Source organism: Triticum aestivum, chromosome 2B (assembly GCF_018294505.1).
Source record: "Triticum aestivum cultivar Chinese Spring chromosome 2B, IWGSC CS RefSeq v2.1, whole genome shotgun sequence".
NCBI lineage: Eukaryota > Viridiplantae > Streptophyta > Magnoliopsida > Poales > Poaceae > Triticum > Triticum aestivum.
Genome location: NC_057798.1, coordinates 4,049,697 through 4,121,785, shown reverse-complemented (window position 1 = coordinate 4,121,785; position 72,089 = coordinate 4,049,697). Strand labels below are relative to the sequence as shown.

The 72,089-nt window shown below is 46.0% G+C and overlaps 1 protein-coding gene and 1 pseudogene across 5 annotated transcripts; both read left to right on the top strand.

Moving 5' to 3' along the window:
• Positions 1-4,978, top strand: part of LOC123047647 (uncharacterized acetyltransferase At3g50280-like) — a 7,804-nt pseudogene extending 2,826 nt beyond the window's left edge.
• A 51,696-nt stretch (positions 4,979-56,674) lies between these two features.
• LOC123043040 (putative disease resistance protein RGA4) lies at positions 56,675-67,428 on the top strand. Of its 5 annotated transcripts, none has more exons than XM_044465384.1 (10): positions 56,675-56,871; positions 59,820-59,891; positions 59,972-64,226; positions 64,320-64,405; positions 65,008-65,190; positions 65,668-65,813; positions 66,108-66,308; positions 66,490-66,647; positions 66,739-66,871; positions 67,019-67,428. In XM_044465384.1, the coding sequence occupies exons 3-4, from the start codon at positions 60,009-60,011 to the stop codon at positions 64,368-64,370; spliced, it is 4,269 nt and encodes a 1,422-aa protein (XP_044321319.1). In that variant the 5' UTR covers positions 56,675-56,871; positions 59,820-59,891; positions 59,972-60,008; the 3' UTR covers positions 64,371-64,405; positions 65,008-65,190; positions 65,668-65,813; positions 66,108-66,308; positions 66,490-66,647; positions 66,739-66,871; positions 67,019-67,428. The 5 variants fall into 5 exon arrangements, with proteins under 5 accessions (XP_044321319.1, XP_044321320.1, XP_044321318.1 ...); XM_044465385.1 differs by having other exon boundaries at positions 56,696-56,871; positions 59,811-59,891; positions 66,181-66,308; XM_044465383.1 differs by having other exon boundaries at positions 56,696-56,871; positions 59,811-59,891.
• The last annotated feature ends 4,661 nt before the right edge of the window (positions 67,429-72,089 follow it).

The following is a 72,089-nucleotide window of genomic DNA, read 5'->3' as shown; positions in this document are numbered from 1 at the left end:
CCGCCGCCGCCCCCGCGCCCCCCGAACGAGATCAGCCGAGCGCTCGCGCTAGGGTTCCTCACCCCGCCGCCCGCTCCTCTCCTCTCCTCCTCCCTCCGACGAGCGAGGGCCTCCTCCGGCCCCTGCAGCAGCCGGCGAGCGCGGCCCCGACGCGCCCACCCCGCCTGCCCCTGCCGTCCTCCGCCACCGGCCCCTGCTCTCCTTCGACCGCGGCGAGCGAGGACCCGGACGAGCTCGGACCCCGACCCCGACCCCTTTGCCGACCCCGACCCCGACCCCTCCGCCGACCAGGTACCTCTCCTCCTTCCTCCTTCCTCTCTCTCTCCAATCCCTAGGGTAGATGTATTCTGAAAATATTTGTAGATGTATTCTGAAAATAGAGTATAACTGCCAATCCCTAGGGTAGTAGATACAGTAGTTGTAGGAACATAGTGGGATCATTTGTCAACATAGTGGGATCCTTTTGCAGATTCCAGCAAACAACATAGTGGGATCATTTGTCAAGGCCAGCATCAGAGTGCTAATTTACAGGTATAAATAGATAAAAGATTCAGAGAGTAGCTCTTTTCTTACCAGCATCATGAAGGTTGGGAATATCTTTGTAGAAAACAAAAAGATTAGGAAACTGAATCTAGGGACCAGGGCTAAACCTCTGTACTTTACTGTCTTTAACATGGTATAAAATACCTGAACTGAATTTGTGGGGCCTCTAAAATTCAGGAAAAAATTAAACTCAAGATTCTGGTGTTTAACCCTGTTGTGTTGCTTCTAGAAATAATATAAAAGCTGTGAAAAAGAAATCTGTGGAGTTGGCACTTTACAGAAACCAAAACTCAATACTCAGGAGAACACCTACAAGTATCCATGATTACTAAGACCGGTTACATATCAGAACTTGCAAACATTTTATTACTTGTTGCATTGGAGGTTCATCTTGTCTTGAGGCAAACAAATCAGCATTGGAGGCTCATCTTTGAGGCTCATCTTTATTACATATCAGAATTTGCAAACAAATCTGTGAAAAAGAAATAACAAGCTTGTCTTGAGGCTCATCTTTGAGACAGGTTATCTGTGTCGGTTGTCGGAGCATTGGAGGTTACTGCTGAGAGCTGTCACAGCAGTGTGTGGCGTCAGTGATGGCCAAGCTGCTAGTTCAACTACTGGCCAACTAGTGGCCCTTGTTATCAAAGTAGTCTTGCCACATGTTCATAGTAATCTCCAACCATATTAGCAGTACTGAATAAAACTTGTCTTGTTTTATGGGAATGGTTGATTACCTTGATTATACTTACTGGATGGTTTATTTATAGTTCTTAAAATATGAAAATGAAAATTATTTGTATCCCTCGTTAAAGGTATTTCTAGCAAAACCTGAAATGCTAGATGGATTCATTTTTCTGAGCTGTTTGTATCATAGTAATCTCCAATCCCTAGGGTAGATGTATTCTGAAAATATTTGTAGATGTATTCTGAAAATAGAGTATAACTGCCAATCCCTAGGGTAGTACATACAGTAGTTGTAGGAACATTAGATACAGTAACAAGTGTCATGTTGTTGTATTAGATACAGTAGCAGTATCATGTGCTGCTGAAGATGAGTAGTTGTAGGAAGATGATGCCCTAATGGAAGTGACATGAGTATTTGGCCTGCCTTTTTTTTCTTGTAGAATTTTTTATATTGACGGTATAAACGAATCAGAGACTCGCTAGGTAGGTTCTCCTAATTAATTAGAAATGATGCATCTTGCAATTAGGGGGAATACTGTCAAAAACTTGAGCTGCTGTCAAAAAATTTGGTGTAGTTGATTATCTTCTGCTCAAAATTTATGTTGCTATAATGTTGTATGATAATGTTGTAAGGGTACTAATTGGTCTCTTCTGCTGCTTATCAGAGATGGGGGGAAGCAGCCACCGCCGCTCTGCCACACCGCAGTACGAGTTGGATACTTCCGAGTTCTTCAGTATCATACTTGGGACTTCAGTATCATCCATGACGCAGGTATATAAAAGGAGAGATCTCCCCTTCACCCATCTCATTATGATATCTGTTGTTTGCTACATCACTCATTGTCCCAAACTGCAGAGGCTGCCTGACAGTTTTATGAACATGCTGGGTGAAGATCCGCCAAATAATGTGAAGCTACGACAGGCCGGCAGTGGGTTTCGCAGGTTGTGGGATGTGGAGTTGGTGATCAAGGAGGGCCACATGTACTTGTATCGTGGCTGGGAGAAGTTCTACCGTGCCTACGACCTGCGGCTGGGGCACTTCCTTCTCTTCAGGTACGACGACGACGCCACCATGCTCATCGTGAAGGTGTTCAACGCGACTATGTGTCGCAAACGCTACGCTGACTATGATGATGCCAGTACGTTCTGCCTCTTCTTATTCCTCTACATTTGGCTTTGTCTCACATCGATTGTTAACGGTCATTGTTGCATTTGGACAGGCAATGGGAGCAGCAGCAGCGACACTGGCTACAGCCAAAGCAGCAGCGATTATGGCTGTAGCAAAAGCAACAGCGATTCTGGCTTTAGCGAAAGCAGCGGCGATTCTGGCAGCAGCGAAGACAACAAGAAGGATGATCCGGGCTGGAGTGGGGGAGAAGAGGAGCAGAGTGGGAATGAGGAGCTGCAGGATGACGATGGGCATCAGGCTGAGGATGACCTAGCGCTGGTGGTGGCTGACCAAGGGCAAGAGATGGTGGTGTCTGACCATAGGCAAGAGATGGTGGTGGCTGACCATGGGCAAGAGATGGTGGTGGCTGAGGATGACCTAGCGATGGTCGTGCCCGTCCTGCCTGAAGGTGGCCTCGCGGTGGTGGTGGTGCCTGACAATGACCACGCACCGGTGGTGGCACCGGCGATCCCACAGCTGGGCGACATGACCACGCCAATTGTGGTAGAAGACTACATCCCACAGCTGCCTCCACCGCCTCGTCGCTGTTGGCGCATCAGGCTGAGGAAGAAGAAGGAGAAGAACAATGAGCACTGAACTATGTCAGGTATGTCAGATCTCCAAAATGATATATATATATACTTAGTTACCTATGTTATCTCTAATATGCTTAGTTTCCTATAGGTTAGCTCCAAAATTACTTATGGTAGCACAAAATGATCAAGTTTACATAATAAGTTTATAGTCTTCTTCTTATTCTTTTTCTTTTCCAAAATGACATAGGTTAGCTTCATTTTACCTAAGTTGGCTCTAATATGCTAACTTAGAGCTTATATGCTTAGTTTTCTATAGGTTAGCTCCAAAATTACTTATGTTACCATAAAATGATCAAGTTTACATAATAAGCTTATAGTCTTCTTCTTATTCTTCTTCTAGTATTCTTCCAGTGTTCTTCTTCTTCTAGTATTCTTCTAGTCTTCTTCTTCTTCTTCTTCTTCTTCTTCTTCTAACTTCTTGTTTATCATTTTGCAAATTTGATTTAATTCACAAAAGCTTGCATGGATGGAGTGCTTCTTTTCCATTTGTGTTTTTATTTTATATCAATGTGAAACTTTTGTGAATTGATGGATAACGGTGTTGGATGAACAATGTGAAACTTTTGTAATATGTAACGATGAAACTATGTGTTGGCTATGTATGTATATATGATGAAACTTCTGTGTTGGATATGATTGTTATATGGATGCTTGTTGTATATATATGTGTTGGATATCTCATATGTGAAATAGTTACCTGAGATTAAGAAGAAACAAAAAAAATTAAAAAAATTGTTACTAATGGCACACCACATGGTGGTGCGCCATTAGTATACCAGATACTAATGGCGCACCTATGGGATACTAATGGCGCACCTGTAATGCACCATTAGTAGCCAAAACAGGTGCGCCGTTAGTAGGCCTTTTCCTAGTAGTGCTTGGGCCGCTTCTACCCCTTGCCGGCCGCTTCACCGTCGCGCCAGCGACTAGTGCCGGCGCCCCGCAGGGCCTGACGATCTCGCTCTGCTGCGGGGACGAAGGCGCCGAGTTCGTCCATGCCATGGCGCCCGGGGTCTACGTATCCGACATCTCCGGCCCGCTCCGGGTCATCCCGCGCGTTGTCTCCTCTTTCTTCCCTCTCAACGGGATGCTCAGCACGGACGCGGCCGTCGACCCCAGCCAGCCGCTCCTGGCCGTCCAGGTCACTGAGCTCGCCGACGGCGTCTTCGTCGCCATGTCGCTCAGCCACGCGGCCGCGGACGGCACGACATTGTGGGACCTCTTCAACACATGGTCGGAGATTAGCCGAAGCGATGACGGCAACGCATTCACAGCGGCGCCATTGCCTCCATTGGAGAGGTGGTTCCACGAGGGCTGCCCCGTGCCGATCCCTCTGCCCTTTGCAAGGGTGCAGGACATGGCGAGGCGGTTTGGGTGCCCGCCGGTGCAGGAATGCTCCATCCACTTCTCCCCGGAGAGTATAAAGAAGCTCAAGGCCAAAGCGAATGCCGAGATGGCCAGCACGGCCACGGCCACCATTTCCTCGTTGCAGGCCCTGCTGGCGCACCTATGGCGAGTGGTGTGCCGAGCCCGGGGGCTGGCGCCGGACCGGGAGACGAGGCTCGTCCTCCCTGTCGAATGCAGGACACGGGTGAAGGGCATTCCACAGGGTTACGTGGGCAAAGCGATTGCAGGAGCGGTTGCTAAGCAGCCAGTCGGCGAGATTCTAGGGGACGGTCGGCTGGGCTCGACGGCCTGGCTACTGAACCGTGCCGTGGCATCGGTCGACGAGGCGACGGTGAGAGCTGAGCTCGTGGCTTGGTCTAAAAACCCCAGCTTAAGATACGCGCCTGACTTAGGTGCGGATCCTGCCATTGTGGTAGTGAGCGGCTCGCCGCGGTTTGATGTGTATGGCAACGACTTTGGCTGGGGCAGGCCGCTGGGCGTCCGGACCGGCCCGGGGAACAAGCTGGACGGGTTGATCACGGTTTTCGAGGACGGCGGAGGGGCAGGCGGCATGGAACTGGAGATGAACCCGTCGGTCTAGCTAGGAGCGCAGAGATGGTCATGATGGTTCCGGTGCTTTATTTTCTTCCTTCAAATGCCGTGTCTGTGCTGTAGTAACAATCCTGCACTCTTTTTTTCTTTGATTGCAATGTTTTAATTTGTTGCTAGCTTGTCAGGTTGCACTTTTGAGTCTGTTACGTCCGCATATTAAAACCATCCCAGCGTCTTAGTGTGTCACCTAAATAAATTTCTTTGCCTAACCCATAGTACTAACGAATCAAACAACGACATATTTTGTTCTGAAAATTTCCACACATAGTTTTTGATAGATATACCAATCAAATGGCTTATCATTTGAATGCTTTCAAAATGAAAATCAAACCAAGAATTACTATTTTTTCTCAGAATTTAATCTCAGTTTGTGCCCTCTATTTCTCTAATAAAATAAAATTTACAGCTATCTGCTCTAAAAGTCATAACCCCTTTGTGGTCAAGGCCCATGCTTGTGGCCATGGCCGGCGACGAGGCTCGGCAACCCTCCCTTCATTCCTTATTATAGCGCGCATAGGTTTTTGGTTTAGATTTCAAAATATAGTGTCTATAAGCATTGCGAGACTGCTTTGGACGAAAATATCCCTCGGCTGGTTCACGGGAGTGCAGCAGCAGGCACCCACATCCACATGCTTGATAGGCCAAGCAGGTGGAGGGGTTTTTCGATTTTCTTGTCTAGAGGGAATGCAAGGCACTAGTGTTAATTGTTTTTCTTCTGTGGATCCTAGTGGCCTTTTTTTCTCTTTTTTGAGTTGTGTAGCCGGGCCCTTCAATGAGCCAACCCATTCCTCCCTCCTCTGCTCCCGACCTCAGACGGCGGCGACGGCGAGGAGACGCCCAACGGCGAGCAACGGACGAAGGCGCCCCGTCTTCCAGTCCTCCGTCCGGATGGCATGTGCTTGTGCCTTGAAGACCGCAACACCACCAGCGCAAGATGTATAGATGGACATATGCATCTTTGGCACAAGCAGGTCACTGGACCGTCCGTCCTGAGCTTGATCACTTGTTCAGGGGCACCATAACTGAGGATCCGTCAGTTCACTAGCAGTATATCACTAGAGACCTTGACACTGAAGGAGCCCATTCGCTTGCTTCAGACTCCACGTTTACGCAGCTTGTATATCAATGTATATGTTATGGGATGATCCCCGCAAAAAAAAGAGTATTCTGGGATGATGGGAGTAGTTTGTAGTAGTATTGATTAGCACTTTGTTTGTAGCTGATGAAAACCCCCTGGCACTTTTTTCTAATCCGTGTGACAAGTGCAGCTAGCCCAGTTATTACTAGACAATCACTTACTCCTTATCTTATTTATTTTTACAGGAAAAAGGGCTTTATATATCAAATAATAATGTTTACATCAAGCCCTCTCTTCCTTACTGTGGCTGGCTCCCGTCTCCGTAGCCATGCTGCTCTTTGTTTACTCTTAGCGCTACTTTATGTAATCTTTATTCCAGAGACCTGTGAGTACTTTTTTTATGTTCCAATGGCTGCCCATTACTACAAAGCAGTGCATTTTGTTGATCAGTCAACAGCGAATCAGGATCAATTAATGCCGGGGTTTTATTTGCTGTCCCCAACTGTTTATATGCAAAACTTGCCTAGCAGGTGGTGGAACTGTAAGTGTCTCGCTCTGATTGATCTTTTACATATTTCAGTCAGGCATCATGTACTGTTGGTAGCTACACTCAGGTAAAATTTAGATTACAACTCTCTACTTCTCTCTCTCGAAAATAAAATTACATTAATCTTCTCTAAACTGTCGTCCCCTTCCTAAAAGAACTATGCATGGTTTCAGGTCAAGCCCCATGCCTACAGCCATGGCCGGCGGCGAGCTCTGCACGCCCTCACTCACAACACTCGGCGCCGAGAGGGTGGACGTCGCCACCGATGGAATCTCTGTCACCGTTGGCTCCCACTTCCCCGTTGCCCTCCCTACCGCCGCCGGTACCGTTCCTCCACCTACACTCTCGTTCGGGTACAATTTCTTCGGAAAATAGGGGCTGCATCATTATTCTCTCAGTGTTTTGGTGGAGTGCGAACAAAAGTGCAATCTTGCATAGCTTGATAGGGATAGCCCATCCATTCAATGCTGGTTTTGCTTAGCAGCTTTATATTGATGTGCCTCTGTATATACAAAAATAGTTCAACTTGTCTGAACAGCAAGCTAGCTAACCTAACACACCAAGGCGCTGGCTTGAATTCAATTGAAATTTGAGAAGACAAAAATGTCAGTGTCATTGGCTAGTAAGACTGGATGTATCAGACCAAGCTACTCTTGGTACCCATGTCTTAATTTATCTTTTGTTATTTTACTTTATCTTCCAATATATATGATGCCAACTTGGTTAGAGTGAAACCATATTAGGTGATGGTATCATGTGGAGCAGGTTTACATTCATGCATGGACCAGGAAACCAACAAAGGCCGGCAGTTCAGTACGGAATAAAATTAGCTAAACAGGGTCCAAACTGAGTGCATTAGCTCCAGGGATGCTTTGCTGGCAGCGATTTTTTTAGTTGATAAGATCTGGTGGGAGCATTACCTTCCAGCTGCTGGTATCTGGTGAGAGAGGGTGGGAGGGAAAAAATTAAAAAGGTTCGAGACTAAGTTTGCCTAAGGTTGCCACACCTAAGGTTAGGCAAGTTTGACCAACTTGAGTGGATGTTTGGTTCAAGCCCCACATCACATACACTCAAAAAGTGTAGCAAGATTCTCTTAGGCTTGCCAACTTGTGGCTCTCATTTTGAAGAGCTAACCTTAGGCAAGTGTGGCAACATTGTATGGCAAAGTGTGGCATGGTTAGGCCTAGAACCAAACAGCCCCTTAGTCTCAAACCAAACAGCCCTTTAGTTTATCATACATACGTCGTCTATCCGTGTATCTGGTCAGAGGATGGCCTTCGAGGCCAACCGTTGCGGATGGCGTGCTGGGGATTGGGCCCCTCATCTATGTTTTTAAATCTGTGTGACAAGTGCAGCTAGCCCATTGATACTAGTAAATCACTCGTAGGCACCTTGCTCGCCCCTCCCTGGTCCTGCTGCTCTTCTATTCGCCTCGCCGGCCAGCAACACAGCTCCTGTCGCCTTCTCCCTGCCCCTCCCTGCAGTGCCATTTCCTCGCCTTCTCTCCCGTCACCGCGGCGACAGTGGCTCCTGGATCTGGACCAGCGACACGGCCGCCGGACAGCTACAGGTACCAAACTCAGATCTCCCTCCCTCTCTGTTAAGGTGTTCCTGCAGGCCTGACTGGTAGACCTTTTTGCAGCTAGCTAGGCCTCCTCAGCAGCCGGCATCCATCACCCGCGCCTGGTGTGCGCATATCAACGTACGTACTACATACTCCTCTCCTTTAATTTGCAGCTAGCCTATACAATCTGTACTGGTATCTTTTCTAGGATGTCTTTTTAATAGTGACAACAATCAATGCATGCATATATGTACGAATAACTGGATTCCCCTTTGGCTTCTGGATCGATGCAGGTCGTACATCCCTGCATCAGATGGGGATGTACGCGGCGCTCCGCGTGGCGCAATGGGTGGTGGGCAAGGCGCTAGCCCCCGTTGCCGACGGCGTGCTGGGGCTTGGGCAGCCACCAAGAACTTTGGTACCAACGTCGAGGCCCTCGGCACGGAATTGTTGCTCGTGAAGGCCATGCTTGAGCAAGCTGCCCACAAGGAACTCAGAGGCCCGGCAATGGAGATGCTGCTGCAGAAGCTGCAGGAATCGGCGCAGAATGCGGAAGACTTGCTGGACGAGCTGGACTATTTCCGCATCCATGACCAGCTCCATGGCACTTGCGATGCTGCCCACAAGCACGGCAAGGGTTGCGTCCGCAACCTTGCCTTCAATGCTCGCCACACTGCCAAAGTTGTTGGTAAACTGGTCAACGGTTGCGCTTGGCAGTGTGCTAAGCGCCGGCAGAGGTCACACAACAATTCCTCCTCAACGCCCAACGCCAATCAGGATATTAGTGGATGCGTACCCAAGCTCAGTAAACTCCTCCCTTGCTCATCCTCCCCGCATCCACATGTTGGTGATGACGATCGTGGCAATGAGCTTGAGTTTAATAGGGTTGATTTCTCCCAAAGAATGAAGGACATTGTAGATAAACTGCAGCCTATGCGTAATGAGGTTAACAAGATTCTGCAAAGTTGTGGTGCTAGAATTGTCTTAGACATTGCGCAGCATCGTCCCACCACCACACCTCAGAGTGCCGAGCCAAAACTGTACGGAAGGGACCGTGCCATGACTAGCATCATACATGATATCACCAAGGGTCAATACTGTGACAAGGGTCTAACCGTGCTTCCGGTTGTTGGTCCAGGTGGAATGGGGAAGACAACTTTGATACAACACATATATAACAACCAACAAGTGCACAATCATTTTCCGGTCAGGATTTGGATTTGTGTGTCATTCAGTTTCAACCTGGATAAGGTGCTAGAACAGATTAAGAGAGATACCCTTCCCGTTGAAGGTGAAAATGGGTGTAGTACAACACAAGAGCTGATTGAACACAGACTGAGACACAAAAGGTTCTTACTTGTATTGGATGATATATGGCAGTTTACTGATGTGGATGACTGGAAAAAACTATTGTTGATACTTGGCAAGTCACAAGAAAAGGGTTCCATGATTCTAGTCACAACTCGGCAAAAGGAAATAGCAGATCAGGTTAAGAAAGCTGAAGAGCCAAAAGAACTGAATGGTTTAGAACTCGGAGAGTTTAGGAAGTTATTCCTTGTATATGTCTTTGATGCTGAGCAATATCCAAGAGATAAACTTCATTTGCTTGGCACAGGAGATGAGATAATCGGAAAGCTAAAGGGCTCCCCTCTTGCAGCAAAGACCGTTGGTAGATTGCTGAGTAAAGACCTCAGTTTGCCTCATTGGAGAAGGGTACTAAGAAGTAAAGAATGGGCGAAGCAGACTGGTGACAATGGAATTATGCCTGCCTTGAAGCTTAGCTATGATTTTCTCCCTTTCCATCTGCAACAGTGTTTTTCCTATTCAGCATTGTTTCCTGAAGATTACCGTTTCAGAAGTTATGAGCTCATCAGCTTGTGGATTGGACTAGATATTTTGATACTTGGTCAAAATCAAACACTTGAAGACATAGGTTTGAGAAATTTAAAGGAGTTAGTCATCCATGGATTTTTCAGAGAAGAGGAAAATTATGGTGGTATGTATTATGTTATGCATGACCTACTGCATGAATTGGCATTGAAGGTTGCAGCCCATGATTGTTTCAGTTTACGTCTCCCTAGTGTTGGATCGGTAGAGATTCAACCAACCACCCACCACTTGTCTATAAGCACAGAGGACTTAGGTGAATATCATGCAGTGTTTGGTGAAAAATTAAAGAGTGACTTGGAAGAACTGAAGACAGGATTTAAGGTTCGAGATTTGCAAACATTGATGTTATTTGGAAAAGTGGATGAAGGTTTTGTCAAGATATTTGGTGATTTCTTTGGGGAAGCGAACGCTCTTCGTGTTCTTCGTTTGCCCAGCCTGGTTTGTCCTGTGGAATCCATGTTACATAACTTTTCAGGACTTGTCCACCTACGATGCCTATGGTTAGGGACATGGAATAGAGATATGCATTTGCCACCTAACATCTCTAAATTTTACTCCCTCCGTTCCTAAATATAGGGTGTATAGTTTTTGGCACGGAAATTAAAGAACGCACATGGAGGAAAAATTTCACAAGTTTTGGGCGAGACTACACCTGACTAATTGACATGAGAAAATAGAGGATCTTGCTCTATGTAAGGAAATGTAATCAAATCCCTTAAAAAGTTGTCCAAATGAGTGGTGCAAGGAAATACACCTTATATTTCGGACTTTTTCTCAAAAATCTATACGCCTTATACCAAGGAACGGAGGGAGTATAATTTAAGGATTCTAAATCTTGGGTTCTGGTATGGCAGTCATGATTTGCCTGAAGACATGAGCAACCTTGTCAACTTGTGCCATTTTTATGTCCCAAGCAATGATCAGCTTCACTATGATATTCAGAATGTGGGCAAACTTAAACTTTTAGAAGAGTTAAAGGTATTTCAAGTCAACAAAAAAAGTGAAGGGTTTGAACCAAAGCAACTAGAGCACTTGACCAAGCTAAGGGAGCTTGGCATCTACAACCTTGAGAAGGTAGATACAGTAGAAGAAGCAGCTCAGGCAAAACTGTTGGAGAAAAAAAATACTTGGGGAGGTTAACATTGGACTGGGATAGTAAGAGAACTTGTGTTGAGCCTAGTGTGGAAGTAGCGGTTCTTGAGAGCCTTCAACCACATGGAGATCTTCAAGTGTTGTGCATTAGAGGGCACGGAGGTCCTTCTTGTCCAACATGGCATGGTGATGAGTTCGCTGTTGAAGCTCTACAATCTTTTTGGCTTGATGGTGTTTCTTGGGACGTTTTTCCTTCTTTAGGGAAGGCGTGGGATCTTCGTGAATTGAGGTTGAAGAATATTGCTGGATTGAAAGATGTTATCGTGGAGAAAAGTTTTTGCATGCTAATAAAGCTTGAACTCATTTCACTAGGAAGTTTTGAAAATTGGATTTACCCAGCTGAACAAGAGTCTTCCCTGGTTGGAGACTTGTTGCCACCGGATACTCATATGCTCCCTCTATTGCAAGTGCTGATTATTAGAGATTGCCCGAAACTCTTGGGGTTTCCTTTCTCAAACCACATTGTTTCCCTAAATTGGTTTCCCAAACTACAAGAGCTTCAGGTACTAGACTGTCCAGAATTATCGTCAGTAATTCCCATCTCCTGGATTGAAAATCTGTGTTCTGTCAGGATGAAATGTGTAAAGCTACTGGAGAAGTTTGCATACTCAAAATCATTCAATGAAGCAAAATTGGAAATTATTGGAAAGGGTGATCTGCACAGCTTAGAGCAAGTGTTAGTTTCTGATAAAGAAACGGGTATAGAGACGCTGACACTGGACAAGTGCCCACCTCTGGAGTTGAAGCACCTTTTGATGCTAACCTCGCTGAGGAGATTGATTGTACAAAATTCAGTTGTTCTAGTTGGACCACTAGGAGGAGGTCAGACTGATTTGGAATGGCAGCTCCCTGTTGAGTATATCGGGATCAATGAATCCAAAACATTAACGTGCGCATCAATGGTGCCTCCTCGCGCGTTCGCATGTACGACAAAAAGTTACATCCATCAGGCACCCATCGCTCGTCCCCGTCTTTACTATGTCAAAGTAAAAAGAAACTAGCGATGGATCCCTTCCTTCCCTTGGAAGGTAACCTCTACTTTTCTTTTGCCCCACATCGTCACATCAGCTCTCGCACGCAACCTCCAAAGCCTCCGCTGCCGCCGCCTCAGCCATTTCTCTCGTCTTCTCCTCCCCGTTCCCCTGCCCTAGCCTATATCTAGCACTCCGCCTCTCCCTTTCTTCCTCGAGTACGGCAGCGGAAGGGGGGCCGCGACGGGAGAGAGGTTCTCCACCCCTGACAGGCGACGTCACCGCCTCCGACCTCGGCCTCGTCTGCAGCAGCAGGGACCTCTGCCCGTGTGTCTCTGTCTCGCTGCTCATACTCCGGGAGGGGACTCGGAAGGAGGGTTGTGCTCCTGGTTGGGATCTCCGTGCTCCCGCTCCTGCGCCTCCATCTGCGTTCGATCTCGTCACTGGTGAGTAGTGCTCTGCTCAGCGTGGGGATGACCTATGAGATTCTTAGTTTGAAATCTGATGTGAATCTCCTAAAAACCGATGCAAATCTGTCTTGAGAACATAACCTTCGAATCACGGATCCTTGGAGATTTTCTGAAGCTTTAGTCCCAAGCCTGAAAATGGCTAGCTGGCTAGGTTAATCATCGCTCTGAGGAAATCAAAATCTTCTGCGGGCATGGCCACTCTGAATGTTCTGAACCATCCCTTGATGTTGTCTCTAGGTCCGTCCAGGCCCTGCCATCCACTTGCCAACTTCTTCTTGGCGCAATGGGTGGGGTACGTTGGTCTGTGTTGGTCTTCAGTTTTGGTCTTGTTGTAGAGGTCTTCGACGGCAGTTGTGACGCGGCTCGGTTGCTCTGTGGCTTGCCCCATCGCCATCGGCATGACGTTGGCCTAGGTGAAGCAAGTATTTTAGTACGCGTGGTGGGTGTGTTTGCTAATTCCTGTGTTTGGCATTGTAATAGCCGAAAGGCGTTGTATCCGGCTTCTTTGCCGCTTATTCTTTAATATATGATACACATGCTCATGCGTATTCGAGAAAAATGTTCTGAACCATCCCTACCCATATAAAGAAATTGTGGGAGCGGGATGGCGGGATCTGCTCCGGCCGGTGCGGGACGCGCTACTGTCGCTCATGCAGCAGAACGGCGCCGACCTGATCTTGTGGAGGGCAGGTGAATTATTTCTGTTCTTTATCTTTTCCCTTTTCTTGCTACTACGATCTGGCAGTTAGAATCTATTTTTTGTAACATCGGCAAACAATCTCAGGATTTCGCACATGTGCAATCTTCACACTCAATAATTTCTTGATATAGAGTCGAACCAGAACATGTATCAAGGGACGATGACATATCTAGCATCGGTATCTGAAGATGGCAAGATCTGGTCATGGCATCTGACTTTTGACAAGTCAGTATCTTCCAAGAAAATTAATCCTGCTCGGCCTCTTCGCGTGGTTCGTTGAGTGATGGGTCGTGCCATTGTCTAACTGGGTGCCCCTCGCGGCCGCCGTCTGGGCGATCATTCAGGTAGCTGTTGTTTCTTTCCCCTGTATTGGTCAGATCATAAATGGATTCATAGCTCGTTTGATGCCATCTTACTTTTAGTATAGCATGTATAATGTCTCATCTTGGGCATTCACATGATACTTTGTAATTTCTGAAAGAGAAACAGAGTGTGAACTATATCTTTTTATTTGTTAGGAAATTCTGATATGTTTCGTTTTGTTAAGTGCTAATAATGATTTTGAAAGTGAGATTAGCAGCAAACAACATTTTATCTGGGCCCCTAATGGTTCCGTTTGTCTTCTTAGTTCTCACCCTTTTGTATCCGTGATGCAGTATGGGGTTGTAGAAGATTTGAACAAAAGATGGAAGCACCATATACTGAACACAACAGTACAGTATGTGCTGTTCCCTTGCTCTATTTACGTTATTGTTTGTTTATGGAGATAGTCATGCTCATTTTACCTCTATTGTACCTTACAACTCCAATAGATCCTTGGGAGGGGTTGAACAAACTTTTGATTGAAGTTTGGCCCAACTACATGGAACCGAAACTATCAAGGAAGTTTCGTGCTTGGATGCAACTCAGTAGTTGGTAGTTCAAAAGGTTTCGCAAATAACATTAGATTATACTATATGCATTTGATCCATGGAAGTTGATTATGTAGAATCAAATCATTTCAAAATTCCTTTTGATTCTGTTGATTTGAGGTAGACGGTACACCTGCTGCAGTGGACTTCGTCGTCTCATCGGCATGCTCGCCCGCGACAGTACACCTGCTGCAGCTCCGGTGAGACGCTGGAGCTCATGGTGGCGCTCACGGCGGTGTGCCTCATACTGTACCTCAACTAACATATTGATCTTCTACTTCTTTTCTGATCAAACTGGGAATCATACTATTCTCTTTCTGTCCAGTAAGCCCCACTAATCACTAGGTCTCATTACTCTTTCTATCCGACGTGGCATGCGAGAGCGGAGGATAGAGGTTGCTACGAAATACCCAACAAATGCACTTGTCGATCGTCTTGCTCTTATTAGGTAGTCGTTTCAATGAAAGTATATCTGCCGCCTGTTCATTTTTCAATTCACTTTCAATAGACAGTTTGCATTATCTGTTTTTTTTCTGGGAGTTGAGCAAAGAATTTGTTATGTTTCCTTATGCTGTGAATCTGAAGTGTTTCTTACTAACTAAGAACCCTGCACAGCTAGATGCTGCACCGTCGGCCCTGAATCCTTGGATATTGGGAAGTTTGAAGAAGCATGTGGTGTAGGTATGTTTTTGCAATCAATATATATTTATATGCTTCTGCAAATTATAAATCATGTATTCGCATGTGGTGTAGGTATGATTTGATAATGTGGTTGTTTGGATGCTAAAAGAATAATAAATCGATGCACATTTTTTATGATCAGGCGTGGAAGGGCCAGTTTTGTAATGAGTAACATCATTAATGCCCAACTGGACCTTTTTGTGTGTGTGTGTGTATTGGGGGGGGGGGGGGTCAAACTTTGTACTATTTATCAACTATTTAGTGGATTTTCCTGCCTGTGAATCCAATGGATCGTACAGGGGACCTACGACATTGTACTATAATTGTTCTCGGAATGTTCTAAATGTTTGGTGCTTGATAAATATCAAACTTCTAGGCCCTTTCAGAATAAATTTCAGTAGTCAACAGTGTAAGTGTTCTAAAAAAAGTCAGAGGACCAACCGATGGCCTAAAGTTACATATAATCAATATTTCATGTTCTCTATTACAATAACAGTGTTTAAAGAAATAGTAATACTAGAGTTGGAAAGCATAATGCGCCTTGGATCATGTCTCATGTCTTTTTTTCTCATTGCCCAAACACTGTTAGTTCTGCTATATGTCCCTTCTTTCAGTCATAAGGTTTATACATGTATTGATTTTACAAGATTAGATTCACAGGTTAGTTCTAATAGTGTGACACCGATTGTGTTTGTGGTCTTCCAGTTTTCCTGTTTCTTCCATGCATGTGAAGGACTCATATCTTACAACCTGAAAACTGAATGTACCTCATACAAAGGCAGCTTGGCAGTTGTGGCGCTCTTATATAGTAGAAAAATGTTATTTGGTGAAAAGAAGCATAGCCTGTGCAGTAATAAAAATAAATACACTGATCCACTTCATTTCTGAGATAAATGATTAGTGTTCAGATATAAGAGGAGATCATTTGAATTCGTCTATTGCAGCTACAAATCAATGAACAATTTCAAAAATAGAGCTGCACTATTGTTTAGTATTAGCCTTCACAACCTTTTCTTAGACAACGTTTGATTCTGCAACACTACTCCATGCTGTGACAAGCATTTCACCAATGAACACGTTTTACAAAAAATATCATCAGCCAAGCTTTATTGATTAGGGTTTAGCATAACCGGAACACAAAGAACTTTAAAATTGTGAAATCCAACGTATTCTGCAGCGGGCGTTCTGGACGGCAAGGTGATTGTTGAGGCCTCATATGGAGGCATGACCTTGCTGTTCAATTTGCAGATGATGCCCATCGACGCTGCACTACCAGAAAAACTTGGTTTGCCGACGGCCAAATCTATGCCGACGGCGCCCGTCGGCATAAATGGAGCTATGCCGACGGCCAAGGGCAGGCCGTAGGCGTAGAAAAGCCGTCGGCATAAATTCATATATGCCGACGGGGCCGCCGGCATAGACGAGGCCGTCGGGACCGCTCGAGATACGCCTACGGGGCCCGTCGGCATAGGAGCAGCCGTCGGCATAGCCCGTGCCCAGCTACAAGGTCAGCGCTGACCGTTTGACGGCGTTGAGCCTACGCCGACGGGTGGTAACGGCGGCCGTCGGCATATCTGTGCCAGACCTATGCCGACGGCATAGCCGTCGGCATAGACCTGGCCCATACCCCTCTGCCACGTCGTCGATCCGTGTGCTACGCCACGTCATCAATCCGTGGGACTGCACCTTCGTGTGTGCAAAGATATGCCGACGGCCTAGCCGTCGGCATACATTTATTTATTTTATTTTTAATTTTTTTTATACTACCTATGGCAAAGATATGCCTATGGTATGGTCGTCGGCATAGGCCCCTCTGCCACGTCATGGATCTGTGTGCCACGCCACGTCATCGATCCGTGGGACTGCACCTACGTGTGCCGTTGGCATACTTGTTTTTTTATTTTTACTTTATTTTCTGATTTTTACTTTATTTTAGTTTTTGTTTTTGCATAAGATAATTATGCCTTATCTAAAAAAACATACCCTGATTGTATATCGATTGCCCTCCCGTTACGAACGTTGCTATCGACGTGTCACGGAGGGGGGAAACGGTCGACACGGAGGGAATTCTGGTTGGTTGGGGGATTCGGGGTGTAGCTATGTCACCGAAACATCGCATGGGTCCTGATGCATATGTGAAAGTGTTCAGGCATGCGTAGACGCCCGTCTTGGGGCTCCGCGGTGTGCCCCCCTGCACGCAAGGCAGTCCCGCCATCACTTGGAGGGGGGGCACACCCCGGAGACGCGTGCCGCCTCTTCGGACATGCCACCGCACCACCCCGCATGTATGAGGGCCTGGTGCGACGCTCGGGTGGCATTGCTACCCCCCCCCAGGGCCCCCGTCCCGCCTAACCCTATAGCGTTTGACCACGGCATCTAGCCCTTTGACTTTACACGGACGGGCTTTGACTAGTGGAAATCTCCACCCGATTGTGTTAGGTCAGCCCATAGGAACACTTTGGAGCAATATCCAGGCCAAAGCCACAGCAATATCCCCTCCGTGTAGACCCGACTCGTCCATTTCCGCCCTCCAGGTGCCGGCGGTGGCGCCGTCCGTGAGGGGGGGCACACCCTGGAGACGCGTGCCGCCTCTTCGGACATGCCACCACACCACCCCGCATGTATGAGGGCCCGGTGCGACGCTCGGGTGGCATTGCTACCCCACCAGGGCCCCCGTCCCGCCTAACCCTGTAGCGTTTGACCACGGCATCTAGCCCTTTGAATTTGCACGGACGGGCTTTGACCAGTGGAACTCTCCACCCGGTTGTGTTAGGTCAGCCCATAGGAACACTTTGGAGCAATATCCAGGCCAAAGCCACAGCAATATCCCCTCCGTGTAGACCCGACTCGTCCGTTTCCCCCCTCCAGGTGCCAGCGGCGGCGCCGTCCGTGAGGGGGGCACACCCCGGAGATGCGTGCCGCCTCTTCGGACATGCCACCACACCACCCCGCATGTATGAGGGCCCGGTGCGACGCTCGGGTGGCATTGCTACCCCCCGGGGCCCCCGTCCCGCCTAACCCTGTAGTGTTTGACCACGGCATCTAGCCCATTGACTTTGCACGAACGGGCTTTGACCAGTGGAACTCTCCACCCGGTTGTGTTAGGTCAGCCCATAGGAACACTTTGGAGCAATATCCGGGCCAAAGCCACAGCAATATCCCCTCCGTGTAGACCCGACTCGTCCGTTTCCCCCCTCTAGGTGCCGGCGGCGGCGCCGTCCGTGAGGGGGGCACACCCCGAAGACGCGTGTCGGGCGTTTGCAACCGCCACAACACTTCCAGACTTGTGAGAGGCCGCCTACGCAAGATTTGGTGGCATGTTAGCCCCCGGAGGCCGCCGGCCACAGTCGTAGACACGCGAAGAGCAATCCGTGTAGAGGGAAGTGTTCACATACTTCTCCATCACCAAAAATTATGAAAAATTACCATCAGTCCTATAGCACACGTGCCCACGTCATGTAAAAAACTCATGATTTTATCGCGCTCTGACTATTTATATATATTCACGCGACATCGTTACCGCAGAACATCTACTACCGTGTCATCGCCGTCCGTGAGGGGGGGGGCACACCCCGGAGACGCGTGCCACCTCTTCGGACATGCCACCACACTGTACGACATGTATGAGGTCCTGGTGCGACGCTCCGGTGGCATTGCTACCCTCCTAGGGCCCCCATCCCGCCTAACCCTGTAGCGTGATGATGAGACAGACTGAGAAAGAGGTTACAACAGTGATGATTCATATGGTTTCTAGCAGATGTACGTTTCAAGTCTTTTTTTCTATAGTTTAGGAATATGCCTTTTTATGCATTTTTATTAATGTGTTTATTCTCATGCTTTTTCCTTCATTTCATTAATTTACTAATTGCGTATTCTCTTTTCAATGCAAGTTCGTGGAACATGGGCAAGGGGAAGGCCGACGGCGTGGGTTTCCTACGCAAGGTCGTCGGCCTGCCTAGTCGGAGTGGTCGAGCACGTAATCCTCCCCCCCCCCCCCGGCTACTTGACGATGACTCCTCACAAGGAGGTCGAGGGAGAGGTGCCCTTAGAGGAGGAGGGGGCGGGGGAGAGCCCCTAGAGGGAGAGGTGGTGGGGGGAGAGCCACTACAGGGGGTCGCGGCCAGAAAGAGCGCACCCTCACCGACTTAGGGGTGTTGTCTTCGAGGCCCTCCTCTAGTGAGGTACCCTCCTTTAGCGAGGAGGAGGAGGATGAGGCAGGCGAGGAGGAGGTGGAGGAGGAGGAGGAGGTGGAGGAGTAGGACGAGGAGGAGGAGGAGGATGAGGAGGAGGTTGGGGAGGGGGAGGCAGGCGAGGAGGAGGGTGGTGGCGGGGATGATGGTGGTGGCGGGGATGATGGTGGTGGCGGGGAGGGGGTTGACAACAAGGGATGGCTACGTGGTAACGCAAAGCTACCAAAGCAGGTTCCTGCTACTGAGGAGCAGAAGTGGCTCATTGAGCCCACGGGGAAAGAGTAAGTGCCACTTTACAATAATTTCATTATTTTGCTTGTCACATGCTCATTCCGGTTGTTATTTATTTTGCTTGTCATATGCTAATAGTTCATTCTTTTGCAGCAACTGGATATATTCTAAAGGGGTCCGTATTCCACGGCCTAATCACCGTCTTGCTGAAGCTACACTGGCCGGGGTTGTACTATCCGGATCCAGTCAGGCACCCGGACCATCGGGTCTTGGCCACGAGCTGGGAGCACTAGGAAGCGGCCCTCCACGCGGACCATGGGACCCATGCCAAGGCCGTGATCACCACTTTCTGGGTGAGTTCTCTTCAGAAGCACAAGTCCATTCTAGCTTCATGAATGATTTAACTCATGGCTTCTTCCATTCTTGTTTCATGCATGATTGTAGAAATTCTATCGAGTTCTTCCGGAGCACAGGGCCAGAGCGGACCAGATCGTGCTGCGCCAATGTAAGAAGAAGGCCCGCCAGATGCAGTACGAGGTGCGCTATGTGGCCATCTCGACATACCATCACGACTATCTTGGTGTGAAGATGACCAAGGAAGACGCGCAGAGGATGGGCATTACCTTGGAGAGGGACGAGTTCTTGAAGGTAAGTATACAAGATTTTTCATTATGCTTTCATTACCTTGTGGTACATTTCACCGTTTCGTGTTGACATGCCATTATGCTTTCATTATGTAGGTGCGTCCAAATTGGTGTTATGGAAAAGACGAGTCCTGGGTGGCATTGGTGGATCTTTGGTGTGATGAGGCTAGGCCCTGGGCGTCTATGAGAGTCAAAAACAAGGCTAACCGAGGGAAGGAGGGAGTACATGCTCAGGGAAACCGAAAACACTATCTCCACAAGGCTGTTAATGTATGACTAACCCCATTAAACATTCTTCTTCTTCTATTTACCATCACTTTCTTATGTATAACTAACCTCTGTTTGGTGGTGTAGGAGGAGAAACTGAAGCGGCCGCTCTCACACATGCAGGCATGGGAGATCGCCCATACGCGGAAGGACCCCAAGCCTGGCGAGTCCAAGTACTACAGCAAGAAGACCGCGGGGAGGAAGAAGTCCTACTCCGAAGCGTATCTGAAGTTACATCCTGACACACCTGACCCCATTGCGGCGGATCTAGACGAGAGGGCGGTGGTGAGCATGGGGCCCAAGGAGCACGGTCGGGAGGCGGTTCTCGATGCTGTGATCACTCCTACTATCTCCTACACACAGCTCCGTCAGATCGACCCGAGCCTGAGCCAGCGCATGAGCCAGCCAGTGACCAGTGCACAGTCCCTCTTTCAGGAGCAACAATCTGTAAGTATTTTCCCTCTTATCTTCATTGCTCACTTTATTTTCCGCATTTAGTAGTTTTATGAGTTCCATCATGTCATACCGTAGGCCTACCTGGAGTACACACGCCAGGAGACCATGGCGTGGCATTAGAGGCTTTATGAACACCAAGTGCAGAGGGATCGCCAGATGCAGCTGGCTTTTCAGGAAATGGCGGCCGGCAGGAGTCCTCCGTTACAGCCAGCAGAACCTCCAGCACAACCAGTGCTGCTGACCTTTGAGGAGTTTGTGGCACAGAACGCTGGCCCCTCGCCGGTTAGTTCATCCCCAATCAATTCACCCAAAGCATGTCATGCCTTTCAACACAGTCTTATATTCCGTTAATATGTATTTTCAACATCCAGGGAACAGGTGGATCTACCGTTGGCGGTGGTCTTCGCAGCACTCCCGAGACACGGAGCCCGACCACTCCAATCCACGGAGGCGGAGGCGGTCTTGGCGGTAGCGCTGCCGCTAGCAGTGACGACGTGAGCTTCGGCGGTCTTGGCGGTGACGACCTCCGCGGTGCTCGACGTCCTGGCACTTAAGCCTTTCGGGCACATTGTGGCGGTTCTCGATGCTATGATACTTATATGCTTGTGATGTTTCTTATCTTATTGTTGTTTGTGAGATTCTTATATGCTTGGTGTGTTGGAAATATGCCCTAGAGGCAATAATAAAAGCATTATTATTATGTTTCCTTGTTCATGATAATTGTCTTTATTCATGCTATAATTGTGTTATCCGGAAATCGTAATACATGTGTGAATAATAGACACCAACATGTCCCTAGTAAGCCTCTAGTTGACTAGCTCGTTGATCAACAAATAGTCATGGTTTCCTGGCTATGGACATTGGATGTCATTGATAACGAGATCACATCATTAGGAGAATGATGTGATGGACAAGACCCAATCCTAAACATAGCACAAGATCGTGTAGTTCGTTTGCTAGAGTTTTCCAATGTCAAGTATTCTTTCCTTAGACCATGAGATCGTGTAACTCCCGGATACCGTAGGAGTGCTTTGGGTGTACCAAACGTCACAACGTAACTGGGTGACAATAAAGGTGCACTACAGGTATCTCCGAAAGTGTCTGTTGGGTTGACATGGATCGAGACTGGGATTTGTCACTCCGTATGACGGAGAGGTATCACTGGGCCCACTCAGTAATGCATCTTCATATTGAGCTCAGAGTGACCAAGTGTCTGGTCATGGGATCATGCATTATGGTACGAGTAAAGTGACTTGCCGGTAACGAGATTGAACGAGGTATTGGGATACCGACGATCGAATCTCGGGCAAGTAACATACCGTCTGACAAAGGGAATTGTATACGGGGTTGTTTGAATCCTCGACATCGTGGTTCATCCGATGAGATCATCGAGGAGCATGTGGGAGCCATCATGGGTATCCAGATCCTGCTGTTGGTTATTGCCCGAGAGCTGTCTCGGTCATGTCTGCATGTCTCCCGAACCCGTAGGGTCTACACACTTAAGGTTCGGTGACGCTAGGGTTGTATGAATATGAGTATGCAGCAAACCGAATGTTGTTCGGAGTCCCGGATGAGATCCCGGACGTCACAGGAGTTCCGGAATGGTCCGGAGGTAAAGAATTATATATAGGAAGTGTTATTTTGGCCATCGGGAAAGTTTCCGGGTCACCCGGTATTGTACCGGGACCATCGGAAGGGTCCCGGGGGTCCACCGGGTGGGGCCACCCATCCCGGAGGGCCCCATGGGCTGAAGTGGGGAGGGGAACCAGCCCATAGTGGGCTGGTGCGCCCCCCTTGGCCCACCCCCTGCGCCTAGGGTTGAAACCCTAGGGTGGGGGGGCGCCCCACTTGCCTTGGGGGGCAAGTTACCCCCCTTGGCCACCGCCCCCTTGGGAGATTCAATCTCCAGGGCCGGCGCCCCCCCCCCCCCTAGGGGGCCTATATAAAGGGGGGGAGGGAGGGGCAGCCACACCCTTGACTCCTGGCGCCTCCCTCCCCCTGCTACACCTCTTCCTCCTCCGTCACAAGCTCGGCGAAGCCCTGCCGGAGTTCTGCTGCAGCCACCACCACGCCGTCGTGCTGCTGGATCTTCATCAACCTCTCCTTCCTTCTTGCTGGATCAAGACGGTGGAGACGTCACGCTGACCGTACGTGTGTTGAACGCGGAGGTGCCGTCCGTTCGGCGCTAGGATCATCGGTGACCTGAGTCACGGCGAGTACGACTCCATCATCATCGTTCCCTCGAACGCTTCCGCACGCGATCTACAAGTGGTATGTAGATGCAATCTCTTTCCCATGACTCGTTGCTTAGATGAACTCATAGATGGATCTTGGTGAAACCGTAGGAAAAATTTTAATTTTCTGCAACGTTCCCCAACAGTGGCATCATGAGCTAGGTCTATGCGTAGTTCTCTATTGCACGAGTAGAACACAATTTTGTTGTGGGCGTAGATGTTGTCAACTATCTTGCCGCTACTAGTCTTATCTTGCTTCAGCGGTATTGTGGGATGAAGCGGCCCGGACCAACCTTACACGTACGCTTACGTGAGACCGGTTCCACCGACTAACATGCACAAGTTGCATAAGGTGGCTGGCGGGTGTCTGTCTCTCCCACTTTAGTTGGAGCGGATTCGATGAAAAGGGTCCTTATGAAGGGTAAATAGAAGTTGACAAATCACGTTGTGGCTGTAACGTAGGTAAGAAAACGTTCTTGAAAGATCACCTATAGAAGCCACGTAAAAACTTGCAACAACAATTAGAGGACGTCTAACTTGTTTTTGCAGCAAGTGTCTTGTGATGTGATATGGCCAAAGTTGTGATGAATGATGAATGATATATATGTGATGTATGAGATCATGTTCTTGTAATAGGAATCACGACTTGCATGTCGATGAGTATGACAACTGGCAGGAGCCATAGGAGTTGTCTTTATTTTTTGTATGACCTGCGTGTCATTGAAGAACGCCATGTAAATTACTTTACTTTATTGCTAAACGTGTTAGCCATAGAAGTAGAAGTAGTCGTTGGCGTGACAACTTCATGAAGACACGATGATGGAGATCATGATGATGGAGATCATGGTGTCATGCCGGTGACAAGATGATCATGGAGCCCCGAAGATGGAGATCGAAGGAGCTATATGATATTGGCCATATCATGTCACTACTATATAATTGCATGTGATGTTTATTATGTTTATGCATCTTGTTTACTTAGAATGATGGTAGTAAATAAGATGATCCCTTACAAAAATTTCAAGAAGTGTTCTCCCCTAACTGTGCACCGTTGCTAAAGTTCATCGTTTCGAAGCACCACGTGATGATCGGGTGTGATAGATTCTTACGTTCACATACAACGGGTGTTGACGAGCCTAGCATGTACAGACATGGCCTCGGAACACACGCAATACACTTAGGGTTAACTTGACAAGCCTAGCATGTACAGACATGGCCTCGGAACACAGAGACCGAAAGGTCGAACACGAGTCGTATGGAAGATACGATCAACATGGAGATGTTCACCGACGATGACTAGTCCGTCTCACGTGATGATCGGACACGGCCTAGTCGACTTGGATCGTGTAACACTTAGATGACTAGAGGGATGTCTATCTGAGTGGGAGTTCATTAAATAATTTGATTAGATGAACTTAATTATCATGAACTTAGTCTAAAATTTTACAATATGTCTTGTAGATCAAATGGCCAATGTAGTCCTCAACTTCAATGCGTTCCTAGAGAAAACCAAGCTGAAAGACGATGGCAGCAACTACACGGACTGGGTCCGGAACCTGAGGATCATCCTCATAGCTGCCAAGAAAGATTATGTCCTACAAGCACCGCTAGGTGACGCACCTGCTCTCCCTACAGAACAAGACGTTATGAACGCTTGGCAGGCACGTACCGATGACTACTCCCTCGTTCAGTGCGGCATGCTTTACAGCTTAGAGCCGGGGCTCCAAAAGCGTTTTGAGAGACACGGAGCATATGAGATGTTCGAAGAGCTGAAAATGGTTTTCCAAGCTCATGCCCGGGTCGAGAGATATGAAGTCTCTGACAAGTTCTTCAGCTGTAAGATGGAGGAAAATAGTTCTGTTAGTGAGCACATACTCAGAATGTCTGGGTTACACAACCGCTTGACTCGGCTGGGAGTTAATCTCCCGGATGACGCGGTCATTGACAAAATCCTTCAGTCGCTTCCACCGAGCTACAAGAGTTTTGTGATGAACTTCAATATGCAGGGGATGGAAAAGACCATTCCTGAAGTATTTGCAATGCTGAAATCAGCAGAGGTAGAAGTCAAAAAGGAACATCAAGTGTTGATGGTGAATAAAACCACTAAGTTCAAGAAAGGCAAGGGTAAGAAAACCTTCAAGAAGGACGGCAAGGGAGTTGCCGCGCCCGGCAAGCAAGCTGCCGGGAAGAAGCCAAAGAATGGACCCAAGCCAGAGACTGAGTGCTTTTATTGCAAGGAAAGTGGTCACTGGAAGCGGAACTGCCCAAAGTACTTAGCGGACAAGAAGGCCGGCAAAACCAAAGGTATATTTGATATACATGTAATTGATGTGTACCTTACCAGTACTCGTAGTAACTCCTGGGTATTTCATACTGGTGCCGTTGCTCATATTTGTAACACAAAGCAGGAGCTGCGGAATAAACGGAGACTGGCGAAGGATGAGGTGACGATGCGCGTCGGGAATGGTTCCAAGGTCGATGTGATCGCCGTCGGCACGCTACCTCTACATTTACCTATGGGATTAGTTTTGAACCTCAATAATTGTTATTTAGTGCCAAGTTTGAGCATGAACATTGTATCAGGATCTCATTTAATACGAGATGGCTACTCATTTAAATCCGAGAATAATGGTTGTTCTATTTATATGAGTGATATTTTTTATGGTCATGCTCCGATGGTGAATGGTTTATTCTTAATGAATCTCGAGCGTAATGTTACACATATTCATAGTGTGAATACCAAAAGATGTAAGATTGATAATGATAGTCCCACATACTTGTGGCACTGCCGCCTTAGTCACATTGGTGTTAAGCGCGTGAAGAAGCTCCATGCTGATGGACTTTTAGAGTCTCTAGATTACGAATCGTTTGACACATGCGAACCATGCCTCATGGGCAAAATGACCAAGACTCTGTTCTCCGGAACAATGGAGCGAGCAACCAACTTATTGGAAATCATACATACTGATGTGTGCGGTCCAATGAGTGTTGAGGCTCGCGGTGGCTATCGTTATGTTCTCACCCTCACTGATAACTTGAGTAGATATGGGTATGTCTACTTAATGAAACACAAGTCTGAGACCTTTGAAAAGTTCAAGCAATTTCAGAATGAGGTTGAGAATCAACGTGACAGGAAAATCAAGTTCCTGCGATCAGATCGTGGAGGAGAATACTTGAGTCATGAGTTTGGCACACACTTAAGAAAATGTGGAATAGTTTAACAACTCACGCCGCCTGGAACACCTCAGCGTAATGGTGTGTCCGAACGTCGTAATCGCACTCTATTAGATATGGTGCGATCTATGATGTCTCTTACCGATTTACCGCTATCTTTTTGGGGCTATGCTTTAGAGACTGCCGCATTCACTTTAAATAGGGCTCCGTCGAAATCCGTTAAGACGACACCGTATGAATTATGGTTTAGGAAGAAACCTAAGCTGTCGTTTCTAAAAGTTTGGGGATGCGATGCTTATGTCAAGAAACTTCAACCTGAAAAGCTCGAACCCAAGTCGGAAAAATGTGTCTTCATAGGATACCCTAAAGAAACTATTGGGTATACTTTCTACCTCAGATCCGAAGGCAAGATCTTTGTTGCCAAGAATGAATCCTTTCTAGAGAAGGAGTTTCTCTCAAAAGAAGTTAGTGGGAGGAAAGTAGAACTTGATGAAGTATTACCTCTTGAACTGGAAAATGGCGCAGCTCAAGAAAATGTTCCTGAGGTGCCTGCACCGACAAGAGAGGAAGTTAATGATGATGATCAAGATACTTCTGATCAAGGTCCTACTGAAACTCGAAGGTCCACTAGGACACGTTCTGCACCAGAGTGGTACGGCAACCCTGTCCTTGAAATCATGTTGTTAGACAACGGTGAACCCTCGAACTATGAAGAAGCAATGGCGGGCCCGGATTCCGACAAATGGCTAGAAGCCATGAAATCCGAGATAGGATCCATGTATGAAAACAAAGTGTGGACTTTGACAGACTTGCCCGATGATCGGCGAGCGATAGAAAATAAATGGATCTTTAAGAAGAAGACGGACGCGGATGGTAACGTTACCATCTATAAAGCTGGACTTGTCGCTAAGGGTTATCGACAAGTTCAAGGGATTGACTACGATGAGACTTTCTCTCCCGTAGCGAAGCTGAAGTCCGTCCGAATCATGTTAGCAATTGCCGCATACTATGATTATGAGATATGGGAAATGGACGTCAAAACGGCATTCCTTAATGGTTTCCTTAAGGAAGAATTGTATATGATGCAGCCGGAAGGTTTTGTCGACCCTGAAAATGCTAACAAAGTGTGCAAGCTCCAGCGATCCATTTATGGGCTGGTGCAAGCATCTCGGAGTTGGAACATTCGCTTTGATGAGATGATCAAAGCGTTTGGGTTTACGCAGACTTATGGAGAAGCCTGTGTTTACAAGAAAGTGAGTGGGAGCTCTGTAGCATTTCTCATATTATATATAGATGACATACTTTTGATGGGAAATGATATAGAACTCTTGGACAGCATTAAGGCCTACTTGAATAAGAGTTTTTCAATGAAGGACCTTGGAGAAGCTGCTTATATATTAGGCATCAAGATCTATAGGTATAGATCGAGACGCCTCATAGGTCTTTCACAAAGCACATACCTTGATAAGATTTTGAAGAAGTTCAAAATGGATCAGTCCAAGAAAGGGTTCTTGCCTGTTTTGCAAGGTGTGAAATTGAGCTCGGCTCAATGCCCGACCACGGCAAAAGATAAAGAAGAAATGAGTGTCATTCCCTATGCTTCAGCCATAGGATCTATTATGTATGCCATGCTGTGTACCAGACCTGATGTAAACCTTGCCGTAAGTTTGGTAGGAAGGTACCAAAGTAATCCCGGCAAGGAACACTGGACAGCGGTCAAGAATATCCTGAAGTACCTGAAAAGGACTAAGGAAATGTTTCTCGTTTATGGAGGTGACGAAGAGCTCGTCGTAAAGGGTTACGTCGACGCTAGCTTCGACACAGATCTGGATGACTCTAAGTCTCAAACCGGATACGTGTATATGTTGAATGGTGGTGCAGTTGCAAGCAGAGCGTCGTGGCGGGATCTACATGTGAAGCGGAGTACATGGCAGCCTCGGAGGCAGCGCATGAAGCAATTTGGGTGAAGGAGTTCATCACCGACCTAGGAGTCATACCCAATGTGTCGGGGCCAATCAAACTCTTCTGTGACAACACTGGAGCTATTGCACTTGCCAAGGAGCCCAGGTTTCACAAGAAGACCAGGCACATCAAGCGTCGCTTCAACTCCATTCGTGAAAATGTTCAAAATGGAGACATAGAAATTTGTAAAGTACATACGGACCTGAATGTAGCAGATCCGTTGACTAAACCTCTCCCTAGAGCAAAACATGATCAACACCAGAATTCCATGGGTGTTCGATTCATCACAATGTAACCAGATTATTGACTCTAGTGCAAGTGGGAGACTGTTGGAAATATGCCCTAGAGGCAATAATAAAAGCATTATTATTATATTTCCTTGTTCATGATAATTGTCTTTATTCATGCTATAATTGTGTTATCCGGAAATCGTAATACATGTGTGAATAATAGACACCAACATGTCCCTAGTAAGCCTCTAGTTGACTAGCTCGTTGATCAACAGATAGTCATGGTTTCCTGGCTATGGACATTGGATGTCATTGATAACGAGATCACATCATTAGGAGAATGATGTGATGGACAAGACCCAATCCTAAACATAGCACAAGATCGTGTAGTTCGTTTGCTAGAGTTTTCCAATGTCAAGTATTCTTTCCTTAGACCATGAGATCGTGTAACTCCCGGATACCGTAGGAGTGCTTTGGGTGTACCAAACGTCACAACGTAACTGGGTGACAATAAAGGTGCACTACAGGTATCTCCAAAAGTGTCTGTTCGGTTGACACGGATCGAGACTGGGATTTGTCACTCCGTATGACGAAGAGGTATCACTGGGCCCACTCGGTAATGCATCATCATATTGAGCTCAGAGTGACCAAGTGTCTGGTCACGGGATCATGCATTATGGTACGAGTAAAGTGACTTGCCGGTAACAAGATTGAACGAGGTATTGGGATACCGACGATCGAATCTCGGGCAAGTAACATACCGTCTGACAAAGGGAATTGTATACGGGGTTGTTTGAATCCTCGACATCGTGGTTCATTCGATGAGATCATCGAGGAGCATGTGGGAGCCATCATGGGTATCCAGATCCCGCTGTTGGTTATTGCCCGAGAGCTGTCTCGGTCATGTCTGCATGTCTCCCGAACCCGTAGGGTCTACACACTTAAGGTTCGGTGACGCTAGGGTTGTATGAATATGAGTATGCAGCAAACCGAATGTTGTTCGGAGTCCCGGATGAGATCCCGGACGTCACGAGGAGTTCCGGAATGGTCCGGAGGTAAAGAATTATATATAGGAAGTGTTATTTCGGCCATCGGGAAAGTTTCGGGGTCACCCGGTATTGTACCGGGACCACCGGAAGGGTCCCGGGGGTCCACCGGGTGGGGCCACCCATCCCGGAGGGCCCCATGGGCTGAAGTGGGGAGGGGAACCAGCCCATAGTGGGCTGGTGCGCCCCCCTTGGCCCACCCCCTGCGCCTAGGGTTGAAACCCTAGGGTGGGGGGGGCGCCCCACTTGCCTTGGGGGGCAAGTTACCCCCCTTGGCCGCCGCCCCCTTGGGAGATTCAATCTCCAGGGCCGCCCCCCCCTAGGGGGCCTATATAAAGGGGGGGGAGGGGCAGCCGCACCCTTGACTCCTGGCGCCTCCCTCCTCCTGCTACACCTCTTCCTCCTCCGTCACAAGCTCGGCGAAGCCCTGCCGGAGTTCTGCTGCATCCACCACCACGCCGTCGTGCTGCTGGATCTTCATCAACCTCTCCTTCCTTCTTGCTGGATCAAGATGGTGGAGACGTCACGCTGACCGTACGTGTGTTGAACGCGGAGGTGCCGTCCGTTCGGCGCTAGGATCATCGGTGACCTGAGTCACGGCGAGTACGACTCCATCATCATCGTTCCCTCGAACGCTTCCGCACGCGATCTACAAGTGGTATGTAGATGCAATCTCTCTTCCATGACTCGTTGCTTAGATGAACTCATAGATGGATCTTGGTGAAACCTTAGGAAAAATTTTAATTTTCTGCAACGTTCCCCAACATGGTGGTGATGATACTTATATGTTTATGCTTTGCGATGCTTCTTATGATGTGTGATGGTGAATTTGTTGTGTGATGCTGCTCCTTATTGTTACGTGATGCTGCTTCTTATATATGTTGTTTGTTATATATGTTGTGTATATTCAAATGAATTGAGCTGAAAAGAAACAGAAAAAAGAAAAAAAAACTGGACAGAAACTATGCCGACGGCTTGGCCGTCGGCATAGGCCTGGCGTGAGCTCCCAGTGGCCGACACGTGGCATGCCTATGCCGACGGCCTAGCCGTCGGCTTAGTTTGAAACTATGCCGACGGCTAGGCCGTCGGCATAGACCTGCCCCAGGAGCGCCCAGTTTCTGACACGTGGCATGTCTATGCCGACGGCCTAGCCGTCGGCTTAGTTTCAAACTAAGCCGACGGCTAGGCCGTCGGCATAGGCATGCCCCATGCTCAACGGCGTCTCGCCACGTGGCGGGAAGCCATTGGGCAGCACTTGACGGCGGCCGCCGTTAGGCGATGACGTTGTCGACGGCCTGGGCCGTCGGCATAGATGTACGGCCACCGTCGGCTTAGGGTCTATGCCGACGGCTTTTCTATGCCGACGGTCATCCTAGCTACGCCGACGGATATTTTGCCGACGGCTCTATGCCGACGGGGGCCGTCGTCATAGGCCTGCCCCGACGGCTAGTCATGGCTATGCCGACGGCCCTGGCCGTCGGCATAGGGTGCGATTCCGGTAGTGCTGCTACCTCCGGAAGGTCGCGGAGGAGGCCACCCGAGCTGGACGACGGGGCGTCTTTGGATGTGGAGGAGGTCCGACCAGAGGAGCGGCATGTACTTCCCTTGGTACTGTTTGATGTATCTAAATATGTCTTTGTTAATAATTTTATTTGTTAACTATTATTTATGTTTGTTACTTCCATTCTGATGCTTCCAGACCAAAATTAACGAGCTTTACATACTGGTTTGCTCACTTTTCTTTGTAGAGCAGTCCAACTCATTACCATCTTATGTAGTATCTCTTATATTTGTGCCTTGTATATCCTTAGTAGAGCTCAATCGTTGATCTGCTTATATCTCCCATCTCCCAGTCTTTGATCCTTACATTTTAATGGTTCAAATTCACATCGGGGATCATTACCTTGACCAATCTCAGTGACACACTCGAGGAAGATAAAATTATGATGGACACCATATGGCGTTAGGCATAATATACCATTGTTTTTCTGTGATTCCAAAGATGTTAGCTATTACTCCTTCCGACTAAAGTTTTACTAAACTAACAACAAGTAAGATGGATCAGAGGGAGTATTTAGAAAGCTCAAAATCTTAGTTCAAGTTTCAGAACTCAAGAGGTATCCTATACTCTTGAAACTTTTATTAGGAGGTGCTCTCCTTAAATACATGCTTTTGATCTACCCCCTTTTACTAGCAATTCGATGGTGCTGCTTGAATATTTTGTTCCTAATGCATGCAACACAATACATCCCTTATCTGCATAGATCTGCTTGTTCTCGAATCGGTTCAAATAAATATGATGCTGATTTGGTTCCTTCTACTTCTACAGGTTTGAATACTATGGTCAGATTTTTTTCCCGAGAATCCACAAGTTTTGCTGGTCTTGAAGAATGTATTAAGTTCATTGCAAACTTAAAGTTCAGAGAAGATATGCAAGGAAGGGCGCCACCTCTCCCTCACCGTCCATTGTCTCTAGACACGACGTCGTGAGAAACACCTGCTATCTATATATATGAACTATCTATCATCTTTAGCTAATCTCTAGACACATCGTCATCAGCGGCACCTGCTATCTAAATGTATGAACTGTACTTTTCTTTTGAAGATCGTTTTTCTTTTGGAGCATGTTAGTCTTTGATTTCAATTCAATGTTGTCCTCTATCATCCACCTTGTAAGATTGTGACCTATCTTATAATATGCACCTATTACCTTGCTATGTCTCTTGAATGAACATTTTTCTCTAAGTTTTTGTTAACTGTACCCTGGCCTGCATATGCACGTGCACAGCTGCACAGCCAAGGCAAGTGCACACAAGAACGCACAGGAGGCGCGCCCAGGGCGCGCCCCACCTACTAGTTAAATGGTAATAGTGGGAAGGAATTGACAGAGCTCCTCCCCCACCTCCCAAAGCTCTCCAAATTGAAAATACGGAATTGTAAAATTATAAAAAAGCTGGTAGTGGGGCTGGATGTGCAACAAACAACCACAGAAGCATCAGAAATGGGGGGAGGTGAAATAACAGCAGCAGCAGCAGCAGAGGAAGAGGATGATGGGGTACTGCTTTTCCCAGCTCATCTCTGTGACTCGCTTCGGGAATTGGAGTTCTATGACTGCCCAGAGCTGTTCCTGGTGGACCCACCAACTCTTGTTCCTGGAAGAGGATGGCTCCAAGCCTTGCAATCCCTCCAGAGATTAACAATAATGTTTTGCCCAAAGTTTCTATTTGCCTTTTCTTTTTCCCGTCATATTTTTCCTTCCTCCCTGCAGTTCCTGCAGCTTATGGGTGTTGAAGGCATGGGGACACTAGAGCCCCTCTCAAACCTCTCCTCTCTTACCAGATTACGATAGTTTATTTGCGGTAAGGATCTGAAATGTCAAGGCTTGCAGTCTCTCCTTACCACCGGGGGCCAGCTCAACGAATTAAATGTCTGGTTCAGCCCCGTATTCTTTGCTGTTTGGGATCCCAATCCTAGGGGGCTTTGGAGGATGTTGAAGGAGAAGAAGAGCAGAAGATACAACCTGTTTCATTGACACTACATGAGCTTTGTACAGACGACGCAGCGGGACTCCTTGCCGCACCCATCTGCAGCTTCCTGTCTTCCTCCCTCACCAAGCTGGAACTTCGTGGGAGTTGATCCACACGACTAGAGAGCTTCAGCAAGGAGCAAGAGGACGCCCTTCAGCTCCTCTCCTCCCTGCAGGAACTTAAGTTTGAGAGTTTCAAGAACCTTCAACAACTCCCTGCAGGGCTGCAAAACCTTACCAGCCTCAAGATATTATCAATCTCCGTCTGTCCAGCAGTGTCGTCATTACCGAGCGATGGCCTCCCGAGATCACTACAAGAGCTAAATGTCAGTTTGTGCGAAAACCAGGAGCTAAAACAACATTGCAGGGGGTTAGTGGGAACCATCCCCAAAATCAAAGTAGACAGCAGTGACTACTGACTACTGATCCAAGGTAACACCAACATACTTTCTTGTGTTTTTCCACTCTGCCCTTTCCCTGCAATCGTGCTTAATAACACTGCGTTTTCTCCCATCCACCATGCAGGAAAATGCCTTGGAGTTCCCTTTTGTACATTCTTCTAGCCTTGAGCTCAACTCCTTTCATACAAACACACTTTCCACGTGCATGACATGAGGGCCTTGTGGCTGCCGTTTCCCTTCCTGTACATATATCTGGTCAGTACATTTAAACTGGAACTTTACTCCAGCTATATCATATCAGTTACTTATACTCGCTGCAAAAAATATATCAACTAATGCTCCTGCTATATTAGATTTCCATTTCCTTCTCAATGGTAGTAAAGTATTTAAGATTTGGTCTTCACAAATGTGAGAAAATCAACATCATTATCAACCAATGCCTTCTGCAAGTTTCTCTTCTTTTCTTCCTAGGTTTAATTACCAACGAAACCTGTGATCAACATTTGTTTTGCTTTTTTGTGCAGGTATTTTTTCAATGTTATGGGCTTCTTCCTATTAGCCCTTAATTTGGGTTACTGTCATTCATTAAGACGTGTTAGTCTACTTTCTATTTTGAGTGTCACAATCAAAATACCGCTACAGCATCAGTATCACATAAATGAGACTTTGGGTCAAGCTACTGATATTAAGGTGATCATCTTGTTTCATGCACTGATATGTTGTTATGTGTTCCTGCATTCCTAATTTCTGTTTGCTTGTTGCTCAGGTGTTCTAGTGTTTGTTTGGCAGGCTTTCTAGCCACTTGTGTTTGCATTTTGTGCAAAACTCATGAAGACTGATGGTGTGCCTGGAAAGTTAAGTTTTAGGGGTCATCTTGGCGTAATTATGGGAATTGTCAGTGTTTTGCTACTGATAAGGTTTGCAGTTTTGCCATCCAGGTATACTTACAACCGACAGGATTTGCAGTTTTTCAATTCAGTCTACATTCTATTGGTACCATTCTAAATGCAGATACTCTTGCATTCTCATAACTGTTGTTGTTTAATAAAAATTAATGGCATATAGGATCTTCTTACTCTTGCATTCGTCATAATTGTTGTTTAATAAAAATTAATGGCATATAGGATCTTCTTACTCTTGCATTCGTCATAACTGTTGTTGTTTAATAAAAATTAATGGCATATAGGATCTTCTTACTCTTGCATTCGTCATAACTGTTGTTGTTTGGCATATAGGATCTTCAGAAGAATAACCGGCAAATCAACCAATCCACCAACAGACTGGCAGAGCTGCACAGTAAGTTTATGAATTGACCTAGATATTGTACAATTTTGTTTTCATGTATGATTAATCACTTTATCCTTTGCAGATCTTATCAATCTGTTATCGAAAATTGCAACGCAGTCTTGGTAACCATCAATATTTCGAGCAGTGAACTCAATGTGAGTTATCGTGTTATTGTTCAGTAAGTTAATCAACTAGCCAAATATCCAAGCAATCTATTTCACAGACTACTTATTTTCCAGTTTTGAGCTGAGATCATTACTTATTTTTAATTTTTGAGCCATAACAGTTCTCAGTGTTCAATGTTTCTAATATCCTATTTTAAGTAGATGCATACTGTCAGATGCTCACCTCAATTACCAATTAACTCTCGTCAGTCTAGTTAATACTGTCGGATTGTGTCTTTGCTCACCAACCATAGGCGATGCGTATTAAGAATTCAGAAGGGCTCCATATTAGTGCTCTGAAGGCATATTTCATGCTGAAACTGTGAATTTCTGCAGTGCGTTACAGTACAGGTAATGCATTGCAGGGCACAACCCCATTGAGGCAATAAAATGCATGATCACAACTTATTTATAATTAACACTAGTTTATTATGGTGTTCCATCTTGTGATAAAATAAGCAACCGATTGCAAGTGCCTCGCTCTGATCGATCTTCTACCTACTTCAGTCAGACGTGCGTGTACTGTTGGTGGCTAATCTCCGTTTCATGTTACTCCATTTTGTAGATCAACCTCCTTGGAAGCAACCGATTGAGTTGGGTGAAAGGTGTGGCTGACTGCAACAGGAGCCACACAAGAGTGCTGTTGTTCAGTGGATGCAGTTTCAACTGTTCCTTGTGACATCATTGATGCCAAATCCGTCTCTAGCATACGCTGGTCGCCCAGGAATTGCTGCAGTAGTTGCCAATACCATCTCCCCCAAGGCACATTGTCAAGCTGTTGCTTCATTTTAGTGGCATGGAGGGATGATGCTTCCTGTACTAACTAACAACTGACTCCTCTGTGCAGACAAACATGGATGGCGTATTATTATTATTATTATTATTATTATTATTGTTATTTCCTTAAGCCCCAAATACCCGAAGATGCAGCTTATTATCGAAAACTTACACTGCAAAGGTAAGAAGGCATTATTATTCATGTCTGCTCTGAGTACCAGAAGAGGGACATAATTAGCTATAACTGAATGGCTGTTGTTATTTTGCAGGTGTCACGACTCACTGGAGAAGGACCACTATACACCTGCTCAATGACTCCAGCATTTAATGAGTGTGCTTGAAACACTGCAGAGGTTCATTCATGTGAGGTAAATAGGCCCCAGTGAAGTGCAACTTTGCAAGATAGCTGCATGTGCTTATCAAGTTAATGACTGGTACATCCTGTGACGTCTTTTTCACCTTTGTGCCGTGCGCATGATGGTTAGTATTTCAGTCATTCAGTATTAGTCTAGTAGAAAATATTCCGAACCCTGACCGGCAGAAGCATGCCAATTGCTTACACATCTCCCTCCTTGTCAGGAACCAGACTGCATCATCTTCTAAAGAAATCGACACTTGTCAGCGGTTGGTTGTTCACTGAAGAAGTCGACACTCAGTGGTTGGTTGTTGCCAAACCGGGCACGCTCATCATCGACCGGACGATCTTCAATCTAACGGAAACTTATATTACGTCTTCGCCCGGAGTTACGACACACCACCACACCACCCTTGATCGTGCGTGCATCAAACGGCTCTGAAGACCGGAGCTGTCGCTGTATGAATTACCTTTACTGGCTCCTTGTTCACCCGCTTTACTTTGGTGTTAAGTTAAGATTATCTTTCACTGGTTGTGAAGGGTATAAACCCCCGGATCTATCTGAGAGCACTGGAGCGTAAACGTGTATCCTTAATTCGGGTCGCTCGCAATAATGCACATCTTCCAACCAATACAGGCCCAGATGGAGCCTAATTCTCGCGCCTGCTTGCTGGAGCGTGTCGTCGTGCGCACCAGGAGTGCCTTCTTGATCTACCTGGAGGACGTCAGCCGGAGGCCTGTGCCAGCTTTGCTGAAGCCCCATCGCTGAAGCTGATCTGATCACACTGCCTGGGCTGGTCCATACATGCCTGCTTCTGCGCGCTGTCGAACTTGCCGTTTACTATTGAGCAGTGTTTTTACATGCTAGCTAGCTAGTGCCAGTGCCACCGTTGATGGTAATATAGACAAAAAAAAAGAATCAAATGTTGCAGCGTAGCTGAAGCAGATCATCCCAGGCTTATTAGTTTTACTTTCTTGTTACGGTGACAGTGTGTGTGCACCATGCTCCATCAGAAAACGGAGCTTCATTAATGTCAACGATGCGCAAAGGTTGGCTGGAGATTTATTTCTTTGCGCTGTCGGGAGAAATTTGTAACTATATAATGTGATGTGGTATCAGATGGAGAATTTGCAGTTTACCTGATGAATATGAGTTGCAGACTTGCAGTACACCGGCCCTGAATCTACTCCTACTGCCGCGTCCGCGTTGGTGACATCTCAGGTATGAATGATTTGCAACTTGGTACACGACTATCTATAAATGCCCTGCTGAACTTGACGGCCTTCATGAGCCGTCAAAGTTGAGTGTTGATTCCGCGGGCTTTTTTTTTTTTTGCGGGTAAATTCCGCTGGCTTTCAGAGCGGCAACTATGTATTATGTATAAAGGAGCTCTGTCAGGAAATATGCAAATGTCTTGCGTGTGAACTTGGTTGTTCAGTTCTCTGAAGAACACTTTGTCCCTCAGAGCAATTCGGCGACTCCACGTGCTCAACAATATTCACTCGACTAAAGCGAACCTCCCCGGCACGGGTCCTATCTGGATTTTCATTTCATTCTTCCTCTATTTGTTTGTGTAATCTTGTTCTTTTGGGGTTGGCTCCCTTTTCAACGGTTATCCGAAGCTTCGAGAAGCTTTTGGGCGTTTAAAAAAAATCTTTTCTTGTTTCCTTTTTGGTTTTTTCCATGTTTTTTTTTATTTTTCCTCTCCTCCTTTTATTATTTTTAAAAATAAATGAGCATTTTCAATTTTCCTTGCATTCTTAAATTCCTCAACAAGTTTTCAAATTCATATTTCTTTTTTCAAATCCACAAACATTTGTAACATTCATGAAATTTTAAAAATAGTGTACATTTTTATAATTCATGAATATTTTTAAAATTGTTAACATTAACAAATGATCATTTTTAAAATTCACAAACGTCCTTTTCATTTTTTAATGCTTAATGATTTTTGTGAACTTTTCAAATATGCCAAAAAAAGATAGCTGGTTTCTTTTTTAAGCTAGCACCATGAGAAAAAGTGCAGCGATACAAAGCTAGCTAACATTTTTTATTTTTTGAGGATCTGCAAGCTAGCAACCGCTACTGGGCCGTGGCCATCAAGCTAGCGACGTGCGAGCGCTAAAGCCGCTAAATAGGCACTACCGAATTCCCTATTTGAAGGTTATCGTGTCAAATTGTTGGGCAAATACACAGGGGCGGCGTCATGTGCCAGACCCCAATAAGAGGAGAGGACGTATGATTTTCTTTCGAATGAATTTTTCCATAGGTTTCATAGCAGTTTGTCCGGTTGGGTGTTATTATTTCTGGGTTTTTTCACACGTTTTCTTCCATTTTTTATACCTTTCCCATTTTTATATTTTTTTTCCTTTTCTGTTTTTCGGAGTTTCAATTTTTTTCTTAAATGGTTAAGTTTTTCCTCAAAAATGTCCGTGTTTTTTAAAAACTATAATTTTAAAAAATATGCATAGAATTATTCACCCTCCGCAATATCATTTGTCAGTAATTTAGTACAACTTTGATAGGAGGGAGTAATTATTTTCTACTTTTTCCAAATATGTTGCATAATTTTCAAAAATGTACACGTCTTCTAAAAATAGTCAAGCATTATCTATAAAAAATTCCACACACTTTTCCTAAATAGTTTTCATGCAATTAAATAAGTCACTAAAGTCTCCAATACATAACCATGGGAGATCACAGTCGGCCTTCAAAAATCGCATCATGTCCCAAGTTTTATACCGCAAGCTCCTATTTGCTTGACCATACTGGCATGTCACTTCCAAGGTTCTTTCCCTTCTTCCTTCACAATCACATCAATGTGGTATTTAGAGAAATTTCTCAATTCCAGCACAAGGGCCTTTTTCCAATAAACACATAGCCCACCTTCCACTACTCCCCACTCCATAAGCATGATCATAACCCAAAGTTCCAGCCAATCCTTCCATGCAATATTTTACAAGCTGAGTTTCCACCACACATAATATCGCCGACGCACACTCCCACGCTAGATCATGCAACTCATGAACTGTCGCGGGGTCGCCTAACCCGCTCCAGCATAGAGTATCCATTGTTCGCGGTGATCCTCCCCTAGGGAGGTTGCCGATTCAACTTCGACAACGATGGACTTGGGGAGGACCCATCTTTACTTTCTTCCTACAGTGCCATTCATCCTCAAGCTTAGTCGTTTCCTCAGACCTCAATCTTATGGCCGCCGTGGCGTCACTCGTGAAGGATAGAATCAGAACACCGATGTGATCTCCCCTAGGGTTCCCTCACAGCAGGGACCGGGCCCAGGAAGCCTTGGGGACCGCAATTCGGGCACCCGGCCAGGGAGGGCAATGGTTAGGAAGACTCAACACCGGCCAAGGAATACGTAACCCCTCATCACCTCAGGTGGCCCTAGGGTAGTTCATGTTTGCCTTGCGGGTCTTCAACGGACCAGCACACTGCGAGCGTCAAAACGGGGCTGGAAGTGGGCTCGGGGCCAGTCTCCCTCTTCTTGGAGGGCGAAGAGAAGCTAGAGCCATCATCAGAGATCTTGAGCTTGCTCCATGGGTCCGCCAAAGGGGCTTCACGGGGCTCGCCAAGTGTCAACCACTTGTAAGCATCAAAGGGTGCCTGACAAAACCTTCCGGCTGATCTGAGAAGGCCTCCAGCTTCATCCCACTCTGCTCCGGAGACGGCACAGTCCAGGATTTGAGTGTTCTCAAGATCAGCCTCAAGACCTGCTTGATAGATACCCAAATAGTGTTATTGAAAATAATAGAGTTCCTATATTTTGATAAACACCAAATCACAACAGAATTAATAGCATTAAGAGCTGAGTTTTTTTACTAGAGACCCAGAATCTAGCTACTGATTCGAAGTCCTCTCCAATTTTAGTACCAAGTTGATCTTCAATAAAGGACCAAATTTGCTTAGCAACCACACAATCAAAAAACAAGTGTGAACTAGACTCGAGCTCAGAACAAAAAACGCAATCAAGGGGTTTGATAATTTATCTCTTTCTAAGGTTGTCCCTGGTCATAAGTTTGTTATTGGCAAACAACTAGAGAAAAAACATGTATTTTCGGCGGCACCTTAAGCTTCCAAACACAAGGAATGAAGACTGGTTGCACACCTCTAAAATTTATCACATGATAAAGGGAACTAGTGGAGTAGCCCCCTTTGTTCTCTAGTTGCCAATCCAGCGCATCAATATCATGATTGAGGACAATGCTGCTTGCTAACTACACCAACTGATACCACTCCTCCATGAGAGTATTATCAAAATTCCTTCTAAAGGAAAGCTTTAGCTGGTGTCCATGCCCACACAGCAAAGGAGTGGCCCATTCCTTCCTTTGCTCTGCTGGTGATGAGTTCAACAGACGGCGACAACGGTGAGGAGGCACGAACAACGGCAAGGACGAAGAAGCGTTGGTTCACGCCGGCTTTCCACTGCTCAATTGTGTCCCCGGCCGGCATTGCGCTCTCCTCCATCCGGTGCTGAAATATTCTTAGAGCATAGGCTTATGTTTGGTTTTTCAAGAGCATTTAGGAATATTTTCTCTTCACGAAAATTTGTATGAGCTCGCGAGCAAACTTCATGTTTGGATTTACTACTGTACATAGACACTTTGTTTTTAGATCAGTGATACATTACTTTTTTGAGAAATAAATTTTTTTGAGGTTTTTTTTTTGAGAAATAGAAGTTGTTTTTTTGAGAAATATAGATGGGTGATACAAACACATGTACACGCCGATGTACAGAGAAAATAAGCACAAGGGGCGAGCCGGCCCAGGCCCAGGCCCATGCACTCGGGCCTGCAACAGTCAGTTACAGCACCCAAACCCAAGTGCCCAACCCGCGCCGTTCCTCACTCTCCCTCTGCTCCGCTCGCCGGCGACTCCAGCGGCAGGCGGCGATTAACGGACGTCGTCTTCGAGCTGCTAGAGCCTGCCTCCGTCCGGCGCCCTCTCCTCCGTCCGCTGGAACAGGAACAGGATGGAAGCAAGCGCACTGGCAACGCCTACCAGGTCAGCTCCCGCCCGCCCGCCCGCCCGCCCGCAAGCTGCTTGTGTTTATGCCCATATCCATGTGGTTTTCTCCGTTGGCCACAGCACGCAGCAGCAGCATAGAGTGTCTGCCGGAGCAGAGCAGCAATGGATCCCAGCCTCATCGATTAATGCTCTCACCAACCTACCTACACTCATTGAAGGATCGCAGTCGATGAATGAATGTAGTATCTGTTCGTGCTAGACGGATCAGAGTAGGGCATCGTTTAATGCTCTCACCAACAAACCAACCTACCTCTACTTTTTCTTGCTTGCTTGCTTGTTTCATTGTTTGTGTTCAACTTCAGCACTGGCTTGCTCAAAGTAATTAACATAGTACGTACTACTAGTAGTAAGTATTATGATCAAGTCAAGCCATTATATTAGTAGATAGATGATAATAATAATAATCCTAGAGGTTAAGAATTTGGTCGGTCAAGTCAAGCAAAATACGGAGGAATACTCCTCTCTACCTCTACGTAGTGCTAGTGTAGTCGACTCTTTTCTGTTGGGTCAAGTCAAGCAAACACACAGCTGTGGGCCAGCTGTATTAGAATTCTAGTGCTACAGCCAGCCTCATATCCTTTTCTCCCTGGACCTGGGAGCCAAAAATCAATGTCCACCTGCCCTTCTCCTTATTAAAACCAATGCCTATGGGCCAGCTCGGTGGGAGTAATGTTGACACTAGTACTCCTCATTTGATGCTAACCAACCGACACCTTCATGATATTTTGGTACTATGTGAGTCTCGCAGTGACAAAAATCTGTGAAAAAGAATACAATGGCGAAAAGTCTCCGGGTGTGATTTGTCTCCCTCATTTTCTGTCATTTTTTGAATGAGTGAAAAATTGTGCAATTATATGATCAAGGAAAAGGATAACACTTTCTCTATAAGAGCCATCAACTACAAGGGACAATGGCAGTCACCCGCGTTCTCACAGTTAGTTTTTCTTTTCAGGGGACAACTAACATGAAGGTGTGAATAAACATCAATAATTATGTAGTACGGATTAAGTTTTTTTTAGAAAAGGAGGATGACCCCCGGCCTCTGCATCTGGGAGATGCATACGGCCACTTTATTAATTATTCTCGAGGACCTTACAAAGTATTACAAACAATATACCTGAATCCATCATCTTGGCAACATATGCCGCTACTCTTTTATCCATATGATGAAGGGATGCTAGTTGGGCCACTACCCAAACCACTCACCTAACCTAACATCAAAAGCCGGAAACCCCAGCCGAGCCACATACCGGGTCTGGGGCACAGTCCGGTCAGACACACTCTTGTGTCCTCGCAGCCATCTTCCACAGGTTCGTCTTCAGAATATATTGAGTCTTCTACCTTGTGTAGGCCACTCCACCATCGACGTCACCATGACGCCAGACAGCTACCTCCTCCTGCGCAAGTCCATCTCCGCGCATCGGACGCCGAGCCTCCACAGCGCCATGCCGCCGATCTTCGCCGCCATCAATGAGTGAGATGAAGTACCGCTCCACCACAGCACGTACAAGGTGAGGAAGGGCGAGGTCCCCATCGGAGACACGGCCGGAAGAGAAGCACCGCAGCCACGAGACACTGCCCGGAGCTGCGACACGGTAGATCAGACGGGCCGCCACCAGGAACCAGACAAGCTCGCAATGCACACCCAGCATCCCCATGCCCAAGTCGGCGCCTTCAAGAAGGTGACGACGCTGTAGCGCCGCCGCCGCTTAGCCACCAGGGCTAGGATGTTCACCCGGGCGCAGGGGAAGGGGGGAGGCAGGGGAGGTTTAGCCTCGGCGCCACCACCAAGGAGGGAATGGCGTCCGGGACGCCATCGACGCCGTGACCGCCACCGGCGGCCAAGGGTTTCCCCCGGCCAAGCACCCTGCCGCCACCTCCGAACCAGCCACAACATCAGCAGGCGCGCACACGCCGGAGATCCAGGCCGGCCGAAGGTCATGCATCACGAGCGGACCAGATCGCCTCCGATCTGACGAGGGGATCCCGGGGCCTCCCCGCGCCATGACCAGCGCCCACCAGGACCTCGCTGCCCGCGCAGCCGAGGGGGCCCGGCCTACCTCACCGACGAGCACTCCCCGCCGCCGAAGGAGCGCCGTCCGCACCAGCAAGGCCACCGCCTCAGATCCGGGCCCTCACCACCGAAAGGAAGCGGCCAGAGGCCTCGCCGCTGCCCTCACAGGCAGCCGCGCGGGGGCCCCGGTGACCGCCTCCGGCAGCGGCGAGGAGGAGGGGAAGGGGGAGGAGGCGGCGCGAGGGAACCCTAGATCGCCCCCGAGTCGCCCTCGGGAGAGCGACGCGGGGGGAGTCGCCCTCGGTAGTACGGATTAAGTACTGTAACACTTGCATATCACCCTAAATTGGCGCAGTAGCGTGCTAAAGCCGCTAAATTGTACTACACGATGTTGATAGCGTGATGCCCCTCCAAATGTTGTAGCACTGAGATTGCGTGTTATTTAAAACTTTGCGTATACATCAGCATTTTTGTTATTAATATGGATTATGTATATCCTAAATTCATTTTTGTTTGTATGATGATTCAAAAAAAGTTCCAGAAATCATAGCTTTGAATTCTCAGTTTCTTATAAGATACATAAGTTCGAGAAATTTATTATAATAAAGTAACCTGCAATCAAATATGGTGGAATTCTCATTTATCCTCTGGACCTGGTCTGAAACGAATGGAGTTGCATAATATCCACTTGTCAAGCATAATATCCAGTTGTCACGCCACTGATCAAGGACGAGTAACCAGTGGTTGTTGGCACTCCCAAGCTTGTGTGTGTCTCGTGTTCATGTCACTGTATTCTCCTCTATTGAGCATTAAAGGTCGCATATGTTCTATCTTCAACAGCCCCGCTATTAACTAAGCGGTGTATCTTTCTTAGCTGCCAATTCACAACTGCCCCGCGAGCTACGTCCTCATCTTCTTCAACCCGACCACCTCTTCATTGCTGATCTCTACTTCTCATCTTGTTCATTTCTGTTCACATTGAATTTTTCCAGCATAGTTGGTTCATTAGGCTTTCCGTGTTCTAGTAATCAGGCAACATTACCGCTTGGTTATATTTTGAACCTTCTTTTTTATCAAAGCATACATGATGTGTTTGAGGGCGCGCACCTTTGAATATTGTGCATGAGTACAAACTATGAACTCACTTACTCCCAAATTTTGAAACGACGAAAACTAATAACAGCAAACTGAAGTCTGTACTGCAGACTGCAGTGTGCTTCATTCTGTTCTTTTTTTTAGAAAAGGAGGACGACCCCCGGCCTCTGCATCTGGGCGATGCATACGCCACTTTATTAATTATTCTCACAAGCCCTTACAAAGCCATACAACAGCAAGACTAAAGCCACCGTCTAAGCAACAGTTGTCGCTACACCTATCCAATTGATGAAGGGCGCAGATAGTTAGGGCCTAATACCAAACAGATATCGCAGCCAAACCTAAACATTTAAGACTTGAGGTCCCAACCAGGACGCCTGGCGGGTATGGGGCACCTACCAGTCCGGCGCACTCCTCAACCAGGACGCCTGCCGGGTATGAGGCCGCCGCAGCCACCTGCCACCAATCCATCTTCAGAGCTGTACTGTTGCATGTACCGTGTCAGGTCTCTCTGCCATCGACGCCACCATGATGCCCGACAGCATCGTCCTCCTGCGTGAGTCCATCCTCCCACAGCGAACTCCGAATCTGCACTGCGCCATGCCATCAAGATCCGTCACCATCAGTGTGTAGGATGAAGCACCGCTCCACCAAAGAATCTGTCTTCTGGTCCCTCGATCACGTGTGTACCTCCAAGAATGACGCCCCCAAGAGAGAAACGACACCAGAGCGCCGCCGTCTTCCGACCATCCGATCTAGGGTTTCCCCCAGAGGTAGCAGAGAGTGGCCTTGAACTTCTCCACGGCGATGCCTTCAAGAAGGGAACGACGCAGATGGCGCCGCCACCGCCGGCCTTAGCAGAGGCCAAAGGCAAGTTTTCACCCAGATCAGTACGAAGGGATCCAACTCTCGTGCACGGGCCGCCGTCACCACCAGCACCACCAGGTAGAACTCTGGAGCACCGGCAGATCAGCGAGCCGCCGGCACCACCGCATCCAGATCGCCGGCCACGCTGGAACGCCGCCATCCCCCGCGCCGTCCGGGTCAGAGACGGAGCCGCCGACCGCGCACAGGGACCACCGCCGCCTGCACACGCAGGAGCGCCACCGAGAGCCCAGCGCCCGCCACCACTTGCCGAGGGCCGCCGCCGCGCGCCCCGAGCGGACTCCCACGCACACCAGGGGAAACCGTCGTCGCCCCCAAGCCCGCACCGGAGCGCCCGCCTCCAGCGCGCCGCCAACCACCGCCACGATCCGCCCGCACTAGATCCAGCAAGCCGTGGGAGAAGAGATCCCGCCGACACCAACCGGGCTTTGCCCGGCAGCGCGCCCCGGCAGCGGCGAGGAGGAGAGGTCGGGGGATGGACGAGGACGCGGCGGCGCTAGGCTTCATTCTGTTCTTGAAACACCCTTCATTTCTGACATGTTGAATGCATACAAAATCCAAAACCCAAAATCATCCACATGTGGGAAAATTATCGACACAATTTGGATAATTATCATATATACGAAATGATGAGCAACCAGTAGGCTGCCTACATTATTTCAACAACACAGTGAAAATGGGCAGTAAAATTATCTCTTTATCTGTCCAGCATTGCACCATGTCGTGATGTATTGACGAGGATTCGGCATCACGACAGCATGTATTGATGACAGCTTGTAAAACACTCAACAATCATCACAACCAACGCATCTGCTCCAGCTCAGTGAGAGTAATATCACCACCAACGGATCAGATTGAAGTCCCCTCCCACTAGGATAGGGATCGCCGCCGTGGTCACCGCGGTGACTTTGGCTTGGAGTTCTCCCAAGAACTCCGCCGGTCGCGAGTGATCGGCCGGTCCATAGACCTGGACCACCACAAGCTCACGAAGAGAAGCCTGTATGCGTAAGTGCGCTGCAATAAAAAAAGCCCCACGTCCCAGGAGATAAGATCATACACAGCGCGGCACAGACCCAACAGCAATGCCGCCCGAGTGCCCTACCGCAGGGACATGCTGCCACTCAAAGCGCTCTAGCGGATCAATAGAAAGTAGTTCATCGAGGCGGAAATCCACCTTCATCGTTTCCTGTAAACCTACGATATCTATGTCCTCCTTACGCATGTACTCCTTTAGCTGGGTTCGCCGCCCAGCGTGGCCGAAGCCACGAATATTCCAAAAGAGAGCCCACATCTAGATCACGCGATTGCGGAGACGGACACCTCTCGAGGTGATCGCCTTTGCCACGCGCCTCGCCTTGCCCCTGCAAGGCGAGGGAGAGGGAGCAACCCCTGTTGCCTGCCCCCCCCCCCCCCCCCTCGGGCAGAACCGAAAGGGCAGCAACATCCCCGCCCTCGGGGTCACCCGCCCTCTGTTCGGCACGCGCTGCTGCCGACAGATCCCTTATATCGTGGTGCTGTAAAAACATTATAAGGGCAACCTTTAACTTGTTTTGAGGTATCGTGCAGGCTGTGGCGGAACAGATCCCGCAAAAATTTACTATAAAATTGAATATTCCCTGTGGCCTTCTTCTTCCTCTCACCCGTGTCTCCCTCGATCCTTGCCGCCGCACACCACGCACACAGCGCAGTCTGCCTCCGCACACGACGAACCAGGGGTCACCGCACACCTTGCAGGCCGCCTCGCCCTCGCCCGGCCGTGCGGCGGAGCATCGACCAGAGCTGCGGCGACACCAACTCGTCGTTGTCCCTCCCATGGAGCAGCCGGTGGAGCTCGCGCCGGCCCGCTGAAATCAACTAGAATCCCTACCAATCAGGTCTGTCCGCCGGAAATTTGGCCGGAATCGAGACCAACACGATGGATCTTGGTCGGAATGGAGACTACTCTGGCGGTTGGACCTGAAACTTCCTCCCGCCAACCTTCTTTTTTAAGGTGAACCGTAAAATTTGCCCCGAATCCTTAACAACTGAGGGATTGGAGGCTCGTTTTAAGGTTTCCTTAAAAAAAAGGTCAGGTCGATTTTGAGGGATCTGGTTGGGTCAGTTTTTTCGTTCAATCCAGTAAAAAAGCGGTTATTTTAAGTTTTGGCTCTTTTAAGAGATCTGCTAGAGATGCTCTATCAGAGCCATCAATTACATGGGACAATGGTAGTCGCCCGTGTTCTCACACTTAGATTTTAAGGTTATTTTTTTTCTTTTCAGGGAACAACTAACATGAAGGTGTGAATGAACATCAATAATTATGTCGTACGGATTAAGTACTGTAACACTTGCATATCACTCTAAATTGGTGCAGTAGCGTGCTAATGCCGCTAATTGTACTACACGATGTCGATGGCGTGATGCCCCTCCAAATGTTGTAGCACTGAGATTGCGTGTTATTTCAAACTTTGCCTATACATCATCATTTTTGGAATTAGTATGGATTATGTATATCCTAAATTCTTTTTTGTTTGTATGATGATTCAAAGAAGTTCCAGAAATCATAGCTTTGAATTCTCAGTTTCTTATAAGATACATAAGTTTGAGAAATTTATTATAATAAAGTAACCTGCAATCAATATGGTGGAATTCTCATTTATCCACTGGACCTGATCTGAAACGAATGGAGCTGCATGTATACACACTTCTCACGCCACTGATCAAGGACGAGTAACCAGTGGTTGTTGGCACTCCCAAGCATTAAAGGTCGCATATGTTCACATTCTATCTTCAACAGCCCCGCTATTAACTAAGCGGTGTACCTTCCTTAGCTGCCAATTCACAACTGCCCCGAGAGCTACATCCTCATCTTCTTCAACCCGACCACCTCTTCATTGCTGATCTCTACTTCTCATCTTGTTCATTTCTGTTCACATTGAATTTTCCAGCATAGTTGGTTCATTAGGCTTTCCGTGTTCTAGTAACCAGGCAACATTACCGCTTGGTTATATTTTGAACCTTTTTTTTATCAAAGCATACATGATGTGTTTGAGCGCACGCACCTTTGAATATTGTGCATGAGTACAAACTATGAACTCACTTACTCCCAAATTTTGAAACAACGAAAACTAATAACAGCAAACTGAAGTCTGTACTGCAGTGTGCTTCATTCTGCTCTTGAAACACCCTCCAAGCTCATCTTTGGATCAAGGGTGTGAGCTTCATTTCTGACATGTTGAATGCATACAAAATCCAAAACCCAAAATCATCTACATGGGGAAAATTATCGACACAGTGTGCTTCATTCTGTTCTTGAAACACCCTCCAAGCTCATCTTTGGATCAAGGGTGTGAGCTTCATTTCTGACATGTTGAATGCATACAAAATCCACAACCCAAAATCATCTACATGTGGGAAAATTATCGACACAATTTGGATAATTATCATATATACAAAATGACGAGCAACCAGTAGGCTGCCTACATTATTTCAACAACATAGTGAAAATGGGAAGTAAAATTATTATGTCTCTTTATCTGTCCAGCATTGCACCATGTCGTGATGTATTGACGAGGATTGGGCATCACGACAGCATGTATTGATGACAGCTTGTAAAACACTCAACAATCATCACAACCAACGCATCTGCTCCAGCTTGGTGAGAGTAATATCACCACCAACTCAAGAATATCATGAACCCGTTGCTGTACTCCTCATTTGATGCTAACCAACTGACAAGTTCATAATGTTTTGGTACCATGTCAATCTGGCAGTGCTAAAAATGTAGAAAAAGGAAACAATGACGGAAATTCTCTGAGTGTGATTTGTCTCCCTCGTTTTATCTGCTTTAGTACGTACTGAGTGAGAACTGTATAATTATACTATCAAGCAAAGGGACAACGTTTTCTCTTTAAGGGCCATCAACTCCACGCATTTTACATCCAACTATGAAGTTTTTATTTCTGTGGTGAAGAACTAACACCAAGGAGTGAATGCTATATATAGTGGCTTAGACCAACAATTATGTACGAATTAAGTGTCGTACCATTTTCTTATCGATCTGTATATGTAGATTCATTTTTGTTTGTTTGGGGATTTAAAAATGTTACGAAATATCACTCGATTACTGTAATAAATTGAATCCTTAGTTTTCTTATGAGCATACATAATTTCCTGAAATTTATTATAAGAAAACTACATGGAATTAATATTGCGGAATTCTTGGTTATCCTTTTAAATTTTGATTTTTGGAACTCATAAAATAGCATGGAAACCATGGATATAGTTCTACAGAAGCCTAAAAAAAGTATCATGAATTCTTAGTTTTCTTAGAAGAGGCATAATTACTCTAAATTGGCACACTAAAATTTCATAGGATTAGTACTGTCTGATTCCTAGTTAACCACTCAAAAGTTGAATTCTAGAAAATCACGTGTTGTTCTGAAAAAAAAATCCCCAGAATTAATATCATGGACTTGCTAACTTTCTTAAAAGAAAAAAATATTTCTTGGTATTAGTACAATAAAATTATTTTGAATTTGTATCATGGAATTCTTGGTATCCCACTAAAGAAATTTTGAGAATCATGAAATGTTATCAAAATAACTATCTTTTTTGTAAAAAGATCTTGGAATTAAGGTAATGAAATCTTAAGTTCACTTAGAACTTGCATAATTTTTGGGAATTGTAGCGGTCATCTTTGGTACGGGCGGCTTGTCTTGTCTTTGTAATTTAGATTATGTGCTCACTCGTCAGTTCCCAGCGAGAGTAACTATATACTCCCTCCGTTTCTAAAAGGAAGGCATATAATTTTTTCACATTTTCTCTCGAAAAGTAAGGCCTATAGTGATATAGACCAATTACAAACCAACATGAGTGGGTGGACACTTGCATGATTGGTGGGCTTTGTTTTATGCTCGTATGTGTGTAGCAACATGCATGCTTTGTTTTTTAGAACCTATTAGTAGTCCTGAAATTTGGATGTATAACAACCTGGGTTAGAAATATAATAGTCTCCATCTCAGCTGATTTGACTCCAAGGGCCAAAAATAGTAATATCCATCCTCTTTATGAAATGTTGGCTAACAAACACCGAACAACTAAATGCATCTGGTCCACGGTGAGAGTAACACCCCAACAACTCGAGAGCGTGGCAGGACACTCAATCAAGCACTAATAGTACGTCTCAATGAATGCTAACCAAACGACATGTTCATGATGTTTTGGTACCATGTTAGTCTGGCAGTGCCAAAAATCGAAACTACTTCACACACGACTCCTTTGAACCCGATGCTCAAGGACATGTGATCCAACGACCATGGTCCACTCAACACACATTATGGAAGGCTGGGTTGAGCTATCATGCAACTATTGTCGTCTGTATAGCAACATTCGCCAAAAATCTGGACAAACAAAAGACCAACCAGGAAAAGTCGCCACACATGATTCAATTCATGGTCCCTCGGTTGAGCAGACTGCCACGGGGAATTTTTCTCCATAATTTTGTTTCCTTCAGTAATGAGCGAAAATGTATAATTATGTATGGACAACGCTATCACCAGCGTTCTCATACTTAGATTTTATAGTAAAACATTTTTTTTGCGGGGAACAACTAAAACCAAAGTGTGGACGCTATAGTGGTTTATGATAATCATGTGGTTCTGAAGGCTCCAGACCAAGCAACCCCCGCAACTGAAGAATGGCGAGCGATCCGTCCCCAACCCAGCCCCTCCCGGCGCTGGCCGCCGCGGCCACGCCGGCCACCAACCCCCCGCGCCTTCTGCTGCTGCCGCCCCCACCGGCTTGCCTGCCGCCGGACTTCACCCCGCAGGTGGTTCCTCTTCCTTCAGGCGCTGCGTCCCTGCCGGTGAAGTTGGGCGCCAGATCCAGTTCGCCGGTCCGGCGGTCGCCGCCGCCCGAAGGCCTGGGCTCGGCGCTTGCGCTGGAGGAATTGGTGCCGGAGACGCCGCCTGAGCTCCAGGGCGCCCAGCCGCGGATCGCATCCATCGTTGTCGTCCCGTCGCCTCGCAGCCATGGCGCCTCCTCCTCCTCCCGCAACGGCTCTTCGGCGGATGCAGGGCGTGATGTAGAGAAGACCGGCGAGGGATGGAAGCTCGTTTCCTACCGGCGTGGCCCGTGCCCCCCGCCCCCTCCTGCTCAAGCCACCCCTCGACGACCTCTTCCTGCGTGGCTCCACGGAAGGTGCTGCCGCTGCCTCGTCCCAGGTCACCGTGCCGCGGCTTGCCGGGATCCCATTAGATGCGCCCGTTGCCTCCAGTCAGGCCACCGTGCTCACGGCTGCACCAACGCTTGGCGCCCGCTCAGTTCTCTGAAGCTCCTGCGGCGGCCTGCTGCCGCGCCCCCAGCGGCTCCCTTCGCACCCAGGTCTCCTGCTCGTGGCTGGCCTGCCCCTCCGCAGGCCCCGCCGCTCTCGTCAACTGCATGGCCTCCACTAGGCACTGCCGTCCGATGGGGAGAAATTTCGGCAGCTTTAGACGTGCATCAGCAGCAAGGCCCTCTCTGCTCCGGCGACGCAGCGGTCATTTGGCTTGCGGGTGCGCAGTCCGACGCCTCCTGTCAGGCTGTGGCAGAGGTCCTTGCATCCGCGATTAGCGCAAACGTCACGGATATCAGAGTCGTGCGGCAATCCGTGGCTAATTCTGCCGGCGTTCGTGAGGCTACGACCTCCCGTGCTGCTTCCCCAGCCACGCATGCGGCTGCTTTGACCACGCTGGTGGGTGATTCTACAGCGCGTGACGCTCTCCGCCTCTCTCCGGCCAGACCCGTGCTTCCCTCGCCGTCTTCATCTGCATCGCGCCCTCCAGGATACGAGGCCTCCCCCGTGACGAGCTCCGCTCCACAGACGCCGCCCTTCCTCACGGACGCTTGTCGCACCCCCTGCAGTACGGCTGTGGAGGATGTCGTGTCCCCTACAATCGAGACGGCTGTGGTCATCACATTGTCTCGTGCTCCTACTCCAGTGCCTCCCTACGAAGAGGTGGTGCCGCAGGTGCTGGAGCCTATGTTCCAGAGACAACAGGAAGCCTTGCTCCCCTCTCCGGCTTGGACGCCTCCTAGGCCACCGGCTGCGCGGCGCAAAACTTTAGCGGGTGTGACCATTGATCGCTCGGGTTGTGGCCTGTTGATCAAGCGATCCAGCACTAGGCTGTCGGCGAAGGCCCGTGCTCGTGCCCCTCCTGTTGCACTGCAGGCAGAAGCGCTGATTTGCCGCAACCTTGGCATTATTAAGGATGGTCGGGACATCACCGCTGCTGCTCTGGATGCGCTCAAGAATCTGTTCAAGGAAGAGATCTCGAACTCGACAATGGTGGCTTTGAGGAAGCTGTTCAAGCTAGACGATCAGGAGGCGGAGGCCATTGAAGATGCGTTGGTCAGCCACGGTGGAGAGCATGCTCTTGATCATGAGGAGCCGGAGCAGCATGCTGCTAGCTGAGCACGATGGCGCTGATGCGGCCCAACCTCAAGAGATGCATTAGTTTTAAATGTTAGAACAACCTGTTAACATTTTGTGTTGGAATGTGAGGGGTCTAAATTGTTTGGATCGTCGAACTACTGTGCATGAGACCATTGCGGCTTCATCCTGTCAGATTGTGTGCCTGCAAGAATCCAAGTTAGACAACGTCGACAAGTTTACTGCTGCATATCTGGGAGGTTTTCGCCTTCATAGCTTTGCCCAGTTACCGGCTGTGGGCACCCGTGGAGGCATTCTAATGCTCTGGGATGATTCCATCATTGGCATCAATGACATTGTGGCGCTGGAATTCTGCCTCTCCGCCTCGGTTACCCTGCGTGAATCCAGCACCACCTTCAAGATCACTACCGTCTATGGTCCTTCTACCGCATCGAGAAAAGATGTTTTCCTTGCCGAGTTGATCACCCAAAAGCCTGTTTGTGGATCCAAGTGGCTGGTTCTAGGTGATTTCAACCAAATTTATAGGGCCCGTGACAAGAATAAGCGCAACATTAATAGAAGCCGCATCACTCGTTTCCGCAACGCCCTTCAATCCTGTGACCTCAAAGAGATTCACCTCCAAAATCGTCGTTTCACTTGGAGTAATGAAAGGATAAATCCTACCTTATGCAAGCTTGACTCCTTTTTCTGCAACGCCGAATGGGACATCCATTTCAACACCCATGTCCTTCATGCTTTATCTTCGTCACTCTTGGACCATTGCCCACTCTTGCTTGCCAATGATTGTGGCCCTAGAAGGCCTCGGAGCTTCAAATTCGAGAATTTTTGGCCTTCCCTACCACGGTTCAATGAGATTGTGCATAAGGCTTGGAACGAGCATTCGGTGCACACCGAGCCTTACCAAGTGTTATTCCATAAGCTCAAAAAGACCGGTGTCCGACTCTCTGAATGGAGTAGAAGCCTCTTCTCCAAATCCAAACTCCATCTTCATGCTGCGCTTAGGATAATTCTTGAGCTTGATGTGGCTCAAGAATCCCGCACCTTAAGCCATGCCGAGCATGATCTCCGAGCTCGGCTCAAGAAAGGTGGTAAGTCTGGCGGTCCTTGAGCGTTCAAGAAAGAAGCAATGTGCCCGTATTGCCAATTTGCGGGAGGGTGACGCCAACACCAAATACTTCCATAGGCGCATCAATGCTAGAAGGCGAAAAAACCATATTCTCTGACTGAAGCATAATAATGGTTGGGCTACCGAGCATGAGAGGAAGGAGGAAATCATTCTTGAACACTTCTCCAGCGTCATCGGAAAGACAAATGCTAGAAAAAAAGACTTCAATTGGGATCACTTTTATTTTGAGGATTGCGACCTTGGCGATCTTGATGATCCCTTCACACTGGAGGAAGTCCACAATGTCATCAAGCAAATGCCCAATGACAAGGCCCCCGGACCGGATGGGTTCACCGGACTGTTTTTCAAGTCATGTTGGGGCATTATTAAAGAGGATGTTATGCGGGTGATCCATCAATTTGGTAACCTCCATGTGGCCAATCTCCATTGGCTTAACTCAGCGAACATTGTGCTCTTCCAAAGAAAGATGGGGCGGAGGGAATTGGTGACTACAGACCTATTAGCCTAATCCATGCCATAGCCAAGATCATTGCCAAGTTGCTTGCGGTCCGTCTTGGGCCTCATATGGACAAGCTTATCTCCAAGGCTCAAAGCGCTTTCATCAAGAAGAGAAGTATTCATGATAACTTCATGTATGTGCGCAATCTTGCTCGCCGGCTCCACAAAAGCAAAACTCCATCCATCCTTCTCAAGCTTGACATTCGGAAGGCTTTTGACTCCGTACGTTGGGATTACATTCTTGATCTCCTCCAACGAAGAGGCTTTCCTAGCAAATTTCGTGAGTGGGTTGCGGCCCTCCTTTGCACATCCACTTCCCGGATTCTACTCAATGGTGTTCCCGGCCCCCCTATTAAGCATGGACAGGGCCTTCGCCAAGGAGACCCGTTCTCGCCCCTATTGTTCGTCATCGCCATTGACCCTCTCCAACAAGTGTTGGATTTGGCCACTGCTCATGGCTTACTCCATAAGATTAGAGGTCGTGGGGCTGTTTGTAGGACCTCACTCTATGCTGATGATGCAATGGTATTCATGGCACCCATCAAACAAGATATGGACAACCTGTCGTCCATCTTGCGCTGCTTTGGTGACGTCACCGGTTTAGAGACAAACTTCTAAAAGAGCTCCTATGTCCCCATCCGGTGTAGCAACCGCAACCTAGGAGAGATCCTCCATAACTTGCCCCCGACCCGAGCTCACTTTCCCATCCGTTACTTGGGCCTACCACTATCCATATGGCAACTCAAGAGAGCAGATTTTCAATTCCTTGAAGATAAGGTTGCCGCAAGGCTGGTACCTTGGGATGGGCAGAACGTCACCACTACGGGTCGTGGTAGCCTTGTCAAGTCGGTGCTCACCTCGCAAGTCATCTACCATGCCACTCCACTTATCATCCCGCCACCCGTAATAGAGAGCATCAACAAAATCGAGAGGGCTTTCCTTTGGGCGGGAACAGACAAAATCACCGGCGCAAAGTGCAAGGTTAATTGGGCTACTGTGGTGTCGACCAAAGCATCTTGGCGGATTTGGTGTGCTCGACCTTGACAAGTTTGCTCGGGCCTTGCGTTTGCGTTGGCTTTGGTATGAGTGGAAAGACCCGGACAAGCTTTGGGTGGGTATGGGGAACCCATGCGACAAGGTGGACATCAACCTATTCTACGCCGCTACCATCATCTCAATTGGCAATGGTGCCATTGGCCCCTTTTGGGGTTCCCCTTGGCTCAATGGAAAGAAACCGAAGGACATTGCTCCTCTCATTTACTTGGCCTCCTCGCGAAAAAATTGGAAAGTTAAGGAGGCCTTGGCGGATGATGCTTGGATTCGCAAGATAAACCTCAACATGGTTCTGACCATGGAGCACCTTAGACAATTTCTCACACTTTGGGAGCAAATTCGCCACACCCACCTACGCGAGGATGCCATCGACGAGATAGTTTGGAAGCACTCAACAAGTGGTTTTTATTCGTCGGCATCGGCTTATCACGCACAATTCATTGGATCTATGGGCACCACCTTCCACTGCTACATTTGGGGCGCTTGGGCTCCGCCGAAGGTGAAATTCTTTGCTTGGCTTGCAACCCGTAATAGGATTTGGACGGCTGACAGACTCGCTAGGAGGGGTTGGCAAAATTGTGGACTGTGTCCGCTTTGCCAGCGTGTGCAAGAAAATGGAGCCCATCTTTTCTACAAGTGTCGCTTCACCCTTAGGATTTGGAACCTCATCAAAATTGGCTTGGTCTCCATATGATTGACATGTCAACTTGGGACAATTTGCACTCTCTCTCGCTTTGGTGGAGAAACATGTCTGGAAGCAACATCCCCAATAGAAAGGCCATGGCATCCCTCACTATGCTAGTTGGGTGGACCATTTGGAATGAGAGAAACGCTCGTATATTCAGGCACAAGTCAACACCTGCGCCGGTCATCTTCGACACCATCAAAAGAGAAGCTAGACTTTGGGTTACTGCGGGTGCACACAAATTGGGTAGCATAATGCCGGGAGAGTAATGGACCTCATGTAATATGTGTGGTGTAACAAACAAACTCTATTCTCCTTCTTAATTAATGGATGAGGCAAAGCTTATGCCTCCGTTTCGAAAAAAAAATCATGTACAAATTCAGTACTGTAACATTTGTTTATATCTCTGTTTGGTTTACACCAGAATTTTTGAACTAAGTAGTTGATTTTCTTGAGCTATCATCCTATATTAATTTCTGTTTGTATGTTGATTTAAGAAAATCAAGGAATAGTTGCATGTAAATCTCAGTTTTCTTATGAACATGCATAATTTCCTGAAATTTATTATAATAAATTACCTGGGTTTGCAATCGTGGGATTCTCAGTCATCTTCTTAAAATTTGAATTTTGGAAAATCATCAAATAGCGATGAAACCATTGGATCTCTATTTGAAATATTTCATAGAAAAAAAGTATCATGAATTTCTTAGTTTATGCTAAAATCTGAAAATCATGAGTTGTTTCCAGAAATAAACCCCAGAATTAATACACTGAATGCCTCAGCTTTGTTAGAAAAGAAATAATTCCCCTCTAAAAAGGGAAATAATTTATCAGAATTATACAGCAGTATAATAGAATTCCTTGAGTTCTTGGTGAAACGGACAGCCACATGGTTCTCGTCGATGCAAACAGTAGCAGTAGTAATGAGTCGAAGACTTTGGAGGTAGGTGGTGTCAATTGCAAAATAGAGATCCAGGGGTTATAATAAGAGCACTCTCCAGACACTCACTCTCACTCTCTCTGAAGCTGCTCCTCACTCTTCACCTCCGCCATCGCCTACTCCCTCCATCTCCTCCCCAGCGACCCAGCTCCTACTCTCACCACGGCCACGGCGGTTCCCGGATCTGAACCAGCCGCACCGTAACGCCGCCGTACAGCAGCAGGTCAGAGACCCCCCCCCCCCCCCCCCCCCCTCTCTCTAACCCATTGTTAGTTTGTTACCCCGCAAAAAAAACATTGTTAGGGCCAACTGTTGGATTTGTGATATTTTTTTTAGTACTTGGATTTGTGAGATTTGAATGCTCCAGGATCAAGGCCTAAGTTTGGCTGAGAAATACACAATTTTTCTTCCGGATTTGTGTAAAAACTCATCTAGATATTATCCGCAAAAACAAAAAAAAACTCATCTAGATATAACATAGTTATCTCACATCTAAGATTTGTTTCCTCCAACCTTTTTTACCACAAACCTGGCCCTTGTTCCATGTTCTTCGTTGCTGCGTTGCCTACGTTGCCTACGACTTGACCAGTAGCAGCGCTGCGCATGTGTTTGCTTTTAGCTGTACGTTCTTTGTGCCCCTAAAAAAACTGTACGTTGTTTGTTCTCGAAAAGAAAAAAAAACTGCACCTTGGTTTTTCCTGTGAGTTGCACATCGAGGAGTATCATTTTCTTTTCATAGCACATCACGAATTGTGGCCCTATAAAAAGCAAACGAAACGCTGTGTGTTGTGTGGGTGACTGAAAAAATGTTTCGTACAAATAAAAAGAATATTTGTAGATTAGAAAGAAAATCATAAATTTCCAAACAAAATTTATGAAATAAAAATCACAATTTTTTTTAAAAAATCAACCTTAAAAATGTATGTCGAACTAAAATATTGAAAATTTAATATTCGCCTCGTGTTTATAAAATTTTCACTGTGAATTAAGAAACTCAACATTATGAAATGTTTATTGCATATTTAAGAAATATTCAGCTTGTATTTATAAAAATTTTTGTTCATTTAATTTTTCAATGCTGTTCACGAATATAGATAAATGTTCGCAGATTCTAAACAATTTTCGTTAACTTTAAAGATACTAAACAATTTGTCTACGAATGTAACTTTTTCATAAAAATTAAAAATAACGCACAAAAAATATATAATGCGAACGAGACCTACGAAATTGGATCCCATGTTGATATGTTCTGAAAAAAGATATGCAAAAAGTTACCATGCCTAGGCTAATTAAGTTATCAGCTCTGATGTGTGTATATTATCATGCTACATACACATGAGTTACCGTGGTACATTTTCAACAACGTTTTTTTCCAGGACAAACTTACTGCGGTATTTGTGCTATTTACACATAAGTTAGCGGAGTATGTTTTTAAAGTTATCATAGTGTTTATACGTGAGTTATCAAGTTTGCGGTGTCTATATTACCATGCTATTTACATGGAACATACCAGGTGGGAAGGTATGTTTTAAAACAATTTCCTCCCCTCCCCCCATCCTCGGTCAAAGTTACCGTGATGTTTGTGCGTGAGTTATCACGTATATGTTGTATATAGTACCATGCTATTTACATGAAGTTATCATCAAAGTTACCGTGGTGTTTGTGTGTGAGTTATCAACTATGTTGTGCATATGTTACCATGCTATTAATAAAAATTTATTGTGGGCATGTTTTGAACAATTTTTTTTGCCCCGGACAAAAGTTACCATAGAGTTTGTGCGTAAGTGAGGTTTGCGATTCGTATATTACAATGTATTTACCACAGAAGTTAGCGGGACATATTTTCAGTAACTTTTTACCTCGAGTTAAAAAGTTACCATGATGTTTGTACCTGAGTCATCAGGGCTACGGTGCATATTTCCACCGAAGTTACTAGGTGTATGATTTTAACAACTATATTTTTCTCCGGTTCAAAGTTACCATGGTGTTTGTATGTAAGTTATCATGCCCGTGGTGTCTATATTGTCATCTATTTACACATAAGTGGTTGGGGTATGTTTTCAATGAAAAAGATCCCCATATCCAAGTTATCGGGGGTGTTTGTACCTAAATTATCACATATGTGGTGCATATATTATCGTCCTATTTACACAAAAGTTACCAGATATGTGTCAATAACTATTTTCCCAGGTCAAAATTATCGCGGTGTTTGTACCCAAGTTATTAGATCTGCGGTGTATAAACTACCATGCCATTTACAAGAAAGTTACCCATAGAAAGGACCCACCCCAGCAGATGACATGCGGACACCAACAACCCAGACACTCGTAGGGAGGACCCACCCCGCAGACAAGCCCCAATCGACCAGGAGCCTCTCCTCCCAAGGCAGCTGACAATTTTAGTGGATGGGCCGTAAAAATCCAACATGAAAAAATGAAAAAAAAATGGTTTTCATCATTGTGGTAACAAAATGCAAGGTCAAATATCTACTTTTCATGAGTTGGACAACAAATGGTGTTGCCTTGGATGGTTGTTGGGCCTTGCAGTTTCACTTGATGGAGTAGAAGAACATGATTTGAATCCATCTCATGCCCCCTCTTTATGCAACCAGCCACCAGGTGCACTTGGGTAGCCCACATCCTCAACTAGCCAACCACATGTGCGCCATGGAGTGCCAAAAGTTAAACTGCTACGCGAGTCGCAAATCGGAGAGGCATAAATTAAAATGAACGGTTTAAAAGTAGTTTGGATATATCGCTAAATTGAGGTGGTTTGGATTCTAGCTTTTAAATATGTAGATTTGGTTCAATCTAAACAAGAATGGAACATGAGAGTGATGTTTTTTAGGTGATACGTGTGATTGTTAGTGAGTCAAATTCGTGTGTATTTTTCTGTGGTTTATAGATACAACGACAGAATTTTGAATACATAAGAGATAACTTCCTGTTGCATATTAATACACTACTGGGTGGGTTGGTCGCTGTGCTAATTATTTTTGCTAGCGAACATGCGGGCGGGATAATCGCTCGGGTTTTAGCTTTCTCGATAAATAAGACGATTTTGTGTTGTTTCTCTCTCTCATGATTGAAAATCATACTTTCCTTGTGATTGAAAATTCTCTGGCTTGATGCCTAAATTTTCTATCTCTTGTCATTCATAAAGTCCCAACAGGTACCCTTCCCTGGCCGGCAGCGGCACCTATCACCGGCAGGCGGCATCCAAGATCGCCCCGCTTGCACCAACGTATGTATTAATAGTATACACCCTATTGTCTTCTTTCATTTGCTACCTACGAACGAATTCCTTTTGATTCATGGATGCAGGCGCCGCAAATCCTCCATCCCTACATCCGACTAGGGGATGGCCGACGCGGCCCTCAGGGCAGCACAATGGGTGGTGGGCAAGGCGGTAGCCCCTGTTGTCGATGGCGTGCTGGAGACTTGGGCGGCCACCAGGAACTTTCAGCCCAACATCGAGGCCCTGAGCATGGAACTGTTGCTCGTGAAGGCCACCCTTGAACAAGCTGCCCTCAAGGAGCTCGGCGGGCCGGCCATGGAGGTGCTGCTGCAGAAGCTGCGGGACTCGGCACACAATGCTGAGGACTTGCTGGATGAGTTGGACTACTTCCGCATCCATGATGTGCTTCACGGCACTCATGATGCTGCCGACGTGCACGGCAAAGGCGGCGTCCAGGATCTCGCCCTAACTGTTCGCCACACAGCCAAAGCTCTTGGCAAAAACCTGCCATCTTTGCCCGCGTACGGTCGGAAGAGGTCACGAGGTGATTCCTCCTCAACACCAAATGCCAATCAGGTTGATGAGGAAGTCAGCAGACACATGCCCAAGCTCGGTAAAATCTTCCCTGGCTCATCTTCCCCACATCCACATGTTCGTGCTGATGAAGATTGTGGCAATGCGCAAGAAACACCAATGCCTGAGTTTAATAAGGCTGAGTTCTCTCAAAGGATGAAGGGCATTGTAGAGAAACTGCAGACTGTCCGTAAGGATGTTAACAACATTCTGCAAGTTTGTGGCCCTAGAATTGTCCTAGACACTGCCCACCATCGTCCCACCACCACACCTCAGAGTGCTGAGCCAAAATTGTACGGAAGGGACCATGTCATGAATAGCATCATACATGATATCACCAAGGGTCAATACTGTGACAAGGGTCTAACCGTGCTTCCAGTTGTTGGCCAAGGTGGAATGGGGAAGACAACTCTGATACAACACATATATAACAACCAACAAGCGCAGAATCATTTTCCGGTCAGGATTTGGATATGTGTGTCATTCAGTTTCAACCTGGGTAAAACACTAGAAGAGATTATAAGATATACACCTGCAGTTGAAGGTGAAAATGGGTGTAGTACAACACAAGAGCTGATTGAACAAAGATTGAAACACAAAAGGTTCTTACTTATATTGGATGATATATGGCAGTTTACTGATGTGGATGACTGGAAAAAACTATTATTGATACTTGGCAAGTCACAAGAAAAGGGTTCCATGATTCTAGTCACAACTCGGCAAAAGGAAATAGCAGACCAGGTTAAGAAAACTGTTGAGCCAATAGAACTGAATGGTTTAGAACCTAGAGAGTTTAAGAAGTTATTCCTTTTATATGTCTTTGATGCTGAGCAATACCCAGAGAAAAAACTTCATTTGCTTGACACTGGAGATAAGATAATGGAAAAACTAAAGGGCTCCCCTCTTGCAGCAAAGACCGTTGGTAGATTACTAAGGACAAACACTTGTTTGGCTCATTGGAGAATGGTCCTAAATAGTAAACAATGGGCGAAACAGACCAATGGAATTATGCCTGCCTTGGAGCTTAGCTATGACTTTCTTCCTTTCCATTTGCAAAGGTGGTTTTCCTATTCTGCATTATTTCCTGAAGACTACCATTTCAGAAGGCATGAGCTCATCAGCCTATGGACCGGACTAGATATTTTGACACCTTCTAATCAAAACCCAACTTTTGAAGGCACAGGTCTGAGCATTTTAAATGACTTAGTCATCCATGGATTTTTCAGAGAATATAAAACTGGTGGTGATATATGGTATGTTATGCATGACCTACTGCATGAGTTGGCATTGAAGGTTGCATCACATGATTGTCTTAGTTTTCGCCTCCCTGATGTTGGATCGGTAGAAATTAAGCCATCCACCCGGCACTTGTCTATAAGCATAGAGAACTTGGGTGAATATAATGGTAAAAACTTAAAGAGGGAATTGGAAAAACTGAAGACAAGATTGAAGGTTGAACATTTGCAAACACTGATGTTATTTGGAGCAACGGATGAAGGTCTTGCTAAGCTATTTGGTGATTTTCTCGGGGAAGCAAATGCTCTCCGTGTTCTTTATTTGCCCCACCTGAAGTATCCGGTCGAGGCCATGGTACATAACTTTTCAGGACTTATCCACCTACGATTCCTATGTCTAGGGTCATTGGAGAGTGTGGTGCCCATTATTTTACCACTTAACATCTCTAAATTTTATCATCTAAGGGTTCTAGATCTTAAGTCATGGTCTGGCAGTAGCAGGGGCGGAGCCAGCCCAGTGGGCCGCCCCGGGCCCTCTTCATATACTGTAGCGGATATGTGGACAGTAAATCGCTACAGTATAAGAAGAAATTGGGCCTCACGCCGCAGGCCTGGGCCCTGGGGGTCTGGGGGCCTGTATCCGCCACTGAGCAGTGGTGGTTTTCCTGAAGGCATGAGTAACCTTGCAAAATTGTGCCATTATTATACCCCAAGAGATGATGAGCTTCATTCTAATATTTGTAATGTGGGAAAACTTGAACTCTTGGAAAAGTTAAAGGTATTTCGAATCAATAAAAAAAGTGAAGGATTTGAACCATATCAACTAGAGCATTTGACCAAGCTGTGGGAGCTTGGCATCTACAACCTTGAGAAAATACATACGGAAGATGAGGCAGCTCAAGTCAAACTGAATGAGAAAAAGTGCTTGAGAAGGTTAACATTGGACTGGGATCATAGTGAGCAATATAGTGTTGAGCCTGGTGTGGAAGCAGTGGTTCTAGAGTGCCTTCGACCACATGAAAATCTTGAAGTGTTATGCATTAGAGGGCACAGAGGCCCCACTTGTCCAACATGGCTGGGTGATGAGCTTGTTGTTGAGACTCTGCAATCTCTTTGTCTTGATGATGTTTCTTGGAAGGTTTTCCCTTCTTTACGGAACATGGGGGATCTTTGTGAACTTGAGATACAAGATTGTCCAGGATTCTCATCAGTGATTTCCATGTCCTGGATTGAAAATCTGCGTCGTGTCACGGTAAAACATGTAAAGTTACTAGAAAATTTTGAGTACTCAAAATCATCAGATGGAGTAGAATTGAATATTGAGGGAAAGCATGGTCTGCATGGCTTAGATCAAGCGTTATTTTTTGATAAAGAAACGAGTCTTGAGAAGCTGACACTCAAGAGGTGCCCGCCTCTGGAGTTGAAGCACCTTCTGATGCTAACCTCGTTGAAGACATTGATGGTATGGAATTCAGTAAGTCTGGTTGGACCACTAGGAGGTCAGGGTAATGTGGAATGGCAGCTCCCTGTTGAGCACATCAAGATCAGCAACTTGAATGGTAATAGTGGGAAGGAATTGACAGAGCTCTTATCCCACCTCCCAAAGCTCTCCAATTTGGATATACAACATTGTAAAAACATAAAACAGCTAGTAGTGGGGGTGGATGTGAAACAAACAACACCAGCAACACCAAAGCTGGTCTTCCCAGCTCATCTCTTTGACTCATTACGGGAATTGGAGTTCTATGGCTGCCTAGAGGTGATCCTGGTGGACCCGCGAACTCTTCTTCCTGAAGGAGTATGGCTCCAAGCCTTGCGGTCCCTCCAGAGATTAACAATACAGGAGTGCCCAAAGTTTCTATCCGCCTTCTCATTTTCCGGTCACCTTTTTCCTTCCTCCCTGGAGTTCCTGAAGCTTACGGGTGTTAAAGGCATGGGGACACTAGAGCCCCTCTCAAACCTCTCCTCCCTTACCAGATTAGAATTGTATTGGTGCGGAGAGGATCTAAAATGTCAGGGCTTGCAGTCTCTCCTTACCACCAGTGGTCAGCTCAGCAAATTAAGAGTCATAGGTAGCCCTGGTTCCTTTGCTAATTGGGATCCCAATCCCAGACGGGAGTTGGAGGATGTTGAAGGAGGACAAGAGCAACCTGTTTCATCGAGACTGCAGGAGCTCTACACGTATGTTGACGAGGGACTCCTTTCTGCACCTGTCTGCAGCTTGCTCTCTTCCTCCCTCACCATGCTGGAACTTCAAGGGGGTGGGTGTGAAGGGATGGAGCGCTTCAGCAAGGAGCAGGAGGACGCCCTTCAGCTCCTCTCCTCCCTCCAGCAACTTCACTTTTCGTGTTTCCAGAAGCTTCAGCAACTTCCTGCAGGCCTGCACAACCTTACCAGCCTCAAGGAATTAATGATCTACGACTGTCCAGCTATCTCGTCATTGCCCAAGGATGGCCTCCCCAAATCACTGCAAAAGTTATGGGTCAGCAACTGCGGCAACCAGGAGCTAATACAGCAGTGCAGGGGTTTGAAGGTAACACAAACATACATTCATGTGTTCTTCCACTTAACTCTTGCCCTGTCATCCTGCTTAATAACACTGCATTTGTTTCCATCCTATCTGCAGGACATCATGCATGACATTCTTATAAACACAATTGCCACATGCATGACATGAGGTCCTTGTGGCTGCCGCTGTATCATATCAATTTGGTAAGTACATTTAAACTCGAACTTTGCTCCTGTTGTATCATATCAATTATATCACTTTCCACTTATACTCTCTGAAAAAAGTATATATACATATGCTCCTGCTATATTAGATTTCCATTTTGTTCTCAATAGTACTGGAAGTACTTAAGATTCGTTCCTCAATGGCCTTTGTCATTCCACAAGTATGGCAAAATTGCAGAGGCTGGGGCTTTCAACCTCCTTTTCGAAAAGAAAAAAAGGCCGACAAAACCAGCGGAATCATAGGCCAATTTCTTATGCAAGTATCACTTCTTTTCTTAATTATTATGAAGATTAATTACCAATAAAACATGTGATCACCATTTATTTCGGTTCTATGTGCGGGTGTTTATTCGATCTTATAGGCTTCTTCAAATTTTGCATTTAAATTTGGGTTATTGTCATTGATAAAGAGGTGGTAGTCTACTTGCCCAATTTGGGTTTTACAATCCGAGTTATGGAATAAACGAGACTATGAGGGTCAAGATACTCATATTAAGGTTATAAAATGTTTTCATCCACTGCTACGTTAATGGCAATACCAGGTGTTGATGCATTCTAATTTCTGATGGCTTGCTGTTCAGGTGTTCTTGTGCTTCTGATGCCTTTCTGCTACTTTGCTATTCGCACCACTTCTGTTTATATTTGTTCCAAACTCATGAAGACTTGATATGGTGTATCTGGAAAGTTTAGTTTTGATGTTCAAAAGGTCATCATGGCATAATTATGAAAAAAAACTCGGTTTTCAGTGTTCTGCCACCAATAAGGTTTGCATTTCTGTATCCAGTCTACATTCTACCGATACAAGGTATTCTGCATTTTTCATACTCCCTCCATTCCCTTATACAAGGCCAGTATCAAAAATACATTTTGCATCAAACAAGGCCACCAACAGTAATCGAGGCAAAAATTAATGATGTTTCCTCATACTACCAACTTTTTAGTACTTACACGCATGTAGTCATATTGACACTCAGCTACTTCCTTCCCATTCATTCGCTGCATGCTTATGGCGTATTAATGACCCCGGTTAGCGAGAAGAAAGATTGACTTGCAAAGCCATTAAATTTTATCTTGGTACCTGTAATATGAGTTTGTGGCCTTGTATAAGGGAATGGAGGGAGTACCTGTTTTTGTTTAAGGAAATTTAATGGTGTAGAGGATCTTCACAAGAACATCCTGCGTACCATAGCAGTGCATGTGTGGAGCCAATTTTTGATGAAACGGTGAATTTTGCATTGCAGGGCAAGTGCAATTTTGAAATTTCATAACTCCATTAAGTCATCAAGATGCATAATTACAACCCCAGGACAGTGTCTTTTAACAAGACTTCAGAAGATCTCTTCTTTCCAACTGCTACATGTCACCAACAGACTGGCAGAGCTGCACAGTAAGTTTACGCATTGACCAGAATTTTTACATACTATGGCGTCATACAGTCGTTATCTCTGTCTACTATTTGGGTCTTCAAGTTTTGAATTGTCTAAGACTTAAATTGGTAGTACGGTGTTTATCAGAATGTACTACAGTGCAATGGTACATGCTTATCTTTTCCTACATGAACACTCTGTTTTTCAGCTCTAACTAGCTATTATAAGAGAGCAGGAGTTACATCTCGAAATCCTTCACCAATTTCTCGACATCACGAATGTGTGTTCTGAATGTTTAGTACTGTTCACTGTAGGAAAAAATGAACATGTGGTACTGCTGATAAATTCCCGTCTCACTCTATTATCTTGGGGAAAATTGCAATGCAGTCTAGGGTATCATTTATGCATATGAACTTATGAAGTGATACAGCATGCGCCACTGCAACTTGGAATTTGTCCCTAATTGGTCTTCAGATGGATCCCCCCTCTGAAGTATCTCATGTATATGCAGCAGCGTAAGTCTTTTCCTCTACTTGGGCAAATAAGTCAGCTCTCTAATCTTTTATCATACCCTAACCAAAGCAGCTCTCTTTTACTCTGCAAAATTAAGCTTCGTTTCATGATCTTTTGATCTATTTCAGTCAGACATGCTCTGTTGGTGGCTAACCTCAGTTATGATGTTGCTACGTTTTGCAGATGGATATCACTGGAAGAAAAAGATGGAGGTGGGGAAACCGGGAAAGGTGTCGTTGAAGGGTTACCGCACCACTTGCTAGAAACAATTGCAGAAATGCTTGTTGGCTCCCATCACTAAACTGATGTACCTAAAATACTCAGAGGTTCATTCATGCGAGGTAAATAGGCCCCAGTGAAGTGCAACTTTGCAAGCGCCTAGCTAGCTCCATGTTCTTATCAGGTTAACCGACTTGAGAATTAATATTTCAGAATCTACTGCCAAGGATGGTGACGAATTGACTTGCGACCAGTCCGCGGAAGATCAGAAGCCATACTAAGGAAGAAGCAGAAACACGGCCTAGGCTGGCTTGTGATGTCGCTCGGAATTAAATTGCTGTGATGAGTATGTACATCATCTGACGCCTTTTTCATGTTCGTATAGTGTGTGCGATAGTTAGTGATTTTGGTCATTCAGTACAAAATATTCTGACCCTGACCCGGCCGGCAGAATCATGCCAATTATTTACATATATATCTCTCTCTTTGTCAGGAACAACCGGACTGCATCATCTTCTGAAGAGAGCGACACTTGTCATGCTGTTAACTGGAGAAATCGACACCCAGCAGTCGATTGGCGCCAAACCGGGCGGGCACAACGTCGACCGTCAGATCTTCATCTAACAGCAACTCACAGCTTCGTTCAGAGTTACGACAGACCACCTCCCTTGGTGGCGCATCCAGCGGCTCTGAAGACTGGAGCGGCCCCAGTTTGAACTATTACCTTTATTACTGCCTCCTTGTTCACCTGCTTTACTTCATTAGCATCGTTAAAGTTAAGATTACCTTTCACTGGTTGTAATTAATGGGTATAAAACCAACCCGGGATCTATCTGAGAGCCATCTTCCTGTACTTGGGGTAAATGCGTGTCCTTAATCTGCTATATATTTATCTTGCGGTCATCCTCTGAATTCACTCCTTTGCTGCTTGGTGGTGTGATGTGTTAGTGGTTAAGTTCTGTGAACTAGTTGAGTCTTGTCACTCCTTTTCTGCTGCTTAATTTGCCTGCCTGCCTGCCTGCCTGCCTGTTGGTGAAATAAATGGTCAGCTTTTGTTCTTGTCAACAGAAGAATGCTAGCTGCTCACCTCGTCTAGCGTTCTTCAGTTGTATCCCACAAATCCTGTTCGGCGCTCCTGCGGGGGCTTACAACTAAAGACATTGATCATCGCCAAATCAAGGCAGTGAAGTTCCAAGACGTCATCATCACCAGAGAGGAGATGAGCACCATAGATGCTCTTCAAATGATGAGCTGCTTCTTCGCCATCGACCGCATGCAGGATCTTCTTTTGTCCCAGACTTGGTAGCAGCTGTATATGTCGATCGCCTGAGATCAAGGTGGCAGTGGCGTACGGAATGGGCGCAGAACCATCCAATTATTCCAATCCAAGTTTGCCATCACGCCTTCAGCATGCAGTTGGTAAACCTGTGATGTTGTACAAATTAACTCAAGCTTCTCTTTTCAAGTGTACGTACAGTACAATATTAAAAAGGCAAGGAGAAGATGGTTGGTGGTCGTTCACCACATATTAGACAGTCTACTATATGTATACCATCATAGTCATCATCTGATAAAACCATTTATTTGCGTCTCGAGTTTTAACGGCGCACCTTTCCTTCTAGTTACACTGAACGTGTTGTGCTATTTACTCTGTTTTTCAGCTCTAACTAGCTAAGGTAAGGGCTCGGGCAGGATCTCTACCAGGGCCGGCTCTGGACCAGCTGAAAGGAGTTTCTCAAAATTAAAACTATTGAAAAATTATTTGAGGTCAACGATGTCTCAAGAAAGATTGAATGGATTGGCCATGTGCTGCATTGAGAAGAATATGCTGGATAGTATTGATCTTGACACTCTCATTGATGATTTTGCGTCAAAAAATGCACGAAAGTCTCGTTTCACATGATCACGGGAGGTTAGCATCCTACTTCTATATGTTTTTTCTGCGCTGTAACTTCCATGATACTTGGTTTGGAACAAAGACAGGGAAAATAACATATGCTTGATTCTAGTAAAAAAATAGTTTTATGATCTTATAGCAATTTTATATTGTCATGTATCAAATTGGATTTTTCTCTCTATTGGGCCCACTGGTCGGGTTCGCACCGGGGCCTTCGAAATCATAGAGCCGGCCCTGCATTTGCCTCATTATTCGATTGAATTCTGGTTGAGCCGCAGTGATGGTGATTACCCCGTAGTCATTGGTGGGTTATAAGAGACTGAATTAGGCAGATTCCTAGCCGTATACTCTATCAGGTAGCTTTTGTATAATTGTTTCCGGTTTTGAGAAGTTTCAGACATTCTGCATCTTCTTTATTCCTCTCAGCAATTTATTATACATCATTCCTGTACAGAAATTTCTGTTTTCTCATCATTCCTGTACTGTATAACCGTTTTATGAATATTTTTCGTACTGTAATAAACTTTTCATCAGCTCTGAAACCTACCATGACATATCACACATCATTCCTGTACTGTATCTATCTGCATTTGGACCTAGCTAAAGAAGATTTACACCCTTGATACGTGAGTGCATCATGAATAAATTCATGCCATTTGCTATTTGCTGCAACTATATGCCTTGATCATCTCTTACAAATTATGTGCAACCCTACATGTGTTTCTTTGCACTTACTTTTTTTCCTGATAGACACCTTCTTCAGTCTAAGTCAAATGATGGGTGACTGCCTATAAGAGCTCTACGATTGTTTTATCCTTCTGATTGTGTCAATTCAGAGACCTGTGCAAGGAGTCAATTTAGATGTTCTGAGATATTGTGTCTGCCAAAAAAAAGGTCAAAATGGCATATGAAGATGTCCGGAGCAAACAATATTTGATGGTGTTAGCAGCATGGGGAGCTCAAACAATAGATAGCCAGATGATAATATGTTTAAGACCTACCTTGCCAGAGTTAAATCCAACATTCCATCTAGAAGGTTGCTTACCTGCCTTACAATAGCCTGCCAACTCGGTTTGAAATTAGGAGTGTGAGGGGTGGATGTAGAACATGTATGTCCTGTACGTGAAGGGAGTGGTGTTCTGAAATGGTAGTATGTGAAGACATGTCTCGCAAGTGATGCTCCTTGAGAATCCAATGTACAAGAATGTAGCTCGGCAAAAGAAATAGCTCAACACATTCTGAATAAAAAAATCCAATACAACTATTAAATAAATTACAGGTATTTCTTTGAGTTTGGTGATTTAACCGCAATAAAGTAGATGCGGTGACTTGATGAGTAAATTCCTGATCTCCGGTATAGATCAGCACTGGTTCAGACTATTAAATAAATTGCAGGTATTTCTTTGAGTTTGGTGATTTAACCGCAATAAAGTAGATGCAGTGACTTGATGAGTAAATTCCTGATCTCCGGTATAGATCAGCACTGGTTCAGAGGCAATGCAGAGGCAAGTCAGAGCAGCACTGATTTCTGGTACAATGCATATATGAATGCAGATCGTTTGTTCAAGTTCATCTCATGTCTACTGGTGCAAGCACAATTCATTGTTCTCCAAGCAAATAAGTGTTCCTCAAACAAATAAATAAACTACCCCCTCCGTCGTGTCAAAAACGCTCTTATATTATGGGACTGAGGGAGTAGATATGACTTGCTTTATCCCATCTTTTGCATATTCTGCTGTATTGATGATCGTAAAACTTCATGTCAGCCAAAATTACATCGTCTACCTCAGTTGAATATCTTCGAGCAACCAAATTATTTTTCGTGGTACAACCAAACATAATATGCATCAGTCCATTTGACCAGGGACTAAAACCAATATTTTCACACTGGAACTCAGCCACCAAGATGTTTAGTTTCAGAAAAAAGACCTGATGCACTGATTTTTATATGTATATAACCCATATACGATATGCATATATGTTTATCATATTAACATGCATACCCTCCATCCAAATTTAATGGACGAGATGGCCAAAACTCTAATACTTCTACTCACCCGATTGATCAAATTAGCCCGTCCAGCATCTTTCCCTCCAATTTTCATCAGATCGAAAACCAAATAGTCATCTAAGCATACAAGCCCGTCATTCATTATACAACAACATACATTAAAAAATAGAATCATGGGGCCTGTCTTTAGTTGGCCCCACTCGATCATATACCATTGGCGGCAGAATAATATGGTCTTGCGTGGTTATTTTTTAACTGAAATTGGCATTCGGTTTTATGGCACGCACATCACTGGCACTGAACCTTCTAAGATGTTTTGGTGATAGAAATTTCTGGGGTACAAACTGAGGTTGTATTACTATTGAACATACTTAGCAGTAATTTATTGTGATATTTTACATTATATTTTCTAAGTCATGTTACTTAGTTTCATATATGCACTGCTGAGAATTTTGTTTCCATCCACAGTTGTCCGTTGTCAGCAACGGTAACATAAAAGTGAATGATTCACCTTCTTGATCTATTCTTAGTGGCAGGATAAGGTACATAGTATCTGAGAATGTTTGTTATTCTTATTTCTAAGTACATCTCTCTTCATTTGATGGATTTCTTATGCCTAATTTTATTGATGTTCCCTCCTTCAGCATGACCGTGTAATAAGATGAAATGCCGCATATTTGGCTAATTATATTCATGGGGTTACTGGGACAAATTAAGGCCCCTTCCTCCTTCCATTTCGAGAAATAAGAGGAGGCTCTCAACTTCAATTTGCAAGTGGTTTTTAATTTGTTAAAGCTTTTTCTGGCCGCCACATGGTGAGGTAAAGAAACAAGTATGTTCAAGCATTGTTGGTTTTATATCAAACAATGGCTCATATTGTTCTCACCTGTGGGTGTATAAATATTGCTTTGTTTCAGTGGAGACCCAGGAAGGAATACTTTTAAGCTGAGCAAGGGGTTGTTTAACAAAGTTTCCATGAACACTGTTTCCTGGGTATATGCTACCATAGATTCCCCATCATCAGTTCATCGCATCATGCTCCCTTGATTCAGAGTGATATGGTTGTTTCTATATTAAGAGCTGCTTAATTTTGTTGTTTATGGTAAGAATTTGTATCACTGCATGATTCCACAAGATACAATGGGGCTAATTAAAGCCTGAAGGTAACAAAGTGTTCTTTTGAATAATATACACAATTACTCTTTGGAGCGCCTTTTGTGATCTGAAATAGTTTTTCTCTTGGCTAAATTATTTTGTCTCTAAACTTTTTCCATGAAATGCACATTAATTTTTTGTGATGATCAAAATAGTTGTTTTTTTACTGTCTCAATGGTTGTACTTCGGATCAGATGTAAGTTTTAGTTAAGTATTTATGTTATGAAATGTGAAAATTATTAAATTTTAGCTACGAAAGCACTGTTCCGAAGTTCCTTACTTTTGGTCATGTTGTGTATTTGTTTCAACTTGGTGGACAGACCCTTGCTATGTACAAAATAAACTAAAAGTTTCCATGAAAGATAGATATTTGTGTCTATAAATTGTTGTGAACAAAACAATTTGCTAAAAAGCCTCAAGTAATGCAACAAATTTCATCATAACTATTTATTACTCTATTGCTTGGACCATAGTCTACATAGTCGCGGCTGATCGATGGGC

Excerpts from the sequence above, each read along its gene's own strand:
- LOC123043040 (XM_044465384.1), top strand. The coding sequence starts at position 60,009 with ATGGCCGACGCGGCCCTCAGGGCAGCACAATGGGTGGTGGGCAAGGCG. Across the intron at positions 64,227-64,319 it reads AGCAGTGCAGGGGTTTGAAG|GACATCATGCATGACATTCT; the intron begins GTAACACAAACA and ends TCCTATCTGCAG.